At 42.8% G+C, this 72,089-nt stretch overlaps 2 protein-coding genes across 2 annotated transcripts; both read left to right on the top strand.

The window, feature by feature from the left end:
• The first annotated feature begins 35,835 nt into the window (after nucleotides 1-35,835).
• LOC307038586 (uncharacterized protein) lies at nucleotides 35,836-40,082 on the top strand. Its single transcript, XM_079680095.1, has 4 exons — nucleotides 35,836-37,470; nucleotides 38,328-38,480; nucleotides 38,674-38,763; nucleotides 39,428-40,082. The coding sequence occupies exons 1-4, from the start codon at nucleotides 36,460-36,462 to the stop codon at nucleotides 39,734-39,736; spliced, it is 1,563 nt and encodes a 520-aa protein (XP_079536221.1). The 5' UTR covers nucleotides 35,836-36,459; the 3' UTR covers nucleotides 39,737-40,082.
• A 28,864-nt stretch (nucleotides 40,083-68,946) lies between these two features.
• Nucleotides 68,947-71,538, top strand: LOC307038848 (zinc finger protein 862-like; the record flags this gene model as incomplete). Its single annotated transcript, XM_079680524.1, has 9 exons — nucleotides 68,947-68,986; nucleotides 69,328-69,503; nucleotides 69,581-69,756; nucleotides 69,862-70,031; nucleotides 70,142-70,380; nucleotides 70,468-70,725; nucleotides 70,809-71,018; nucleotides 71,095-71,325; nucleotides 71,442-71,538. The coding sequence occupies 9 exons, from the start codon at nucleotides 68,947-68,949 to the stop codon at nucleotides 71,490-71,492; spliced, it is 1,551 nt and encodes a 516-aa protein (XP_079536650.1). The 3' UTR covers nucleotides 71,493-71,538.
• Between the last annotated feature and the right edge of the window lie 551 nt (nucleotides 71,539-72,089).

The following is a 72,089-nucleotide window of genomic DNA, read 5'->3' as shown; positions in this document are numbered from 1 at the left end:
GTCCTCTCGGAATCCTATAAAACTTTAGTCCGCCGGTGGAATAGCGATTCGTTCAACCGTATACGCAACAACCAGACATGTTGATGCTGGGTACAGTTTGTAAATGCTTGCTAACCAGTTGCTACCTCGTCTTTATCATTCAGAACTCCTGGAAAACAACACCACTTTTGTTGCCCACATGCGCGCGCAACTTTTTGACTACGTCGGCTGTAAAAGGGTCTATATGGCGCTGGAATTATGGCAGTAGACCAGTAGACATCCATGAGTACACTGCCACTAATTTCCCCTATTCAGCCTGAAGAGTAAAAGGGTCAAGTCCGTCAGAAAGCAATGACTGTAAGTGTAAGTGTGAGCCTTACACTTATGTCGCCAGTAGGGATGGGATTTTTGTATGTCAAATGAGGATGCATTGTGTGTGTATATATACTGTGTGCATATGTATTTTAATCGGAAGTGGTGACAAATGTGTGTTTCCATTCATAAAAAGAGTTAGCCTGTCAGGCGGGAGGAGATGTGTGTTTTCGCAGCTGGTGTGAATCAGCTGGATGGGGGCAGCTGATTGGCTGCTGCCTGCCCAGCCTACCAGGGAGCTACGTTGATTGGCCGGTGGTTGGTTAAAGCAAAGAGCCGGGAGAACGGAAAAGGGAAAAACTACGAGGCGAGGAGGGAACGGGAAGCAAGGCGCTGGACGGATCTACGAGGAAGCGACCGGGAGGCGATGGTCCACTGTGGAAGTTCTGCTACGCTGCGAGGTGCTGCACGGGTGCCAGCTGCTGATCGACGGGTCGGTTGAAGGCAGAATTGCCACGCACTCAAGTTCCTGTTTATTGCAACGCACTCAAGTTCCTGTTTATTGCAACGCACTCAAGTTCCTGTTTATTGCAACGCACTCAAGTTCCTTTCTGTCGCAACCGCGCGCTGGTTCCTATCAGGGCAGTGCGTTTAAGGAAGGGTGAGCGAAATAACTTTTAACTCCTCTCGGTCTGAGGTGTTCCTGACCGAGAGCGGACCCATAACTATTTTAACTCGGGCCATGTCTTGGCGGGCTGTCACTGGTTAAAAGCACAGGGAAAGTATGGAGTGCCAATAGTGCCACTCATTGTCATTTGCCCACCAGTGCCAGTGACTGTTCCATTTTTACTCCTGAGCAGCCAGTGAGTGGGAGAGCATGTTCATTGTGTGATGTGTGTAGTGTTTTCTTTAAATAGATGTGTCATGTGTGTAGTGATTCCATAAATAGAAGTGCCCTGTGTTCGCGTTGTTTGCATGCTTTGGATATTTTACTGTTAATTGTACCATTGATAGTCCCTCCGGCCAGCAGGGGGTGGGGTAGAGCAGTAACAGCCTGAATGACGGGGTGGTCGATAGGCACGGCATTACTTGGCCCTGTGTAACGTGTCCATGTGAGAAGCTTGACTGATATGGTCCCCGACTATTAACTTAATTTATAATAAAGATCATTTTGTTACCTGATATCTGCCTGCTCCTCGTGTGAGTTCATTGGGGGATTAAAAGAACTGGGTGCCAGCAAGTGGGCCATTACATAGAGGGCTCACTCGCGACACTTACACTGTCAGGATTAGTAACATGTATTGTGTTTATGTGATGACATTTGGAGATGTTTAAACTCAATTAGAAAATGTGCTAGCATTTGCTGTTTCAGTCTGCAGCTTTATTTCCGTAACTCACAACTCCATCACATGTATAATTCCCGCGCTTGCGGATATAGTACATCACAGTGTAAGCCTTTGTCAGCATGCAGTTTACTAAAGCGCCAACAGGCGTCACTATATAACAGGCATTAACAGATGCCCATATCTGTAACATCTCCTTTCCTTTAACTGTAAACAACATCAGCATGTCACTTTAAAGTGCAGGTAAGTGCTACAGTGTGTAAAACTAACACTTTAACATTGTCAACCTCCAAGACATGAAAACAATTACAATACTGTTTAACCATGCAAGTACCGATACAAAACTACAATAATATCCAACAATACTATCAAACGTTTCTTTTTTTTTTCTTTTTCTTAACAGTCCAACAGACTTAGTGACAATGTTCCCAGTTGTATCACAGGTTCAGTCTCTGCGGCGGCCGTAACAGGCGACCACAACGCGAGTAAACAGCTTGGCTCTCTGTACTCACTGGCTTCCCTAGTGTCAAACCCCGCCCTTGCGCCGGGACCCCTGGAGAGTGAGGAGGCTCCCCCAAACCTGTGTCATCCTGTACCGGGTCGGTTCTGGCTCCACCTGCAGCGCTCTCTGCGTTGAGATGGCCCCGGTCCCTGTGGCTGCACTGCTCTGGCGCTACCAGCTGTCGCATCCGGGCTGAGCGCTCCGCAACCCGCAGATCCCCCCGGTTTCTCCTGTAGAGCGTGCCGTCCACCTCCACTACGAATGAGCGAGGAGCGACTTTCTGGAGGCATTGACCCAGTTGCCAACGGCCTGTGCGATCTCCTGGAAGAGGCTTCATCCTTATGTGTTCCCCAACATTCAGTTCTGGTAAGTCCCTTGCCGATATGTTGTAGGCGGATTTTGCAAGCCACCGTTTCAACCGCAGCTTCTCCGTCACTCCAGTCACTAACCACGGTTGCAGCAAGCTGTCCGCAACCGGCAGCGAAGTCTTCAGCCTTCGTGACATTAAGCGTTGGGCTGGACTGCTGTCCAACCCCTCTGTGGGCGTGTTGCGCCAATGGAGAATGGCCTGCCATTTATCCGTGCCATCCAACTTTGCCCGCTTGCAGAGCGATTTCACTATCTTGACAGCTGACTCATCTTTGCCATTTGATTTTGGATATCTGGGTGAGGATGTGACATGGTTAAATCCCCACTTTGCTGCAAACTTCCTGAACTGTTCACAGGCAAACTGTGGGCCATTATCTGTGAGCACTTTGTCTGGCTGTCCGTAGCGTGCAAATTGAGATTTACAGCGTGTGATGAGAGTGTCAGCTGATAGATCCGGCAGAAGATAAATCTCCTAGAAGTCTGAATAGTGGTCCACTAGGACGATGAAATATTGGCCATCGTAAGAGAAGATATCCATACTCACTGTTTGCCATGGACGTGTTGGGATTTCATGCGACATCAATGATTCCTTCTGCTGGGCTCGTGCATATTCATTGCATGCAGAGCAGTTCGACACATAGTCTTTTATCTCTGCTCTCATGTTTGGCCAGAACAGCGTATCCCTGGCGCGTCTGTAACATGCCTCCCCCCCGATGTGGCTGGTGTGTATGCGTCTTAACAACTCTGCCCTCAAGGCCTTAGGGATAACAACGCACTGCCCTCTGTATAGCACACTGTTTTGCACGTTGAGCTCATCCCTGAAGGGCCAGTATTCTCGCACCAAAAGTGGGGTGTCCTCTTTGAAATCAGGCCATCCCCTGAGGATTACTGATGTCAAAGCTTGTAATACATCGTCCATCTCTGTGTGCTGGGCAATTTGATGAAACCTGAAGTCGGTAACATCCAGATGCTGTGCCTGACCCAGCTCTGAGTCCTCCGCCTGAAAGCTGTCCATGGAACACACCGCCTGTCGTACATAGGGGGTGTCGGAACCACGACACGGTGGAGTGGCCCTGCTTAGAGTGTCACTGACATACATATCCGTGCCTGGTTTGTAAACAACATCCAGATTGTACCCCTGGAGCTGCAGTAACATGCCCTGAAGGCGTTTAGGCGCACTCATGAGGGGCTTCTTAAAGATGGTGATCAGTGGTTTGTGGTCTGTTTCTGCAGTGATTGTGTCCCTGCCGTATAGATACTGGTGACATCTCTGGCATGCAAAAACTATGCTTAAGCACTCTTTCTCTATTTGAGCGTAGTTTTGCTCAGTCTGTGTCAGTGCGCGTGAGGCAAAGGCTATGGGCTGCCCCTTTTTCAGCAAGCAGTACCCCAGTCCATTCATGCTGGCATCACTCTGGATCGTTACAGGCTTTGTGACGTCATAATATTTGAGAACCGGCGTGTTGGTGACCATCCGCTTTATCTCGTGTATTGCATCATCGTGTTTTGGCAGCCAGTTCCATTCCGTGTCCTTATCCAGGAGTCTCCGAAGAGGCTCACAGATCTCCGATAGCCTTGGCAGGAACTTAGCCAGATATGTCACAAACCCGATCATGCGTTGCACTGCCTTAGCATCCGTGGGCGTCGGCATGTCAAACACTGCTTGAGTTTTCTCTGGGTCGATTTTCAGTCCTTCTGTAGACAGTACATGGCCGTGGAAATGTACAGCTTTGAGCTTGAACTGCAGCTTGCGTTCACTCAATCTGAGCTTCACAGCCCTGCACCGTTGCATGAGAGCTCTTAAGTTGGTGTTGTGGTCCTCTTCAGCCTCTGCGTCCGTATCGCCACACCCGACCACCAGGATGTCATCCGCAATAGGCTCGATGCCAGCCAGGCCTGATAGCAGCTCATGTTGCTTGCGCTGATAGATCTCTGGCGCCACTGAGACTCCAAACGGGAGTTTGAGCCATCTCATCCGACCCCATGGGGTCCAGAATGTCGTCAAGCGGCTGCTTTCCTCATCAAGCTTGCACTGGAGAAAGGCGTCACGAGCATCAACCAGTGTGAAGACACGAGCCTTGGGCAGTTTGTACAAGACGTCTTCTAGCGTTGGCATGTGGTAATGGGACCTGAGAAGTGCCTGATTGAGAGGCTTTGGGTCAATGCAGATTCTTATCTTGTTCGGTTTAGCTACTGTCACCATGTTGCTTATCCAAGCTGTTGGCTCTGTCGCTGGCGTAAGGTTGCCTGCTTTCACATGTTTGTCCAGCTCTTCCTTAACCCGGGCTTTTAGCGCTACAGGGACATTTCGTGGTGAGCACTGGACTGGTGTCACTTCAGGGTTCAGATCGAAATGAATATTACCTGGGACTGACTCGATCTGTCATGGAAAACATCATGAAAGTTTTTCAGTAGCATTTCTTTTGTGAGTGGCGACTGGCTTCCATCAATAGTGTTCACCTCCGCTGGCAGTAGTTCTCTTGGAATCGGGAATTTCACAAGGCCCAGATCAGTGCATGCAGCACCACCTAGCAGGGGCTTTTGTTTGGTGTTCACTATCTCAAACACAAGTCTGTGTGTTTTCCCCCTGACCACACAGTTAGTGTGAAATTTCCCCAGGGATGGCATGTGTCAGAGTACAGCTTTAGCCTTGTTCTGGTCGGCTGTAAGGCTGTCTTTGGTGACAGTTTCTCTTTAAACTGGCGGCCCATAACATTGCAAGTGGCCCCTGTATCTAGCTGGCATAACTGTCTTCTCTTATTCAGGTGTAGGTGCAAAAACCATTTGCGTCCAGGTGCTTTCACAGTCCCCACATATTCAGTGACATTGTATAGGTTTTCACTTGTATCTGAGTCCCCTTCAGTTTGCTGGACATCGTCAACAACATTAACTTTTCTTGTTTTCTCTGCTCTGCTGCTGGCCTGACATACTTTTGCAAAGTGATTTGAAATGCCACATGCTCGGCAGGTCTTAACATAGGCTGGGCACTGCTCTCTGCCCCGTTTGTGTCCATTTCCACAGTATTTGCAGGTCCACTGATGCTCTCTCTCAGCCGCTGTGTTTCTTTCCGCTGTTTTCCACTGTGTTTTGCTTCGTCCGCCTTGCCTGTCCGCCATAGCATTAATACTGTCCGCCTGTGCCTGCGGGCTCTCAATAAGCCTCATGCGTGACTCCGTCAATTCTGCAAGGCGGCAAATCTCCACAGCTGTTGGCAGCGTTAGGTCCCGCTCACGCAGCAGTCGCCGTCTGGTGCTCTCGCTGGCAATACCGAGTACCGGCCTGTCCCTAATCAGTTCATCTTTCAGGTCACGGTACTCACATGATGATGCTTTTTCCCCTCAGCTTTGTTATAAAGCTATCGATCGGCTCGTCCGGTCCTTGTTTGCAGCATCCGAACGTGTATCTCTCGTAAATCACATTTTTTGCCGGCTGAAAATAATCCCCCAACGCATCCAAAATTGTTTTGGGGTCTTTCTTTTGTTCCTCGGTCAGCGTGACGTTGTGCATATATATATGCCGGCACTCGTTCCCCATAAGCCATCTCAGTGTGGCTGCCTGCACCGCATCCGTTTTTTCGATCAGACCTGTAGCGAGCAAAAAGTCCTCAAATTCCGCTCTAAAAACCTCCCAGTTTTTTGCTATATCACCAGACATATGCATGTCCTCGGGTGCCGGAATACTGTTCGTCGTCATTACGTGAGTTTTCTTGAGCTTTTAGTCCAAGAAGACCGCTTCTGACACCATGTTTCAGTCTGCAGCTTTATTTCCGTAACTCACAACTCCATCACATGTATAATTCCCGCGCTTGCGGATATATTACATCACAGTGTAAGCCTTTGTCAGCATGCAGTTTACTAAAGCGCCAACAGGCGTCACTATTGTTAAATATGTTCTTTATTCTCGCGTCCAGGAGAGAAGCTTTAAAATGAGACTAAATGGAGTCTCTGAAAAGATTCAAATGGGATACTTTAATTAAAAAAGGCGCGGTAGTGTTACAGACAGAATATTGTTCCGGCAGAAAACAGCTGTGATCTGGTTCTCCTGAGCAAGAAGAAGACAGCGGATCTCTCCTCCGGCGCTGCTATATATATCCTCTGCTGGCTCCTCCCCGCCAGCCGGCTCACCTCGTCTCCAATGTCCGTTATTGCATTTAAACAGAGGATAGGTTCTTTTCACATTCAATATATGCTTAACACGCCGTTTCTCCTAGTATTCTCTTTCATCACTTTTCATTTAACACATTCTAAACGCTGTAATCAATACTCTAAACAATACTTCTCGGCTCGTTTGGTTTCCGGTCATTCCGGATGTTGTCACATGCTACTCTCGTCTGTAAACAATAATGTATTCAAATAAACTGTACTTTCATTTAATATTCAACATGGTAGTATCTCGACATCTATCGTTGTAGTGTTAAATCAGTAGGCTTCGGTTTTCACCACTCCAAGTCATTTCGCTTCTCAATTCACCTCTATTAGCCACATGCTAAATGCTAACCGTAGATGAAGGACTTTCAGAATAAAAGCTTAACTGCTTGTGCACAAGAATTTCTGGTTTTTCAGTATAAAAGAGCGTTTAAACTGACGGTATGTTTAAGCTACATTATACCATCAAAACATTGATTTTAATTTCTAACACTATATAACAGGCATTAACAGATGCCCATATCTGTAACATGTTAGCATTCGCGCTAGCGTTAGCATACATGCTAGTGTTAGCCATACTAGCCTTTATACATGCTTATTGTACAGCTAGCATTAGCTATATTTACCTTGTTTACACTTAGCGGTCCTATGTGTTAATCTGTGTATGTTACACTTGCATGTATGAGATCATTAAGTGCCTTGTAACTTCTTTTTGTATAGTTTCACTCCGTTTGAATGTCAGTGGACTGCAAATAAGTCAATAAAGGAGCATGGTTGCTCATTCCCTGGCTCTCTGAGAAAGTACAACACAGAGAGAGAACAGTACACCTATTGTGTAAGAACATACAAGCAGGTCACACAGTATGATCACAAATACATAAACTCTGTTAAAAATCTTTTTTTATCAAAAAGTACAGGCTGCATATGTGTTCTCAGCCTTGGTGAAACTTGACATGTTTTGGGATGTGTCTGAACCTCTCTTTAGTAGTTCGTTCATAAAACAGATATTTCAACGTGTGCCTACTTTGTGCATGTACTGTTGAGGTTCATTTCAGTAGTTGTGTGCTATAATGTATTTACTTAGTGTGAAGAGGAGGCAACTTTAGAATAGGGAACCTGTTCAGGTCAATTAGAGTCAAACTACTAGCTTATTGGTTATGAACAAGACTTCACTTTAGAATAGGGAACATATTCTTAGATAGAAATACATAATTAGAGTCAAACTACTAGCTTATTGGTTATGAACAATACTTCACTTTAAAATAGGGAATATATTATTAGATATAAATACCTAATTAGAGTCAAACTACTAGCTTATTGGTTATGAACAAGAATTCACTTTAAAATAGGGAACATATTCTTAGATAGAAATACCTAATTAGAGTCAAACTACTAGCTTATTGGTTATGAACAAGACTTCACTTTAAAATAGGGAACATGTTCTTAGATATAAATAGCTAATTTTGAGTTGTTCAGACTTAATTAACACTTGTAGTTTCATGTCTTGTTCCATAAAAATAGATCATATTTGCTAAGTGTTATTATGGGAGAATTACTATTCTTGTGGTACTACTGCCTTATTAGGCCCATATTGGGCAGCGCATAGACCAAAACTCATGTACAATAAGTTCCTTACTTGCAACAAATAAGCACTAATTAGAGGGTTATTGAGGAAAAACTCTCAACTAATGGCTTATTACTTGTAGAATATGGTCATGTAGAATAAGGCATTAATAAGTGTTTTATAATGACTACTAAAGAGCCAATATACTGCTAACATGCATGTTAATTAACAACAAGTTGATGGTTAATTTGTGTACCTTAATATAAAGTGTTACCACCTTTATTAACACATTAAAGAATACATTAGGTTAAGGTCTTCTTTCAAATAGGAAAAAAGCTTTGGGGGTATCTATCTACAGATAAATATTAAGCCTGACAAAGTACTTAACGTCTAATATATTGCTTTCCTGCAATGTTAACTATGTTGAAGCACTTATTTTAACTGATATTATACACATTAATTATACTCTTATGTATGTAGATAGTATAAGAAATGTGCAGAATGTGACAGTTTAATGGTGGAGGTATACACATATTGATGCCTTGTAATGCACTGTTGAGGATCCTGTGACCCAAGTGTTTAATTCATTGCATAACTACACCGTAGTTGTGTATATGATATGTCAATAAACCTTAGAAAATCTTGAAATCTTGAAAGGGATGTGCAAAATAGCCATTATATACAGTTTTTAATTAACTATTAGTAGAGCATAACGATTAATGAATATACTTTATAGAGATCTGCAGATAAATGTTTAGTCTTCTCAAGCACAAACAATCAAATATCTCTCCTGATTGTTGGCACTTGACAATCACCTTTTCCCTGAATTTTACTCAGGTGTAACTAAAGTCTGCTTTAAAGAGCCTGTGACACGAGTTTCCCCCATCATCCAAACCCATCAATTTGAGTAAATATTGTCCCCTTGAAAACCGTTACTGAACTGATTTTGGATATTTGTACTTTGATAACCATTAATCTGCCCTTCAATGTTGACCATATTCCGGATCTTCTCGGGGATTCTTCAAATACCGCCAAATGTGTGACGTCATTGCGGGCCAAGCACTCCAGCTGCACCGTTCCAACACACTCTCACCAACACACTCTCACTCCATAATCGTCCAGGAGCTACGTTTGGTCAGGGTCCCGTGGCGTGCAGTTGTTACGCTCCGAGGCTCCTTCAGCTTCATAAAGGGACGCAAATAGCTTTCAACTGATTGCAATGTATTCCCATCTGCTGCGGGATTTGACGCTCATGGAAGCACGGCATTCGTTTGTGTCGGCTGCCCTTAAAGGCAATGTGAGCGTCCATTCCCATTGGATAACGGAGAATTGTACACCCGGAAGTAAGTATTCCCCTTACCGTCGATTGATTTTACAGTCATATCTGCACTACTCATCGACAAAAAAACACCAGATTATCCTATTTAATTACACAACATTGATTGGTTTAAATTGTGTGCAATGCTTTTGTATTTTTCCCCTTCGATTCTGAGAAACAAATATTTTTTCGGAGTAAAGGATGGCAGAAGACACTACACTTCCCAGTATCCCCAGTTATTGTTTAGGACTACACCATCTGCTCTGTTTGACAAACCCCATTCATTCCAATGGCTGGCGTCTATATCACGTGATCTTCAAATTTCTCCCTGCAGAAAAAAAAAACATGGCCGAACTTCGTTTTATTCTCGGTGGAAAATGCCTATTTTAAAGTTAGTTTGGCCATTAAAATGTGTTTTGATGTCATTTGATGCGAGAAATATGAGTTGTTATTTCAGATTATGTTTGCAGTGAATGTACATGATCTTTAGTTTGCTAGTTATTACGAAGATTACTTCAGGAAATTGCGTCCATAGAACGTTTTCATTGTTACCTAGGTGGTTGATAATGACGCTGCTATCGATATTATTTATGTTATGTTGTGTAACTGTTTAATGGTGTTATCTTTATTGCTACCCCTTTCCCCGTCAATGTATAGTGTTGGTCCACAGCGCAAACGTATTAGTTTAACAAAATCCGCATCTAAAGATACGTTATTTTCTCCTGTGCAATTCCAGTCTCACATCTCACATCACATCGTCATTAACAAATCCCGGAAACAGACCGAAAACATTTAAAAAAAATAAAATAATACTTTATTCCGAGTGTGCTTGCTTTTCTCTTTGAAAGTCATCACATAACGGCATCGTAATACACGGTTCGGCTGCATTAAATGTTACATATCTGCCGTAGTTCTCTATTTATAGAGCCCTGATGAGAAGACTTTTAGACAAACATGAGGAACTGCCGCCAACACTGAAAACGTGACGTGGATCATAAATATATCAGCAGTTAAGCAACATCTTACATTTCTTTTCAAAGAACACGTCTCCTTGCAGGATCAACACTAATTGGGCTGACTTTTATATTTGATCCAATTGGTAGATAGGCTGTATTTACACCATAAAGGTGCACAGCTGATAGAAAGGGACACCTGGTGGTTAAAGCATGTTATTGAATTTCATTATTTTTATTATTAGATATTAATAGAATCCCTATAAAGTATATTCATTACTCGTTGTTCTCTACTAATAGTTCATTAAAGACTGTATATAATGACTATTTTGCACATCCCTTTCAAGATTTTAAGATATTTCATCTCCGGCCTTGTCAGGTATTGAACAATCAATAAATAAAGAACACAGAATTATTAAATATAAAACACAGAATTTGTGTGATTATACTTAATGATTTACAAATAAACACCACTGCATATTTATAACTGTTACAAATGCTGATGTAACGCAAATGTTTCCAACTTGGGATCAATAAAGTATATCTCATCTTAAGATGATCGATGGCTACTGCCATAGGCTTATTTGCAAAATTTGCCTCTGAACCTTGAAAAGTACATGTTTCACGCTTATCAATTAATGTAATGTAATGTTATCAATTAACAACAGGAGGGGTCACAAACATAAGACCAGCTGTTAAATAAAGCTCTTCTGACATAGTTGGCATGTGGGTATATATATTAATGCTGCCCATTATGGGCACAAGCAATTTTCACCCATTTATTAATTATATGTTTTAAATTTGAGTGTTTCCTATCCCTAAACCTCCAGGGACACAGTATACTGGCAACTTATTATTATGGGAAATACGAAAACGTCTTTTTAAACTACAACTCCCAGTAGCCTAGAGACGTGCCATAGATAGAGAAAATGTTGCGAAACACAATAGCCAGCATGTGTAGTTCTGGGGAGGGGGTGGGGGAGGGGGGGAACACGGTGGATCCGTTCAAATCCAGTTTTGGACAGTCTGCCGTGGTTCCATCCCATTTCAAGCAGGTAGCACAATCTACCTGCATTGCATTACTCTAAACGTGTAATAACGTGCTTTAACCAGTAGGTGGTTTGGGTTAAAAAGCTGTCAAGTTTACAGTGTTAACAAAATAAAATATACTGCTGTTTCTGGTTTAGTTTATGACGGATATATTTAGTTATTGTTTTGATATTTTTAACACAAAAGCGATGGAAAAAACCCACAGCAACACAGACAAGATGGTCTTAACATGACCCAGCGGTCTAGTAGTTAATAAAAAACAATAATATCAAAACAAAATATTACTACTAACTTTATTTTGAAATTCAAACTGAACGGTAAAAGAATAGTTTCCAGTCTATTCTGAGCCCGATCTCTGTAGATAAATAAAAATAAACAACTACGACAGATGTTTAATATATTTAATGCAGCCAAACCATTTATTACAATGCATTCATGTGATGACTTTCAAAGAGTAAAGCAAGCACTGCTGAATAAAGTATGATTTTAACTTTTACGAAAGGTTTTTTTTGGAATGCAGTTGGAGGTCAACCAATCACAGAGCTTGATAACTAATCACGGGGTTTGTCAAACAGAGCAGATGGTGTAGTCCTAAACGATAGCTGGGGATTTTGGGTAGTGTAGTGTCTTCTGCCATCCTTTACTCCGAACAAATATTTGTTTCTCCGAATCGAAGGGGAAAAATACAAAAGCATTGCACACAATTTAAACCAATCAATGTTGTGTAATTAACAAGGATAATCTGGTGTTTTTTAGTCGATGAGTAGTGCAGATATCACTGTAAAATCAATCGACAGTAAGGGGAATACTTGTTTGTAGATGTAGGTGCATTAATAAACAAGTCAAGTCAGGCTGTGTCTCGACGCCGTGTATTCACATTAAGCAGGTAATCATACAACTGAGGTATAGTCACGTGAGGCAGATATACATATAACACAGGCACAATACGTCCACAGGGTGGAGCTGCAACCTAGCCTAAACCACCCTGTAACATCTCCCTTCCTTTTGTTAAGTAACAACACAGGATCAATACTGCCATTAAACTGATGACCTTCAATCAGAACATGAATCAAATGATTTCAACAACAAATAGTGCACATAGCAGAGACACTTCAATAATAGCTGGATCAGAACACATCAGCAATAAACTCAGAACAATCAATCACATTTGTTTTACAATCTCTCCACTTCCTTTTTTTTTTTTCAATCTTTATCGTCCATGTGTGTTTGAGTGCACACAGTCCAAGTGTGTGTGTGTGTGTGTGTGTGTGTGTGTGTGTGTGTGTGTGTGTGTGTGTGTGTGTGTGTGTGTGTGTGTGTGTGTGTGTGTGTGTGTGTGTGTGTGTGTGTGTGTGTGTGTGTGTGTGTGACCTAGAGGTCAAGTCTGTCAGGAGGTCTAATCAGCCGTCCGCTCCGGGAGAAGGCCCGGCCCTGTAACTCACGGCATGGTGTACCCCCAGTCTGCGGGGAAGACCACGACGACCTTGGGGGTGATGGCCTTGGAGACTCCTCGGGGACGCCGACGACCTCTCTGGCGCTCCCCCCACTCGCAGGCTGCTCCGGGGCCGATTCTGGGAGAACTGACGGCTGGAGAAGGGCCGCCTCTGCTCGTCGAAGATTAACCCTGTTGCGCCGATACGTGGTCCCCTCCACACCGACCAGATAGGACCGGAGTCCCAACTGCTGAAGGCACACACCTCTCCTCCATCGGCCGGTCCTGTCTCCTGGGAGTGGCTTCATTTGTATGGGCTGGCCGACGTTCAGCTCCGGCAGATCCTTGGCAGATCTGTCATATGTCAGCTTTGCTGCTTGATGTTTCACTTTCAGCTTGTTAGGAACACCCGTGACGACCTGAGGCACCAGTAGCTGGTCGGTAACAGGGAGAAGGGTTCTCAGTCTCCGCGACATAAGCCGCTGTGCTGGGCTGCAATGCATACCCTCAGTGGGCGTATTTCTCCGATGCAATATGGCCCTCCAGGGGTCCTCTTTGGCACGGTCTGCCCTTCTGCACAGGGTCTTTACAATTTTCACTGCTGACTCCGCTTTGCCGTTAGCCTTTGGGTGCCTTGGTGAGGACATGACATGCTCAAAACCCCACTCTCTCGCAAACGCCCGGAACTCTCCACCGGCAAACTGGCCTCCACCATCAGAAATGGCCCTGTCTGGGATACCGTAGCGTGCAAACTGTGCCTTGCATCTACGGATCGTGGTGTCCGCTGATAGGTCAGGGAGCAGGTCGATCTCCCAAAAGTCAGGATAATGGTCCACCACGAGCAAGAAGTTCTGTGCTGCATAGCTGCACAGATCCATGCTTACTAGCTGCCAGGGACGTGTGGGGAGCGGGTGTGACATCATAGTCTCTTTCTGTTGTTCGTGTGCATACTCATTGCAAACAGAGCACTTTTACACATAATCCTTGACTTCCCCTTGCATACCGGGCCAGTAAAATGTATCACGGGCCTGCCTGTAGCACGCCTTGCCCCCCACGTGGTTGTAGTGGATCCGTCTCAGCATTTCCGGGCGCATAGCTTTTGGAATGATGACGCGCTGACTCCTGAAGAGCACGCCATCCTGTGCACTTATCTCATCTCTGATGGCCCAGTAGTCCCTGAAGGCCACAGGGGTCTCCTCTTTGTGTCCTGGCCATCCCTCCAGCACGAAAGACTTAAGTGTTTGAAGACACACATCCTCCTCAGTGTGTGTCCGAATCTGTGCCAGGCGTTGGCTGCTGACATTTAAATAGTCTGCCTGCTGAATGGCCGCCATGTGACACTGCTCCTGCTGCATGCTGCAGACCATTTCACGTTGGTACAGTGTGTCTGTTCTCTGTGGCGGGGTGGTGGCTCTGCTGAACGTGTCACTTATGTACATCTCAGGGCCTGGCTTGTATACCACCGCAAGGCAGTAGTTCTGAAGTGTGAGGAGCATGCTCTGAAGGCGCTTTGGCGCACTGAGGAGGGGCTTGGGGAAGATGGACACCAGCGGGCGGTGGTCGGTCGCTGCAGTCAAATCACCCCTCCCATATAGGTAGTAGTGGAAGCGTTGGCAGGCGAATACGATGCTCAGGCACTCCTTTTCAATCTGTGCGTAATTTTGCTCTGTTTGGTTTAATGCCCGGGAGGCGAATGCGACAGGCTGTGCCCCTTGAAGCAAGCAGCAGCCCAGACCCGCCTGACCTCGAGTCGCTCTGTAAGGTGACTGGCTTGCAGACGTCATAGTACCTTAGGACTGGCACCGCCGTGACCAGTGCCTTGATTTCCTTCATGGCGGCATCATGTTTGGGCAGCCAGTGCCACATCACATCCTTGTCCAGCAGTCTCCTCTACGGCTCACATACCGCTGACGAGCGTGGCATGAATCTAGATAGATAGTTCACAAATCCGACACACCGCTGGACCCCTTTTGCATCTGTGGGATTTGGCTTGTCCAGAACCGCCCTGACTTTGTCAGGGTCAGCCTTGAGGCCCTCCGCGGACAGTATATGGCCGTGGAAGCGGACTTCCTTCACTCGGAACTGCAGCTTTTTCAGGCCCAGTCTCAGCTTTACTTCCCTGCATCTGTCCATCAGAGCGATGAGGTTTGTGTCATGGTCGCGATTGGCCTCATCCTCTGTGTCCCCACAGCCGACTATAAGGATGTCATCGGCTATGGGCTCAATCCTTGTCAAGCCGGCCAGCAGCTCATGCTGTTTCCTTTGATAAAGCTCCGGGGCAACTGACACACCGAAAGGGAGTTTCAGCCAGCGTTTCCTACCCCACGGTGTCCAGAATGTTGTCATCAGGCTGCTTTCTTCATCCAAGCGGCACTGCAGGAATGCATCAAGTGCATCCACCAGGATGAATATACGTGCCTTCGGCAGCTTATACAACACGTCATCTAAAGTGGGCATAAGGTAGTGGGACCATTTCAGAGCACGGTTGAGAGGCTTCGGGTCAATGCATAGTCTCAATTCGTCTGGCTTTTTCACTATGACTAGATTGCTAATCCAGTCCGTGGATTGAGTGACTGTGGTCAAGTGTCCCTCCTCTTCATATCGATCAAGCTGAGCCTTAACAGCTGCCTTGAGGGCCACTGGAACGTTCCTGGGAGCACACTGCACCCGTGCCACAGTGCTGTCCAGCTCAAAGTGAATATCACCGGGCAGAGACTCAACAGGGCTTGTGAACACGTCATGGTAGTTGCTGACAAGACACTCCTTGGTCAGGTCTCCCTTCCTGCAGTGCTCCACCTTATTCAGCTCCTCAGGAATGGTGAAGCGTATCAAACCAAGTCTCTCACATGTCTCACCCGAAAGCAAGGGCCTCTGGCCAGTATGCACAATCTCAAAGTCCAGTCTGTGCGTCTTACCCCTAATGACGCATTGTGTGCTGTACACACCTAATGAGCTCATCCACTCACTGTTGTATAGTTTTAATCTGGTGAGACTCTTCAGAAGAGGCGTTCTAGGCGCCAGTCTCGTCTTGTCCTTGATGCTCATCACATTGCAAGTGGCTCCAGAGTCGAGCTGGCACCTCTGAACCCCACTTTGCAGTGGCAGGTTGACAAACCACTTTTTACCTTGAGTGTTCACAGCCCCCACGCTCTCCGCTGTGTACACGTCTCTCTCATCGCTGTCCTCCAGTTCCCCTGGCAACGGGTCATCCACAGCATTCAACTGGCGTGCCTGCTGGCCTCTTTTCATCCATACTTTTGCAAAATGGTTAGCAGTTCCACACGAGCGGCACGATTTACCAAAAGCAGGGCACAGGTCCCGCCCACGCTTGTGCCGTGTGCCACAGTACTTGCATTCGCCAGCGTCTCTCATGCTCTGTGGGAGTGCAGATGTGTTGGTGGACTCGGATGGCCTGCTGGCAGACCTCCGTCCATATCGCTGTCCTTGTGTGGCATTAATGCTGTCCCCAGGTCCAGAGCTGCCCAGTGACATGGTTTTTAACTTGCTGTCCATGACCTCGGCTGCACGGCAAATTGTAATGGCCTCGTCCAATTTAAGGTCCTTTTCCCTTAGTAAACGACGTCTAGCACCCTCGTCAGTTATCCCGAGAACAAGCCTGTCCCTTATGAGTTCATCTTTTATAGCTCCATATTCACAAGAGGCAGCCTTTTCCCTCAGCCTGGTAGCAAACGCATCCAAAAGCTCTCCATCCTCTTGTTTAAGGTTGCCAAAAACGTACCTCTCAAAGATTACGTTCTTTGCGGGTGTGAAGTATTGCTCCAGTGCCACTAGTATAGCACCCGCATCCTTTTGTTGGTCCGCGGTGAGTCCCAGGTTGTGTTTGTAAACATGGCGGCAGTCGTTCCCCATTAGCCTCCTGAGCGCAGCTGCTTGTACCGGCTTTTCTTTCTCGCTGAGCCCGGTCGCAAGCAGATAATCCTCAAATTCTGCTCGAAAGCTCGCCCAGTTGCCATGGATGTCCCCCGCCATCTTCATAAGGCTCCGGAGGTGGGATGCTGGATGCCATTGTTCCAACGTGACGCTAATGCTAACAGGCTAACTGAAACTGCTAAACCTCACCAAAACAAATAAACGCACTCTGTCTCAGCGACGAACAGTAGCAAGCAGTCCACAGCTGGGTCCTAGGCAGCTGCCACCTCTGAAAAATGACTTGCCACCCCAGTTGGCAGCTTTGTTTTGAAAGAAAAGTTGTGGCTCATCGGACATTTATGAGAGAAAATCTCTAATGTCCAAGTGCAAGTGAATGTAGCACAAGACGCGAGCCTCGTAACCCCCCCCCCCCCCCTGGCGCGAGCTTGGAAATGTGATTGGCGGCGATTTCATTTGAACGGGAGGACAGCGCAAAACGAGAAGCATTTCGGATCCAACTAGACAGAAGGAATGAGGTATTTGCGGTCAGGGTATGGCTGGGGTAGGCTACAGCCATACCAAGAAATGACTTAGCCCCACCATGAACAATGATGTTAAAGTAAGCTAAATAAAGTCTGCCAACTCGCGCGGAGTAAATTGCACAGACAGCAGTTAGTAAGATTGATTTCAGTAGCCACTTGTCTGGAAATACCGAAGACTAGAAACGGTTTTGAAAACTTTTGTCACGTAGTGATCGTCTTCTCAATAGAACATCTTTGATAATGTCTTCTGGCCAATCAGAATCAAGATAACGGCGTGGTGTTGTTGAAGGAAGTCCCGACGGAGAATACTTTTGCTGTAGTACATCTCTATATACATCCATACAACATTACGTGTTGATAGAAATCAACACGTAATGAAGGAAAACCCCACGGTTCGATGATTGATAGGTGTGTGGGCTGTCTTTCATTTTGACACACAGAACAATGGGGGCTATCCACCCTTATCCACAAAGTAAAGTCATTCACACAGCCTCTTCCCTCTCCTCTCTGTGAGGAGCAGCAGGTTCAGCTTTCAGAACAAAGTAACAAAAAACTAAAATGGCATTCATTTTTTTAAATATCAGGGTGTCCGCGGGGTCTTAAAAAGTATTAAAAGTTGATAAATCAATTTAGCGAAAATTAAGGCTATTAAAAAGTATTAAAAAGTATTAAACGGCATTTTCCAAGGTATTAAGAAGTCCCACAGCAACAACAACATGAAACACCCTTTAATTTACAGAAACGATATGTCGGGAAACCCCCTCAAGGCGGCCCCATGCATAGCGCGCCGTACAATGCTGCTTCTTATTTTAAGTTTCGTTGCCTTGCTACGCTCTGTGGGGGAGGGGGGGGGGGGGAACTAAACGACTACGGTAAAGATAACGGTTCCCAGGTCCCAAGGTGGGTAGACCAGCATACGCAACGCTCTGGGGGGTCCAAAGGCTCCGTGTGTAAGCCCTATATGATCATTTTCTGATAACGATGAAATAGCCCCGCCTCCCTCTCCCCACGTCTCCTGCTGCTGCTGGCCTGTCAGAAGAGGGGGAGGAAAAGAGAGGCAGGCACTGTTTATTAAATATTATTATACAGAGAACAGAGTCGTTATCAATTTGTTTTAAAGCTCAATAAATAACAAAGAAGACCTCTGACCGGCACTTTTCTAATTTTGTACGAAAGATTTAAACGGACATGTTGACCGGCGGAACATTTTTTTAACGGAAACTCTGCCGCACGGTCCCCTCGTTCCTTGGAAGAGGCGGGTGTTTTTCATCTGCTGGTGGACTACCTGAGAGATATACAGCAGGAGAACACGCCGTCCACCGCGGAGAATAAACAGAAGGGCAACCATGGCAACCATGCTCGGGGGTCTTCTTCGCTGCTTTTGGTGTATTTTGTGGTGGGAGCAGCGCCACTTACAGGCCTGGCATATGTACTACAGCGTTTCCAGCATTTCCAGCGGTCTAGTGTGAACGGACACATTAATGAATCGAATGCGTGTGAACGGAAGACTTTTTTGCGCTTGCGTATGCGTTTTACCGTATGCGTCCTCGTGGGGCCGGGGTCCAAGCCAAACTATATCCGGTCACAGAGATCTGCTATTTTAAAAAGTAAAGTCAACACATATTGACCCTAAATATAGTCTATATTAAGAACGAGAAAAGTCTTAACATATATATCCTTTTTTGTAAACATACGACAAATGTGTGAGGGTGATGACGTCAGAGCATCGTCCTATGTGCCAGGGCTTAGCCCCGGACAGCCCCAGCCCAATTTAACCCCTGGGTATTTGTGAGGGAGCTCCTACATGGCATTACCCCGCTGAAGCTCACCAAAGTTTAATTTATTTCATAGTTCAAAGTTTTGTCAATTGTTTTGTTTATTGGTCAAATACTGGTTTCTAATGTTTTCTGAGGAGTTTTACTGGAATGAAAGAGCACAGAGTCTACAGAAACAACAAAGCAGCATACTGCATTAAACCTGACCTTCACAGAGAGGTTGAAGTTCATGTGGAAAGGAGGCTTCAGTAGTCTGTCTGCACTCTGTTTAGTTGTGCTATCTTACAATCAATATAGTAAATGTGAGGTAAAGTCTGTCGCCAATGTAACCGGTTAGAACTCAAAGTTGCGATGAGGTCTTAAAATGTATGGAAAGGGTCTTAAAAAAGGTCTTAAAAGGTATTAAATTTGACCTCAGGATTCCTGCATATACCCTGAATATGTCGTGTAGTAATAGATTTATTTATTTTTCTTCTCAAGAGAGTACCAGAATGTGTATTTTATGTTAGTATTTCAAAAAATCTCCATGGGGAGAATCCCCCCAGACCCCCCTGCAGGGGTTGGGTTTTCAGCATGTCAACTCTTTCACTTGTGGGGAAATTGCAGGATTGGCTCCAGGTCGCCCTTTTTATTTACTACAAGACAAATGTGCCTTTTTATTTCATACAGTTCTATTTGGATTGAGAAATAATCTAAACCTCATGCGTGGCGTTTCACTGTCAAGGGGGGCAATAATAGTGTGTATGTAATTACATTGCAAATACTGACTTGAGCCACACCACTGTATGGGTTAGCCCTACCATAGATTATCCAACAACAATACTCCCAATAACCACTTTGATTTAACTAGGCCAGTAGGTAAGGACTTTCCACTGGATAATAACTGCAGCGATGTATATGTTTTAGCTGAATACAATTTGTTTTAACCCTAATTGATGCAGTTAGTCACTTCTTTAATGTTTGTTCTTTCTGATGTAAAGTCAAGGTTGTAAGTGTATGCAATTAAGTTGTGGGGCGCTGAACTGTTCTTTTATGATAGTAATTATTTGTCCTCCAAAACATATAATTTATTTAATAATAACAATGAATATGTGAATCATAACAGTGATTGACAGGTGATAGGAATAATATGATTGTTGATATTATCATATTCATACAGACACACATCGATGAGACAGTTAATTCATGTACTTATTGCAGCAGTCTGCATAGATTTGGTACCCCTGCTGGTCTAAGAGTGAAACCAACTAATTCAGTTAAAATTCATTAAATTATGTCTGCCACCTTATATATTTATATTTATGGCTTTACTGATGGGCCACAATAATGTCACCTAATGATATTGAGTTAAAATATCAATATTGTGGCTTTCCAAGTTAACATTGATTGATATGACTGCGATTAAATCAGCATATACTTCTGCCAGGTGATGCCACCGCTGAAATTCTCCTGCCACCCTCTTGCCACCCCATGAATATTTTTCTAGATCCGCCCCTGGACGCTCACATTGCCTTTAAGGGCAGCCAACACAAACGAATGCCGTGCTTCCATGAGCGTCAAATCCCGCAGCAGATGGGAATACATTGCAATCAGTTGAAAGCTATTTGCGTCCCTTTATGAAGCTGAAGGAGCCTAGGAGCGTCACAACTGCACGCCACGGGACCCTGACCAAACGTCGCTCCTGGACGATTATGGAGTGAGAGTGTATTGACCGTTCAGGATCCCAGCATCTGCATGTAAACGCATGATGACGCACACAGCAGCAAGCTCAGACAGCTCAGACAGTTTAATTTTGAACGTGTCTGAGAGCTCATATGAGGCTGAAGGATCGGTTTATGTTGTATCTGTTAGAAGTTTAGGAATTAGGTGCGTTAATATGGCCGATAATACGGTCATGTAGCCAGTGGTGGACTGGGACTAAAAATCATCCCGGGACTCTCGACCGGCCCACCTCCGTACCGCTAGTAAATTGTCAACGGGGGGAGTGGGGGTTGTGCTAGTGACTTATCAGACCGGCCCACTTCGGTACCGGCCCATCGGGATTCGTCCCGATGGCCAGTCCGCCACTGCACCCAGCCCAGCCCACGTAAACTGTCAACGGGGGGAGCCTCGCTGAAACGGTGGACCTAGTGTCCCGATTGGAGTGGGAATTAATAATAATCCGTGCATTTTATCCATTAATTTCCCCAACATTGTGGTAAAAAAACCACGTTTAATCCATTTTGGTGTACTACAACTACTGTAAGGGAAACTTCTGCAGCAATGGAGAGTCAGGACTCAGAGAGACACGAGGAGAGTTGGAGCTTTGATGTCAAACAATGATGTTTATTACAAGTCAAACGGCCGGAGAATTCATATCACAAGTCACAGCAGCAAAAGGTTCTGACTGCATGTCAATTCTGATCAGCCTCTCTCTCGATAGACCTTTTAACTAGTTTACAGAGAGTAAACAACATATTGGGGCGTTAACACCTGGAGACACTGAATCACTTATCTGACTCTTAGGCTCTGTGAACGAGAGTTGACCGGTCATAAAACTGGTAATGTCAACAATAGCTGAGACTTCCCATTCCTTAAGACAGATAACAGACTTAGGGTTGGTCGTAAACGTCAACACACAGAAAGGTTAAATATTTAGGAGTAAAGACAGAATTATTCCCTCACAACTACAAAAAGCATCGGTTTGTTTTTTCATCAGGAAATGCAGACCGGCTCAAACAAACGATTTTTAAATCATCATCCTCACGATCATTTAATGCAGGGATGGGGAACCTTTTTCCTCTCAAGGGCCATTTCAATTTTTTCAATATCCTCCGAGGGCCATACAAATTATTGACCTCTGCTTAAAAATACTAAACTCACAGCCCATTAATTTCGCCTTTCTTTCATGCTGTGCAAAGAAAAAGCAACCTCTTAGTCCAGATATCTTACCATGACTCACGTATTCATGCACGGTTGTGGCATGACCAACACAACAGAAAGATATGGACATAAGATGTGTGCAAATGTATTTAGTTTCCTATCCATGTGGACATGATTTAAGTGGGGGGGGGACCTAACCTCCTTTAGGGGGGTCCAGGGGGCATGCTCCCCCGGGAAGATTTGTTTTTAAATGTTGAAGTTAAAAACATCAATCTGGTGCACTTTGAGAGGAGGAGATCAGGAGATCTATGGATACTTCTCTCAACATCCATATGAAACGGAACTGTAATCAGATTTATCTTTCTTTATGGATATTTTACAAATCACTCCCCTTTTAAACTGTATTCGTGTTTATTAATAACAACTTTTTTTTACTGTCATTGTCACTGTATTTTATAAGTGTTTACTTTATTCTCTTATTTTTTTATAACTATGATCATATAAAGATGTGCCTTTACGTCACTGGTTGGAGAAAAAACGTATTGTATTCGTTAGCATAGCTAGCTAACCAGATGCTAATAACAACACAGTTATTGACTGTATGATCAGTATGACAGATGAACAGATCGCCACTTGGCTTACAACTAAAGACACAACCAGGGCCGATTCTAGGGTCTGTTGGGGCCCTTGGCAAAAATTCACTGGGGGCCCCTCGAACCAGCTTTCATCAGCATTGTGTTATAAATAATCTGACACCAACAAAGAAATTGCTAAATGTAAACAGTTTTTTATTTAACAACTTCGCATTTATGTTATTTTCAAACTTAGTTATTAGTTAGTAATATGAATATAAAAGACATACAAAAACGAATAAATCACACATATAAATAAAGAACAATTAAAACCAGAATACTTTTCCTTTGTTAATCTACGTGGTGAAGTTTTTTCAGTATTCTGCGGAAAGACTATATCTGTTTCTTGTATTGGTCCTCTTGTTACTAGTGCACACTTTTCACTATCATTTAGAACATTTGGCCATTGTGCAGGGTCGTCTGATGTGATCAAACCTTTTGTAGTCGTGGTAGTGCTGCTGGAGGTAGGGGTTGACGTGTCATCTTCATGATGAGAAGATGATGCTGTCCGACTGGAGGCAGATGTTGACGCCCCACTGGAGGCAGATGTTGACGTCCCCACTGGAGGCAGATGTTGAGGCCCCACTGTAGGCAGATGTTGACGCCTCACTGGAGGCAGATGTTGACACCCCACTGGAGGCAGATGTTGACGCCCCACTGGAGGCAGATGTTGACTCCCCACTGGAGGCAGATGTTGACGCCCCACTCAAGGCAGATATTGAAGCCTCACTGGAGGCAGATGTTGACACCCCACTGGAGGCAGATGTTGACACCCCACTGGAGGCAGATGTTGAGGCCCCACTGGAGGCAGATGTTGACGCCTCACTGGAGACAGATGTTGACGCCTCACTGGAGGCAGATGTTGAGGCCCCACTGGAGGCAGATGTTGACGCCTCACTGGAGGCAGATGTTGAGGCCCCACTGGAGGCATATGTTGACGCCTCACTCGAGGCAGATGTTGATACCCCACTGGAGGCAGATGTTGACGCCCCACTCAAGGTAGATATTGACACCCCACTGGAGGCAGATGTTGACACCCCACTGGAGGAAGATGTTGACACCCCACTGGAGGCAGATGTTGACGCCTCACTGGAGGCAGATGTTGACGCCCCACTCAAGGTAGATATTGACGCCCCACTGGAGGCAGATGTTGACACCCCACTGGAGGCAGATGTTGAGGCCCCGCTGGAGGCAGATGTTGACGCCTCACTGGAGGCAGATGTTGACGCCCCACTGGAGGCAGATATTGACGCCTCACTGGAGGCATATGTTGACACCCCACTGGAGGCAGATGTTGACGCCCCACTCAAGGTAGATATTGACACCCCACTGGAGGAAGATGTTGACACCTCACTCAAGGTAGATGTTGAAGCCCCACTGGAGGCAGATGTTGACGCCCCACTCAAGGTAGATATTGACGCCTCACTGGAGGCAGATGTTGACACCTCACTATCATTTAGGACATTTGGCCATTGTACAGGGTCGTCTGATGTGATCAAACCTTTTTTAGACGTGGTAGTGCTGCTGGAGGTAGGGGTTGACATGTCATCTTCATGATGAGAAGATGTTGCTGTCCCACTGGAGGCAGATGTTGACGCCCCACTGGAGGCAGATGTTGACGTCCCCATGGTCCTCAACGGCTCCTTCGTGGATGCATTTCCGGGAACAGAGATGTTTCAAACAGTTGTGACGCACGGCCGGACTTATCTCAGCCAATGACAGCTCTGCATGCATCCCCTGGATATTATTTATTAACTGCTCTCATCGCGACGCGATGTTTACAGTGAGAACATGTGAGGTCCGTGCAGAAAGCAGAGCAGTGTGTATAATATATATCACTCAGTATAACAGGCCAACTCTCTTTATTTGCTTTAGTTTAGTAGATATCTACAAACAAAGAGTCAATATTTTTCTAAAACTATTTAGTAAATAATAATAAAATACACAACGGCTGTTAGCTGTAGGTGCGTGTGTGTGGTACAATGTGTAGGTGTGTGTGGTACAGTGTAGGTGTGTGTGCGGTACAGTGTGATGCAGCTGATAGACAGGTCTCAGTTGGTTTGGTGTCCTCTGCTTACTTTTAATACTTGTAAATAAAACTTTTGGGCTGGGGGGGGGGATATATCCAGTCTCTGATAGTGTTACGTTATTATGAGAGTGCTCTGTTTGATTCTGAAATTGTATATATTTATATATATACAGTATATATATGTGTGTGTATATGTCCACATCTGTAGCCTGTTATTGTCTCATTATACCGCACTGTGAATGAATCAAAGTAAATATATAAGTCATCATGAACACATCTGTCCATCAGACAGAGGGCTGCTGTGCCTCCTGTCATCATTAATGGACGTCTCTTTAAAATGACCGCTCAGAGGAGAGGAGTTTTAATTTCTCTAACCGCCTGCTGCTTCCCCTCCTCTCTCCTTGGTTCCCCTCCTCGGCTCCTCCGCTCGCATCTCCTGTGAGCGAGACTAAGTCTCGAGGATAGGAGTCGAGGAGGGGAGTTAGAGAAATGAGGAAGGGCCCCGGAGCACGATATGGTGCTCTCTGTTAGAATTGCACCCTGTCAGACGAGACATATACCACGTGATGACACGTTAGGCTCATGTTGTGTTCAAGGACCCTGACCTTGGCCAGGAAAAACAGGCACTCGCTTGTTTAATTTTTTTGCGGTCTAGATTTCTTAATTTCTATTTTTTTTTGCTTGTTTGTAAATTACCTCGACAGCCGTACCAAATGGTCTCACGGGCCGTATACGGCCCGGGGGCCGGAGGTTCCCCACCCCTGATTTAATGTATCATATGTTCGCCGAATTGACATGAAAGCACCAGTGGCGTTTTCTCCTGGATGCCAAGGGAAGCCAGGCTTCCCCTGTTTTTTCGGATTGTAGTTATAATTTTAATAAATAAATAAAAACACTTTGTTTAGTTTCAGAAATTCTTTGTTGTGTGTTGCTGCCGGCCCGTCTCTCCCCCATTCTCATTGAGTATTTTACAAAGAGTGAAACAGCGCCACTCTAGATGTTATGGTGAAACAGTAGATTGCACTCTCTGTTGCGAGAGGAGGCCAGCCGAAATTTGCTTCCCTTGGTGAAAAAAAGGAGGGATTGACCAATCAGATGAGGCTCATGTCATGCCCCTGCCAACCTGTGATTGGTCAGGGCCATGCCAAGGGAAGCCAGAGGCGACTGGCTTCCCTTGCCTCACAATCCAATCAAATCGCATCAACTTAGTAGTGCAGTGACGCGTCCCAAAAAGCGGAAGTAAGCTGCGCTCGGTTTCCCTCGACAAAACAGCAATGGGATTTCTCCATAGGATTTTGGAAAATAGCTCGAAAAAAGGTCAGTGGAATTCGAACCTGTTAGGTAAATTCACGTTTTGTTCAGTCGGATAATATCCACATGTCTACCCTACTTTTATAATTTTCTAATCATAAATCTAATCGATAGAAGATAGATAGCGTCACTGCACCACTCTCACCGTCGTTAGAAAGTAGCAAGCAACTGAAGCAAGTGCAATTATGGAGGGTGGAGATTTGGAGTATTTAATCAAAAATAATTGTACTAAACTTCCGCTGCAGCAGCAACAACAAATACAATCTGATGACAGGCCAATGCCCAAACTGGCTTTGTACAGCGAGGAACAAAGGAGCGAATCGGACGTAAAACGGTCTCTAGTTTGTGAATAAATGCTTATTAGAGTTTCGGTTGGAGAGTGCGTGCGGACCTGTCGGTCAGATAACAGGCGTGTGTAAGTCCTGCATCTGTATGATACAAATGTGTGTAAAATGATACCGTGCGCTGTAATCACTCATCTGGTTACGTTATTACATTGACCACCACACCCCCCCACCCCAAAAGAAAGGACATATTATTGGCTTCCCCTAATTTTTTTCCCACACCACGCTACTGGAAAGCACTAATACATGTAGTTTCATCCACTTGAGTTTACAACAACAAAAATTATCGATTTGTTTTTATATCACATCCGACGGGAGGAAATTCAGCAGCTCTCACTACCGATTTTTAATCTTAATTCAATCATCATCTTCACCACGATCATTTATCTTTATGTTCGTCGAATTGACATGAAAGCACTGAAAAATATGAATATACTGTAGTCAACTTCATTAAAACGTTATTAAAGTACCTAAACTCAGTAATTCACCATTTATACGCATTATGTAGGAGCCGTTTCCTTAGATTATAGTATTTTATCTTTTTAGAGTGTAACCTGAGATTCTGTGGTGTATATTATTTATTTATTATTTGAGTGCGTTACTCTGCAGGTCGAGATGCTGCAGCATAAAAGGAGAGGTGCTGCAGCCTACTGGTGTGGCTGACTGAAGCAAACAATTTTTAGACCTTGCTGGTTGGGAGCGTCACAGCTTGGTTCTTTATTGTGCTTTAACATGGAAATATCAGTCAAATAGTTTGTTTAAAAACGTTTATTTATTTTTGCCTTTTTTGGAAATAAACTATCTTACTTTTCAATCGCATCTGGACATTTATATTTTTTTCTCTCAAACTACAGATGTAGCACTGAATTTCAGACTCCAGCTTACAGCTTCCTGCCTACGACCTGCCTAAAACCAGTACAGAGGAATGTTAAGCCCTCCCATTATTTTCTAAGAGGGCGTTGCCAGATTTTCAATTTCAGGTTTTAACCAGGAGATGGCGCTTCATTCACAAATACAGAAAGACAAGTTTCATGGACTTTCAGTTGTGTTTTGAAGAGCATTTGAACACATCAATATTTTAGATCAACTAAAGTATATCTAATCTTGTAATTCAATAATATATAGTCTTTATATATTAAATAATCATAATTATAATGTAAATGTTTACATTACACTTCTTTATTTGTTATGCTCATACTTTTACCTTTACAATCGTTTGCTTTAATATGCAGTATATTTTTTGTATATTTTTGTGTTTGCTTCCTCCTGCTCCCTTTCGGACACATACTGTATGATGTATTATTATTATTATTAATATGAAGATATTATTAAGATAAGATAAGATGTTACTTTATTGATTGAACATTTTAGTTTAGAATGTGCTGTCCCACGGTAATTCAGAAGGCTCACAGGTCACATTCCGACCATTATTTAAAACAATAGGTGCTTTCACACCGTCTACAGTTTGATTTGTATAGAGGGACTTCTGTGGCTGAATGGCCAGATTAGGTGTGGCGCATTTATCATAGCTAACTGCCTGCCGTCAGATTTCATTTAAAAAACAGATCTGAATTTAAGACTACTTCAGCGCTCATAAAGAATGATAAGAATAAGAATAATGCGTATTGAACTGGTTTAATTAATTAGTAAGTTTATTTAACACTAGAACCGCCAATCGGGTCAATTTGTGTGATGTGTGTTGTGTGTGTGCAATGTAACTTTTTTTCAATAAAATATTAAAGTCTCCCAGTCCGTGACTTTTCCTGAAAGTGTGTTATGTAGCACCCTATGTTGTTAAAAATTGCATTCTAATAGCGGGATTTGACAGGTTTAGGTAGGCCTATACAAAAACCTCTGGCGGTTCTAGTGTTAAGGTAATTAGGTACAGTAGAAGCCCTTTTTTTATCAGTAACGAATTTAGCAGTTGAACATAAAGTCAACTTGCAATGACAATGTTGTGTCTAACTGTAAGCTTGTCACTCAGAGTAACCTACAGTTAATTTAGCTGCTGGAGAAGAAAGATCAGGGGGGGAGGGGGGGAGAGAGCTGTGGTTGATGGGCCATTAGTTGTGTAAATACACAGCTGAGAGCTGCCGTTTCATTCAGACTGTTTAAAAAACGGTAACAACGGACTATTTTTCTTAGCGGATGCATGTCAATTTAAATCAATACATACAACTATTTTTTAAATCAATACAACTATTTTTTAAATCAATAAAAACATTTTCTAAATCCATAAAAGCATTTAAATTAATATTGGGAGTCATGTCGTTACTTTGTTGAGAATGTGGCCATGTAATAAGCGGGATAATTTTCAGCGACTTGTTCCTTATGGGGAAAATAACACCCGTCATGTGTGTGTAGAGGTGTGTGTGGTTCCAAAAATAGGTCGTTTGTGTGATTCATGTAGATCTGCAATAAAAATATTTTTGGGGTATGGGGGGGTCTGGGACCCGGAGTAATCTGCGGCCGTGAGCTGTTATGTGCCATCATGACACGCATGGTGTTCTTTTTTATATATATTATAATGAAGTGCGAGCTGTGTGCTCGAGTCTTCCTGCCTGTCGGCTCTGCTCCTCCGAGATGATGGTCTAGCTTCAGCAGCTACATTACCTACGGGTGCGTTCGTTAATATTAACTGTGCGTCTGGAGTCACTGTGGCACAGACTGGACCGCTGGTGAACAGCTGTTAGAACGGGCCGTTCAGGTGTTCAGAGCAGAGCTCCCTGTTGGAGCGGCAGAGCGTGATGTGAACTGAAAAGTTTTTCTGTGGCAATATTATTTAAGGAATCGTTGAGCTAGCTAGCTAGCATACATTGTCACTATCTTCTAACGTTAGCTTTAGCCTTCTATTTCTAATAGTTTTTTTCATAGGCTATAAACAGAGGTGGTATAAGTATATATATATATTGTACTTGAGTAAAAGTAGAAGTAGGCTACTCAGATCTTGTACTTGAGTAAAAGTAGAAGCACATAGATCTTGTACTTGAGTAAAAGGAGAAGTACTCAGATCTTGTACTTGAGTAAAAGTAGAAGTACTCAGATCTTGTACTAGAGTAAAAGTAGAAGTACCAGAGTGTAGGAATACTCTGTTACAGTAAAGGTCCTGCATTCAAAATGTTCCTCAAGTAAAAGTAGAAAAGTATTCTCATCAAAATATAGTGAAAGTAGCGACAGTAAAAGTAGTCATTGTGCAGATTGGACCATTTCAGAATAATAGATATGATATGTTTTATTATGATTGATCATGAAAGTGTTCTCAAAGCTGGTAAAGGTGCAGCTAGTTTGAATGACTTTGTATACTGCAGGGTAGCTTGTGGATTTACTCCAGGTGGAACTAAAGTCTGATTTAACACTTGATTATATTTCACATCATTCATCCACCTCTGTAAAGTAACTAAAGGTATTAAATACATGTAGTGGAGCAGAAGCACACCATGTACCTCTGAACTGTAGTGGGGTAGAAGAACAAAGTAGCAAAACATTGAAATACTTAAATAAAGTACAAGTATCTCAAAATTGTGCCCAAGTATAGTACTTGTTGAGTTTATGAACTTAGTTACTTTACACCATGTGGCTATAAAGATAGAAAGACTAAGCCTTGCACAGAGGCATGAAAATACATTTCAAAATGCTCAACAGTGCTGCCAAAATTATAAACTGACTGCTACACAATTTAAAATAAATGCTTTTATATATTTCTATTAGATGTGACTCTTTGGCGATTCTGTTATTATTAACACTGCTGCTTTAGTTGTTCTGCTAATATCCTCTGTTATTCCTCATTTTAAAGCCGATATTCCGTGGGGTGGGGGAGCCGGGGGCTCGGATCCTTGTCATCTTTTTCATACCTGATGAGTTTGCATCCCTGTATGTTAAAAAGCCTCAGTCACCTTAATTCATTTAATAAAAACATCTCAGGTCAGTAACACTCAAAGCTAAATGTGCAATACCATGTTCAGCTATGTTACTATTTATAATGTTATTGTTGTTACATCAGAAGATGTACATATTGGAATGATTTCTTAACTTACAGTACACTGAAAAAAGGGGGACTGGCCATCTGTTGGATTTATCCAAGCCTATTGTGTGAATGTTATACAATTGCCTCATGTTCCGAAGCAAAATGTAATAGTATTGAGTAGAATCTACATTTTATGTGGAGAGAGTACATGAACTTGTTTAGGTCATGTTGGGATAAAATGAGTCAATCAAATAAATGTATCAATTCCACCGCAATATACCCCGCGAAATCGCGCAATGCATTTCTTTGTGGAAGAAGACAGCAGCAAGGAAGGCAGCTCTGTCCCGCCATTACCCAGCTTGGATCGGTAAGTATGGATGGTTGGAATACATTGGAATATTAGTTAATGCGTAACTATATGTAATATAATGCATTGAAAGTCACCAACATAAGTTAATGAACTGTCATGAAGTTATTTGCTCTCGTGCTGTTGAATTACCATGTGCTACGTTTCCTCTGTGAAAATGGCGGGTGGGGCCCGCCGCAAGGTGTTGGTTCGTAGTTACTTAATGCTATCTGTTAATTTAGCCATTGTTAGCTAACGTCGCATTAGGATTAACGTTAGCTTTCAAACGAAAGCTTTGGTCAACGAGCAGTACGAGTTTACATTACTGTCTTTTAATTAAGAGGCTGGGGCGCTCACTTTTTAACCAAGCCACGCTCCAAAGTTATGCTAAATTTTAGCAAGGGAAAAACGGCAATACTTTTTTAATGTCAATGCTGTTGTTGCTGCTGCAGATTGCTGCTGTAGATTGCCGTCAGACGACCGTAGTGCCTCTGCTGTGGCTCAAGTTCTGTGGTGAGTATGTATTTTATCTGTAAATAACAGGATTAGAAGTGTGGGTATCGTTTATCAGAATTATGATACCAGTAGGCTACCCTTAAAACCTGATTGGGGTATGTTAGAAATTAAAATCAATGTTTTAATGGGGAAATGTAGTTTAAACATGCCGTCAGTTTTAATGCTCTTTTATACTGAAAAACCAGAAATTCTTGTGCACAAGCAGTTAAGCTTTTATTCTGAAAATCCTTCATCTCCGGTTAGCATTTAGCATGTGGCTAATATACGATTTCCTAAAGAGGTGAATTTAGTAGCGAAATGATATGGAGTGGTGCAAACCGAAGCCTACTGATTTAACACTACAACTATAGATGTCGAGGTACTACCATGCTGAATATTAAATGAAGGTACAGTTTATTTGAATACATTATTGTTTACAGACGAGAGTAGCATGTGACAACATCCGGAATGACCGGAAACCAAACGAGCCGAGAAGTATTGTTTAGAGTATTGATTACAGCGTTTAGAATGTGTTAAATGAAAAGTGATGAAAGAGAATATGAGGAGAAACGGCGTGTTAAGCATATATTGAATGTGAAAAGAACCTATCCTCTGTTTAAATGCAATAACGGACATTGGAGACGAGGTGAGCCGGCTGGCGGGGAGGAGCCAGCAGAGGATATATAAACAGCACCGGAGGAGAGATCTATTCTCTTCTCTTCCCTATCGAGGAGAGCCAGATCACAGCTGTTTGTCTGACTGAACAATATCATGCTTGTGACCAACCCGCGCCTTTTTAAATTAAAGTACCCAATTGAACTTTCACAGAGACTCCATTTAGTCTCCTATTTTAAAGCTTCTCCCCTGGTCGGGAGAATAACGAACACAGTTAACAGGTACTAACGGGGCTAACGGCTACTTAAGGGCTAACGGCTTAGCATGGTTAGCAGTCCGGTGCATCAGCTTTAGGGCATATATGTTTGTGCGTCATTCTAGGTGATACAGACAGGCTATATGCTCTAGTTACCAGAAGCACATGGCTAATTATTATGCAGCACATGGTTAATTATTATGCAGACTGACATCATCTGACTTTCCCAGTGCCCCATGTAGCAGTGATTATTATGATAAGGATAGGTATCCTTTGACTTGAGAAGTCGATACTACTTGGTACCAGATTATTTCGGTAGGTACCCAGCCGTATATATACATGTACATTGAAGGGAGCAATGGTGTCATTTACATTTTCAGATGCAGACATGTATATTGGCTATTTGTTGATCTGCTATAAAAAAGATTGGCATCATCCCTCAAAATAACATAATCTGTTGACCTGTAGAGTCATAGCCGTGGGAAGTCATTTTACTTAGGGGGTGAGGCCAAAAGTGGGGAGAGATTTCAACAGTAACATGAACATAATAGTAACCATTAAAAAATGTACACCATTCACCAACAGGGGGTGCTGCAGCACCTCCAGAACCCCTACTTCCCGTATGTGTAGAGTATTTACAATTTTTGTCTATAGAAATACTGTTTTGCATTGTATAAGTGTTTTTTGTGTTGCTCTTTGTTGCAGCAGATTGAAACGCGAACTCTGTGCGTGTCTGGAGTCGGCGCTTTTACTGTGGGCTCAAATTGATGTGGTGAGAATACAATTGTATTTTGGTTTAACCCTGTCCCACTCGGTGTGATTGGCCATTGTGTGATGTGTCATACTTTTTGAAATGCTTTTTATAAACAGTTGTGTCACTACTGTTACTTAGACCTTCCCCATTTTATTATTGATTGATGTTTGTTATTTCATTTTGACAGCTTGTCTTACATTTTTGTCAGAATTTTCTCATTAGACATTAATCCTTCTTTGTTTCCATTTGTCTTTTGCAGTGAATGGTGCTGCAAGTTTGCCAGAATGTTGCTGTGAATGTGGCGTTGTAAGGCCTGCCCCTCAGTTTTACCAAGTAGGTCCCAAATATTAAAACAATATCGAGTGAAACATAGATATTATGGGAATAATAATCGTTTTCCTTGTGTATATGTAAGCTGCCCCTGCACTTTTAAAACGTGGAATGCGCTTTTAATTCATTTGAATAGATTTCATGTGACTAAAACCAGTCATCAATCCAAGAGCTGTATATTTAGGTGCCAGTTATGTCCTTGTAAGGATCTTGTCTCGGAAAGGTATTACTGGGCTCACATTAATGCACACCTTAACAAAAATGAGGTTGTAACTTGCATGTTTTTAGATTGCAACTTTCAAACAAATATCTACGGAACATTTAAATCCCACTGGAGCAGAAAACATACTTATTATTCAATTACAGATTTTAAACCAGAAATTGTGACATCAACCACCTTTGTTTCTCTGGAATCTGCGCAAAATACTTCAGATGATGAAATAGGTGAGGCATACTCTGATGCACAACCAGATTGCAGTGTTTATGCCCCGAATGATCTTCCAAATGTAATTGAACAAACTTTTGCAGCAGCTTTGTTAAAGTTGGAACATTTAACCCATGTACCAAGCACAGCAATCAATGATTTTTTGCTAGAGCTTCACAACTTAACTAGCTCTCTCTCGAGTTCCCACACTGATGGCGTTCTAGTTGATATTTTTCAGAAGCACAAACTCCAGGTTGACAGAGCTATCATAGAGGAAATAACCACTTCTCTGTGCACTGGGAATCCTATAAATAAAGCCATAGAGAAGGGTGGTCCTTTGAGTTCTACATATCAACGTAAGCAGTATTACAAGGCAAACTTTAATATTGTTGAACCAGTTGAATGTATTTTGGATGCTAAAGAGAAGAAAACCTTCCAGTATGTCCCCATTCTTGAATCTCTACAGGTGCTGTTGAATAGGAAAGATATTGTGGACAAGTTAGTTTGTAGTCACAAAACGCAAAGGGAAACAGAGACAGCAAAATAAATTGTGTACAAGTGTTTCAGGGATGGTCTGCATTGTAAGCAAAACAGTTTATTGTCAGGTCAAGAGTTAAGGGTATCTATTGGTTTGTATGTTGATGACTTTGAGGTCTGTAACCCTCTTGGCACCTCCCGTAAAACCCACAAACTTTGTGCTGTGTACTGGGTGCTGAGTAACCTACCCCCAGGGTCTCATTCCTCTTTGTCCTCCATTTACTTAGCTATTTTGTGCAAAACAGACAATGTTAAGACCTATGGCTATGACAAGGTTTTAGAGCCACTTCTACGTGATCTCAGGTCTTTGGAAGTTGATGGAATTTTTGTCCCACAACTGGGAACATCGCTCAAAGGTACAGTTCAAACTATTGCTGCAGACAATTTAGGAGCTCATGGATTAGCGGGTTTTGTTGAGAATTTTTCAGGCACCTATTTTTGTCGTTTTTGTACTGCAACAGCTTCAGACATTGCATCAAATGAGGTTAGAGCAGGAACTTTCAGCCTCAGAACAAAAGAAATACATGACACTCATGTCAGAACAGCCCTAGATAGTGGCAGCAGCTGTTTTGGAGTTAAAAGAGCTTGTCCTTTGACTAAAGCGCTTTCTCATTTTAATGTCATCAGTGGCTACCCTCCTGACATTGCCCACGATCTCTTTGAAGGCATTGTGCCTGTTGAAATAGCACATTGTCTAACATTTCTAATCTCAAAGAAGTACATAACCTTGGAAGATATTAACAATTCCATTCTACATTTCCCATACAAGTGGACAGACAAAACAAATAAGCCTCATATTTTGCCACAAAATCTCTCACACAGGAAAACCATAGGTGGTAATGCCCATGAAAACTGGTGCTTGTTAAGATTGCTCCCATTTATAATTGGGCCTAAGATTCCTGAGCATGATCCAGCATGGCAGGTCTTGTTGGACCTAAAACAGATTGTTGAGCTTGTGGTTTCCCCAGTTCACAACGACGAGTCTATTGCATACCTTGAGAGCAAAATTTCAGACCATAGACAAAGGTATCAAGAGGTTTTTCCTAACAATAGACTGCGTCCCAAACACCACTACATAGAACATTACCCACAACTAATAAGGTTTTTTGGGCCTCTTGTGGGACTTTGGACTATGAGGTTTGAGGCAAAGCACAGTTTCTTTAAAAACATAATCAAACACACCAGTTGCTTTAAAAACGTGCCCCTATCTCTGGCTGTGAAACATCAGTTTATGATTGGCTACCACTTGTCGTCTCCAAGTATTGATAAACAAATGCTGGATGTCTCAGATGTATCTTCTGTCCCCTTAGATGTTTTGAAGGAGGAGCTAGTTCAAGCTTTTAAACAGAAAGATCCTGACATATCTGAAATACACCTTGCAAAAAATGTTTGGAGCAAGGGAATAAACTACAGGACAGGTATGGTAGTTGTCCATGGGTCGGAAGGTGGCTTGCCCGAATTTGGGGAAATCCATCAAATATGCATTTTGCATCAGAGAGTGTTTTTTGTCTTGAAACTGCTGTGTGGATGGTATAGTGAGCACTACAGAGCCTTTGAGGTGACTCCATTTCCGTCACGAGAACTTGCTCTTGTGGAAGTCTGTGAACTGGTCGATGAGTATCCCTTGGCCGCCTATCTGGTTGGATGTGTGCGGATGGTGACCTTGAAGAGATCAATCTGTGTCTGAGGTAAAGTAACAAATTAAACACTGCTTGGGCAGGTACAGACTAAAGTACAGAGAATAGGTACCGTTGGGTACTGGTATCGGTTCAAACACATATATATATATATAAACAATAGATGGCTCATGGGAGATTTTCCAGCGTAGCTCACCGGCCGCCATCTTGCTGCAGTCACCAGCTACTGTTGTAAGGTGAGTGATCTGCACAAAAATACTCTTAACTCGCTGAAATCTTGACTGATTTACAAACGGTTTGGTTTATTATAAACGTTATTAGCATGGCTATGATACAGGAGACAACAAGACATGTTGAAAAAAAAATCATAATTATAAGTATGCAGTACCATAACTACATCTTTGATGTTTATAACAAACCAACCCGTTTGAAAATTGAGCAAACTATGGTTATTTAAATAGTAAACCATAATGTTATGAATGAGCGAGCTGACTGCAGCAAGATGGCGGCCATGTTGCAACGTCGGTCTCCATTGGCCAGCAGCATGGGTGAGCCATCTATTGTTTATATCTATGGGTTCAAATGTGAACAGTACCCAACCCTATACATTGGTCCAATAACATTGTTATTGTTCTTCACAATGAACCCTTTTAAAAAATGACAAGCATTCACTCTTCTACCAAGCCCCATGTACTTGAAATAAAACTAATTCTAAACCTTTTATTGTTTATATACTCTCTTTCCTAACAGACGGTGAAGAAAGACCGTGATGACATCAGCTGTTCTCAGAGTAATCCTAGGGGCTGACAGCTGTCAGAGGGTGGTGATTTCTGCTGGCCTGCCTTCAACTGTGAATGAACTGGAGAATGAGATAAAGACTCAGTGTAATGTAAAGGAACCCTTTCGGCTGCAGTTCATGGACACGCTTTTTGGCGATGAATTTATGAACTTAACTTCCATGGGAGAAATACAAGACAAAGCTACAGTCAAGGTCATATACACATCATGCAGACCTCTCAATGCTGATGCAGATCAATGTGTGGACAGTTGCTCCTTTCCACCAACCAGTCATCCTGATGACACCACATCTTCTCTAGGCGACAGCACCGGGATTCTCACATCTCCAGAGTCCACTTCTTCACGGTCTTCATGGCCAGGTGTGTTCCATGTTCCCCGTTTTTCGTATGATGCAGAGATTAAGCTTGAAAAGGCCCACAGAGTTCTCAGAGAAGAAGGGACACTGTTGATCCCTGATTCAAAGCTCAAGTCTGATATACTAGAGGGGTTGATTCAGGAGGTAGTTAAGCACAAAGTCTACGCCACGGACAGGGAGTTTGACCAAGTTGCAGAGGCGCTCGTCATGAAGCATCCATGTTTACAAGAAAAAGGCTCAGCCTCTGGCTATGGGGGATGGAAGACTAGTCTCAAATACAAGTTGTCCAACTACCGCACACATCTCCGGAAAGTGGGATGTCCTGAAGTATGTGTAAATACTTTGAAACATAAACCAGAAGGGAAACGTTCTCCTGCTTTTAAAGTTAAGAAACCAAAGAGGGGTGAAGTGGCCTACTGCCCTGACTTTCCACTTGGAGAATGCGCCCAGTCCTTGGAGAAGATGAGGGTTGAACTCCTTTCAGATTACAAGAAGCGTAATAACAGAGAGACAGTTAAGGCTAAAATGGAGAAAACATTTGCATTGAGAAGACAAGAAGTCATTAGTGATGTTCCCATGACCAGTGATGTACAAGAGAGATGGCCAGCTCTCTTTGGTGTAATGGAGGTGAGTACAAAGATAATGGTGTAACTTTTTGTGCTGTAGATGGTATATGCAACTGTTAGAGTAAAGCTTGGCCCCATTACGATGTTGTTCAGAAGTAGGTGCAAATGAATGCTGGATGTTGAAAAGCTGATGCTTCACTGCATTGCTGGCTTAAATGTGTAAGAAGAAGGTGAAGTAGTAGGAATATTTGAAAAAGTGGGAACATGATTGAAGCAGATGAGTAGGGCTTGAGTTTAAGGATTTGTCCGTCATCCCGGGGGCCGAAAAAAATAGGATTGAGGAGGAGGAACATTTATTTAGCGAGGAATTTGGGCTTAGAGTTAAAAGGAAAAATACCGTGATAACGTCATAAATTAAAATGACTGCAAGTTTTGTTTAGCACAAGTTCTTATTAAACCTCCTTGAGAACAGAAACACACAGCACATACTGCTGGTGTCATGTCCCTACTGGTTTTCAGACTAACTGGTTTCCACATGTTGTGTTTACCGAACACAACAGTTGTGGTCTGCCTCTGTCATCAGATTCGTCACACATTCACAAACATATTATTGGCGATTTTCAGGTCCAAATCTCGTATCTACTGTGGCGAATATGATTGTATAAGTTAGCACTACATCAAAGCCGCCTAAAAAAATAAGTTTGTCTAAAATATATCAGATCGCGTCAAGCTGGATTACATCTCGGTAGAGCAAAATGCTTTCAGCATTCACACCCAATATTCCATAGCCGAAATCAAATGCTGAGCAAACATGCATAGTGCATACAGTTATGTGATTGGCAGCTGTAAGTTTAATGAAACAAATGTGTGTATGTCAGTGGGCCGTGTTGTTAAAAAATGGTTTCATTTTTTTTTCAGGTTAACGCAGAGTTCAAGCGGATTACAACTATGGCTCTACAGTCAAGGTTCCTGTCACAGCTTGACCTACACTCCGCAAGTCTGCTGAGGGTGTTCTCGAAAAAATCGGGGCAGCAGGGCAAGAAGTTAAAAGACATGGCTGCCATGATGACGGTAAGAACTTTTGAACTGTGTATATGTGTAGATATGTGTGTGTGTGTGTGTGTGTGTGTATATATATAATATTTCCTTTTTGGCATTAGGTCAGTCTAAAATCAATTACAATGGTAAATTATCCCAAAATGTGACCACTCCATAGGTTCAATTTGATTAAAATGTCCCTATATTCTTTGTTTTAATCCTTAAGGAAGACATCGATGCTGACAGGGAGTGCCTCATTAAAGGACTCTGCATCTACCTCAATGAGGATCCTGAGGATCTGGTGAAGGAGTACATGGTAAGTGTGTGCTAAAGTAGTAGGCCACATACAAAAAAGAAGTTAGTTTGAACATGTTTTTAAGAAGAAAAATAGCCTCAGTTAAAAGAACCTCATTTGACCAGATATACCAGACCATATTACCAGACATGTTACTTAGCTGTCTTCCTGAAATTGATATTATAATTGGTTTTGTTAGAATTAACATGGTCTATCATGATTTGTGTTCTTCTGATTCCAGAAACACATTCAAATACTAATGCAATAGTCTTAAGGACAGCTCTATCCTCCTCAGGCTGCAGTATCTTCCACCTGTAGGGCTTATATTACATCACATAGGATGAATTATGAATCAGGAGTAGTACCTAATGCTTTGCTCATTAGTCTCCAGCATTTGGTGTCATTTCATTTCACCTGTTTATTCTCTCCAACCTTCTCCTCTTTTTAAAGTCGCTGATATATATATTACCAATAATAATTACCATTCACTCAATTTAATGTACAACCTACAATCTGATAGCCAGGCTGGTGAAACCCACAGGTGAAAACAAACCAGGTATTCTTCTTCGCAAGCATTGTGCTAATTAGTGTAGTGCCACAGTAGAGTCAAATAAGCAAATTGTGTCTTAATGAGGTCCGAGTAAAAAAAATCTTATCCTTAAAGAAATAATTTATCTTCCACCAGGACATGACTGAGGCCAACACACTACGTGAGGTAGAAGAAACAACAGTGGGGATCTATGTTGCCAGAGAGACTCCCAGCAGTGACTATTCTGATGTCGGAGTTATCCTCGAGGGTGTGGTGGTGCTTCAGGATCTGGAGAATGTGGCTCTTGCAGCTGTAATGCTGTTTGGACTCATGTATGCCCTAAACATGAATTACCCGTTGAAGCTCCGCAACACCTTAGAAGTTATTCAGAAGCTTATAATGGAGGTGGATGCATCTGACCTTTCAAGAAAGGCCCAAAACTTGAAGAGGAAAATGCACGAGTGAAGAGAGCTCACTGTCCATGTTCACTGTCCATGTTCACGGCTCGCTGTTCCTACACTGTTCTTGTAGTTGAGATGCAGAGTATACATTCCTGGACTGAGTGGTGTGGCTGGTTCTCCCACCATCGCAGTTATTGATGCCTTATAAAAAGCAGGGGATGCTTTATTTATATATATATATATATATATATATTATTTTTTAGTTTACGTTGTTGTTGTTGTAACGAAATTGCTAAACAATATGTAAGGTCCTTTTTAATATTTGTACTTCTCAAATTGGAGATTAGTTTTGGAAAGACTTGAGTGATTATTTAATCTCCAGGTTCTTGAATAAAGGTCTTGAAACAAAACTTTCTAATCGTTTTCAATGCAAAAAAAGTGGGTTATGTTTACTTTTAAAATCTGTTTCATATTTACATAAAATTATATTTATAAATATAATGTATAACAAAAAAAATTACAATTCTGAAAACATGTAATAGACATGGGAATATTAAAATAACAAATATTGCTAGAGTTATGTGATAAAATAGTGTTGGAATAAAAGGGATTGAATTGTGTTTGAATAAAGTGATCAACATGGGTTGGAGTAAAATGATGAAAGTGTTTAATTTACTTTATTGAAACACATTTCAATAACTTTGAATCAACACAAAGTAATTGCGTTGATTGGACATAAATCGTTTGTGTTGATTTAAAACAATTCTATAGGTTGCTGCCAAAGCAAATTATTTGTGTGCAACAAATGTCCACAATTGAATTGAGTAAATCCAATGTGTTCTTTTTTTCAGTGTAGGCTATTTTTTACAATGTGTGTTGGAAGGCTTTATTAAATTACTATGAATATTGTCATTGTTGAAGGCTTTTAGAGAAGGGTGAACTATAAGCCTGAATTACATAACATTTTATACCTAAAAACATAAAAGCCACAATAAATGAATCACATTATTCTAGTTATTTTTACCTCCCGTATTGCTTTCAACCCACCAGCTTTTATGGTGTTGTTATGTCACTAACTGTAAGCTTGTCACATACAGTCTATGGTCACTCAGAGTAACCTACAGTTAGCTAGCTGCTGGAGAAGAAAGATCAGGGGGGGAGGGGGGAGAGAGCTGTGGTTGATGGGCCATTAGTTGTGTAAATACACAGCTGAGAGCTGCCGTTTCATTCAGACTGTTTAAAAAACGGTAACAACGGACTATTTTTCTTAGCGGATGCATGTCAATTTAAATCAATACATACAACTATTTTTTAAATCAATAAAAACATTTTCTAAATCCATAAAAGCATTTCAATTAATACTGGGAGTCATGTCGTTACTTTGTTGAGAATGTGGCTTTGTAATAAGCGGGATAATTTGCAGCGACTTGTTCCTTATGGGGAAAATAGCACCCGTCATGCAGATCAGGATCCCTCCGCCACGCTTTGGGATCCTGATGTGCCGACGAGGCTCCATTAAAATATAAATATTTTTAGTGAATTACTGAGTTTAGGCACGTTAATAACGTTTTAATGAAGTTGAATACAGTATATTCATATGTGTCAGTGATTTCATGTCAATTCGGCGAACATAAACATAAATGATCGTGGTGCAGATGATGATTAAATTAGGATTACAAATCGAGAGCCGGGCTGCATTTCCTCCTGTTCGTTTTTTTCGACTAAACAACATTATTTTGTTAAATAACAACATGGTGATGTTTTGTAAATGATTACATGTCTCTTATTTAGCACAGAGTATGATATCCGTGACATATGGATCTTAACAATGTTCCGCTCTACATCCCGCGTACTGTATCTGACTTTATTTCACATGAGCTCCAGTGTGGAACCCCACTGCACCCCCTGGTGGATCAATTATCCATTGCAGCTGGCTTCATTATAATTACATTTATCTATCACGGGGGTGGTCTCAAGTCAAGCTGGAGGTTTTCCCTTGAGCGAGGGCAGATCACGTACCAATCACGGCCCTCGCGTTTCAAACTGTCTGAAATGAATCGCTACATCTGTACAAGCGTCTATTCGTCGGTCAGCCCCACGAGTCAGCCACAAACAAACGACAAAAAACAAATGGATATCGTGGTCACTACACATGACAACACACTTTGTCCGTGTTTGGCTCTCTCGCCGCACAGTGAAGCATTCCCGCACTGACGTCACTTCCGGCTTCCCCGAAAACATCAAAATGAGTCAAAGGAATTTCCCCGCGATATTCGAAATTATTGATATTTATCGGAACGGTATCGCACCTTTTTTAAACTGACGGTTCGAGATTACTAGTAGCCCAATATTTCATTGCACAACAGTTGTTGGAAGGCTGTCACAGGCTCTTTAAGGGTTGTTTATATTTCCCATCATTAATCAGAATCTGCAAACTTTGCGCACTGCCACTCCAACATCCAATCACAGAGCTTGAGGACTAATCACGGGGTTTGTGAAGCAAGGCACATGGTGTAGTCCCAAACGATAGCTGAGGATTCTGAGTAGTGTAGTGTCTTCTGCCATCCTAAACGACTTTTCTTAAGACTTTTCTTTTTGCCGCTGCTTTTGAATTGAACTATTCACATCTTAAACTGCACTGTAACTTTTATCCATGTATTTTTTCTTTTAATGTTTATTTTATTATCTTTTCTTTTTAATGACTGATTTGAAATACCATTTTCTTAATGTCTTTCATTTTTTGTAAAGCACTTTGAATTGCCTTGTGTTGAAAGGTGCTATATAAATAAACTTGCCTTGCCTTGCCTAAACTCCGAAAAAACATTTGTTTCTCCGAATTGAAGGGGAAAAATACAAAAGCATTGTGCACTTTTTTTTAAATTTAAATCAATCAATGTTGTATAATCAACAAAGTTAATCTGGTGTTTTTGAGTTGATGAGTAGTGCAGATATCACTGTAAAATCAATCAACAGTAAGGAGAATACTTACTTCTGGGTGTAAAATCCTCCGTTATCCAATGGGAATGGACGCTCACATTGCTTTTAAATGCCGCCGACATGGACCGATGCGGTGCTTCCCTGAGCGTCAAATACCGCCACCAATGGGAATACATTGCAATCAGTTGAAAGCTCTTTGCGTCCGTTTATGAAGCTGAAGGAGCCTCAGCGCGTCCCAACTGCACGCCACGGGGTCCCTGACCAAGCGTCGCTGGACGTTTAGGGAGTAAAACTGTGTTGAAAAGCCAAGCATGCCTTAAAGGTCCCATATCATGGCCATTTCCACTGATCATAATTCCATTTTTGGTGTACTAAAATAGATTTATACTGTGCAATTTTCCAAACTCACATTGGTTTCTCATACAGCATCTCTGTAAAGTATACGTATTCACCGGTATTCACTCTCTCTCCTAAACGGCTTGTTGTAGCTCCTGCCCCCCCTCCCTGTGAGCCCAGTGTGCTCTGATTGGCTGAGAGGCTCGTTGCTGCTCGCAGCTCCTCACAGCTCCTCACAGCTGTGTGAGCTGCTGCAGAAGCAGACAGGCTTTCCGTGTCGGCGTCTCAACGATACAGGAGAACGCAAAACTCATCCTGAGCGCACACAAACACTCACAGCCGAAGTAAAAACAATAACTGTGGCTTGTAAGAAAAAGGTTTATAACGCTGTGAGAATGGGTCTGCGGAGAGCATTTCTCCGCCATCCCAACTTAGTAGCCCGAAAAACGTTTACCCATTTAAACAGTCGTGGTAGATACCTTGTTTCTTTTAAACATCATAAATACACACACAACAATGAATACTTACAAGTTGTGTACCCAAATCTCCCGCTGGTCCAAATAAAGTAGGAACAGCATCGTTCTTCAGTGCCCTCCGCTGTACATATCCGGCATGAACCGCTGAAAGGTTTGTGAAGCTTTGTTTCTTGAAAGGCTGCCAGAGGGTAAGGCCATAGCTCTGGGCGTGGCTAATGGGTATTCCTACGTAGCGATACCCAGGAAGAAAACATTGGAAATTGAGAAATCTCCAACGAGGTGTTCTGGGGCAGCATAGACAGGTATTTTCTGTGTTAGAGTTTTACTCGCTACAGGATTTACTTTGAGGGTTTTTGACTCTGCAGACCGTTTACATGCAGAAAAACCTTCATAACACACAAGGGGATGGGTAATAACCGGAAAAGCATGACATGGGACCTTTAAGTTACACACTGCACTGAAACTATTTATTTCGTTATTATCTATGTACTGTATGTGTGTCTTGTTGTCATAGTTCCTTCTGTTCAGAATTGTTCTTTTTGGAAAGAAACTCCCCAACTGTTGAACAAAAACACAGAGGCACTCACACAAAACACTGAACTAATGGCAGTGGCTTCCATTGTGCCCAAACAAGTCCAGGAAAAGCAGCTGACAGGAGAAAGTGTTCGACACCCACAGTGGCAGCAGAATGGACTCCTATCTTCAAACCAACAGAGAGAGGGACAGAAACATGTTGCTGCAGAATGTTTCCTTGACTGTTAAACAGTTTTGCCAAAAAAAGGGTTATTGAATCGTTTTGTATCCCATGAGGACAAAAAGAGACAGACGAACAGACAGACCCGAAGGAAAAGAAAGAGACAGTCAGAGAGGAGGGGTGGGGGGGTGGAACTAGAAGAGATGTTACAGGTGCGGTGCAATGTGTTTCTTTACTGATAACACAAGGGATTTGATTTGGATGTTTAGCGGAGAAAACTGTGAAATGCACATCTATCCTTTACGTCGTCAGAATAAGTAGATACCAAAAACATGGTGACTATAATATTTTTGATTGGTAGTTTGCTAGCACATTTACTTGAAATCTCATCAAAATAGCAAAATGGACTTGTGCAATATCCAAATCAAAGTAAGCCAAAGTAAGGCAAACATGTGTACATATAATATATATATATATATATATATATATATATATACATATATATATAAGCAATAGCTCACGACAGGCCGTGGTATATGCTCATTATATCACAGCTAAGGGGCGTGGTTCGGCCTGACGCGAAGCCTGAAGTGAGCTATTGCTTTTATATAACGGTTACCAAGTGTGGCAATATGAAAGAAAAATACACACTCTAATTTAAATCGTTTTTTACATTAATGTGTATGTTGCTGTTTATTGTGCACCCACTGAAAAACTGTCCAGCATCAGTAGCATGGCTTACTTAGTCACTTGTATAGGTCGAGGTTGTTCGAGGCTGTTGCTTGGCGTGGCGAGGATATTGCTCCACTTTCTCGAGACTTTCTCCGAGATTGGGCTTCCAGTAGCTCTGGAGAGAGCTTTCGCACATGTGGCCACTAACGGTCATAATTTCTCTGCTTTGTTTCAAGACCCGCATCAGAAAGCTTTTGAATGGTGGTACTTTTCCAGTTGGTCTACCTGCTCTTCACGTAGCTCTGCATGTCATAGTTTAGGTGCTTTTTTTTCTGGAGATAGGCACTGCTCAATCCACTCCTCCATACTATAGTAAGACCCCCCCGGAGGTCGAAGTTAATCTTAAATGTTTCCATTTTACGCTTTGTAAGTTTGTTTCGTAACGGAAGAAATTTAAATATATTTATAAAACTGACAAGTCAAATCAAGCAATCTGATTGGTCGATAGCGTTTTTGCAGACCTCTTTGATTACAGATTTGAAAACATCGTTGCTTGCTTTAAAAGTAGCACAATTCATTATGTTAAACCTTCAAAAGTATCTAGATATCCCTGCCCTAATGTCAAAGGAACTGCACACGGAATATGTTTTGCCGTTTGATGTCTTTGTCTGGACCGCTGCGTCAAAAAGGAGGGCTTCTGCCCCGTTACTTCTCCGCTGCTTTCTTGTTCCAGGATGAAAAACGGTATTCTGTTTTTCTCAGACGCGGAGGGATACTGACTTGTTGTGAAAAGTAACTTACAATTCTACCCGCGGTATACGCTCAGTATATCACGGCTAAGAACCAATCAGATTGCTTGATTTGACTTGTCCGTTTTATAAATATATATATATATGCCTACAAACAGTTTATCCCTTAACAAATCACACCATGTTAATTTCATTATATTTTTAAAGAGGCCCTATTATGCTTTTTGTGCATGTAAATGGTCTGCAAAGGCTAAAATCCCCGTGTTCCCTAGGGAGTTTACCTCACTTTGCCAAGTCTAACTCTCTGTGAAGCAACACAAGGGCAGAACAAAATATGATTTAACTATGTGCATGTTGGCTGGATAATTGGAATTTCAACGTTTATGCAAAGCTTTTTATTGCTATTTCCTTGTGTTTATCATAGTGTCTTTAGTATATATTTAGAAACATTGATTGTCTATATGTGTGAACCTTTGTAAAAATAGTATTCATGCACACATTTTCTCTTTTACTATGGTGACATGTCTCTTTCTCTTTGCTAGGTCTGACCTCCTGTAAATCAGGGCTTCACTGCACCAGACAAACTATAATTAACTTTCCATGTGCAGCTGGCCAGGACAAATTAGAATTTGAACATACTGTAGATACATGGCTTTTTTTCCTTCTCATTTTCGTGTGTTTAACATAAATGTATCTCTAGTATTTATGTGTACATCAAAAAGCAGTGAAAGCACTGTTTTTTCTTTGACTGTCGTGACAGCTGTGCCTTTCTCTTTGCCAGGTCTAACTTACTGTGAAGCAACACAAGGCTTCCCTGCAACAGAAATATGATTTCACTATGTGCAAGCTGCTAGGAAAAAAGATATTTCAACCTTCCCATTTTCCTGTGCGTGTTTATCATTATTATATTATTTCCCAAGCCTAATTGTGAATATGTAACCATGCATGTGCTTTGTGTGTGCATTCTGTGGCCTGTGTAGTCACTCAGAGTGTGTGTGTTCTGCCTCGGGCTGGTGGAGCCCCTCTCTAGTACCCCCCAGCTCCGTCTCTCCTGCCAATAGTTAATTGATTTGGCTCCATCCTGCCTGCTCTACTTACTTAAGTAGTTAATTAACTCAACTTTTAATTAGCTTCGACACAGCGACGGGGTAAAGCATAAAGCTGACACCGGCTGCGCACGACCACTCACCCTGTTTTTGTCTAACGGAGCACACAAAGCTGGGACTCCCAACGCTCGTAAACTGGCGGCGAATAGTCGACAAGTCGCTCGACAGAGTTTACTGAACAAGCTGCCGACTGGCCAACTTTCCCTGGCTTTACTCCAGTCCAGCTCCACTTTATTTTCAGTTAATGCTCTGTAACTCTGGCTGTTTTCAGTGCTCCATTTTTAGCGTTGTTCCTCTGTTAAATGTACATTCATTGTGATTTGAATTGGCACATAACACAGGATTAACATACCGCATCTGCGAGGGGTTGATGAGGTTCTTGATTAATAGCAATTACTCTGCGATTACTTTACCAGGTGCTGAGATGTCTGGCTTTTCAAAAGTCACTTTCATGCCCGCACTCTCATGGAACAAAAGCTCCTCTCACACCTACTTAGCAGCACAAAGAATGGTGCTAAAACACAAGCAATTGCCAATAGGTGTCAGATGTGAAAGCTAAAAAGCCTTGTTCTCTAGCCAAATAAAAGCAAATGACAAAGTGGGATGAATGTTCCATTTATAATGCTGATAAATTACATCTCCACAACTAATTTATTCAGTGTCCTGAAACTATTGTGTTGTTCTTAAGATGCCAAGAGGATAGAAGCAGTGAAGAAAGAAAGGAGATATTACTTACATTCCTAATAATCAACAGTCAAAATCATGTGAAAATGTACTGGACTTTTAATGTCACAGACACAAGATCGTCTTTTGGCATATTCATATTTTTTATTTGTAACCACACAAAAAATGGTTATGTTGAATTTACTTAATTGTATTAAGGTAAGTGGTTGCACGAAACAAATGTATCTAGATCATACTTGCCAACCCTCCCGATTTTCGCGGGAGACTCCCGATTTCACTGCCCGCTACCGATTTCACTGCCCTCTCCCGGTTTCCTCCCGGGGTCATATTTCTCCCGCATTTCTCCCGATTTCTGACAAAATCAGATTTACTCACAACTGTTTCCACTCGGACTTGCCAACAGCTATTGTTTGGTTTCCATGGTAGCGCATCTCTTTAGTAGCACGCGCAACTGAAAGTCTGAGAGGGTGAGGCAGACAGTCACAGAAAACTGAACAAGAATCGACAACTCGACCCTCTGCTCACTCCTTTCCTGTAAAATACAGGTCCAGCCCACACATATGCTCCATCGAGGATGGTGCTACAGGCCGCAAGGCAGTGCACTTAGAACTACAATAAGCATGTTAATGTTAATCTACAGCTCCGGCAAGCCACTAGTACCCCGGTATTGAAATGCTCCCGATTTCTGAGGTCTCGAGGTTGGCAAGTATGATCTAGATCCATATATATTTTTTTTTAAGTTCACTGTACTTATTATTTTTGAGTAATTTCAACCCTAATTATAATGATAATTTTCAGCTCAACTATTTTTGAGTAGTATTTATTTACTCACTAAACCCATGTTAAGTATACTAAAATGGATTATCTAACTCTAACCTTGGTTGTTGGTCGAGTTTCAGACACGCCCGCCGGAAAGCTTCAACGCACGCCGCTGTGTGGACGGGCCGTAACAGTGGCCAGATTGTACTGTTATGGTTAGCAGGGAAACAACGAGCAGAGCAGAGACAGGAGGAAAGAGTTTCAAGCACAATAATAACGTTTATTGAATAATACTGGGCCGTAAGCAGGAGGGTCTTGTCCAGGGAAGCTAGACGGAGTCCAAGGGAGAGGGGAACGGAGGTCTGACCAGGTTGGAGAGCGCAGGGAGAAGACCCAGGAGGAGCGGGACAGGGTCCAACGTTACTGCCCTTCACAATGCATGTCATTCCATTTGATTTCATAATACAAAAATATCATTATTTTATTTTATATATTTACTGCAAATTATTATACTTGAATTTCTTAATTTTATAAATACTTTTTACAATGTTTGTCTTTTATTCGATAATGGGGCAACTGTCTCAACCTAAAATGTCCACATTAAAATAAATAAATATTCTATTCATTTTTTTGATCTGATACCATAAATAGTGACTGCACAGATATGTGGATATGTGCAGGTGGAACTATTGACATTAATGATATGCTCAAGTGACCCAGTATAAGGCAGTGAGCCGGGATACATATTAGTGGTGCCATCATAAATACAATGCAAGCATTGATACATGTTTTAGTTGCACCTGCTTTCTCGTAATATGGCAAAAAAGTGAAAAAATCCAACATGAAGCACATCACGTACATTCTTTACTTGACTTTACAGCTCATCTCTAGCAAGTATTGTAAAGTCTGTTTGTATAAGAAGAAAAGGGATTTCTTCACATAAAATGAAATACAATCAAGAAAAAAACTGTTTTGTTCATAAATATTTCAGAACTAAGTGGACACAGTGAGAGCTTTCTCATTATTTTTAATATTAATACACTTCTGAATAAAACAGTAAATGTCTCCTTGTCTATTGCAACAACTGAAAGGCAATAGTAGAATATCTCACCGACAGGAGAAGAAACATGATGTGCCAGGCAGAGGAGAGTCTGACAAAGCTGAGAAATAAGAGAACAGTAAGATGAAGGATTGTTTTTATATGTTACACCATCAGCGTCTTTTGGACATGATGAAATTAGAAATAACAATGAAAACCTATATCCACTGACCAGGGGCACCACCACCATCTTTAAAAAAAGATGGGAGAAAGATGACAAAAAAGCTGTTGTGGTGTTCAGGAGCTTCTTTCTAAGACAGATGTCGGAGGAGCAGAAGAATCTCAGATATAACTGGTCTCTACCAAGTTTTGAACTAATGAGGACACTGTAATGTTTAGGAGAACTTTGTAAAAAACAGCTGTCAAAAGGAAAAAGTCTGTAAAGTGGCCAACATTTTCTAAATTTCACTTAAAATTGGAAAAGACTTGGAGACAAGGCAAGACCTGGGCATAGTTCAAAAGTGAAGAGATACTGTATTAAAGATATTAGTTGCAATAACATTGCTACTCTGTAATGGCTGGTTTGTAACATTGTCTGGGATTTGTTTTTACTATCTGACAACTGTCATCAATAATATCTGTGTTTTTCTCATTTTTTAAAGAAATCAAATGTTCAGTATTCTCGACCTCTACAGGCTTAAAGATGTTACTGTAGGGCTTCACAATTTAAAATAACAAAAAATAACTGATTATTTTGACTGAAATTCATATTGCAATATGATTCATATTATTGGACCAAATGCTCTTTCAAAAACATTTTAGTTGATATTATGCTCATTTTGAGGTTCATATTTGTATGTAGTGTCTCTACTGTGACATGTCTCCAAGCTTTAATGTTCCAAAAGCTCTTTATTCTTCTCATACTGCCTGTATACCCCTTTTTATCCTCTGTCTGAAACTAGAGCCAGTCTGTTGTGATTAGTCAACAACTAACCAATATACATGTTACATTTGTATGAAAATATGTTATGGAAGTTAACAAAGGAGTCCAATGGAGACGTTTCAGGCAGGGGTGTGGGGGAGAGAAACTCCCTCTGGAGGGAACACAGGGGTATTAGCCTTTGCAGACCATTAACATGCACTAAAACCTATAAGACACTACAGGAAAGGGAAAACCCCCAAACATAATAATAGGGCCTGCTAATGATGAACAGCATAAATGGGAAGAAAAAGCTGTCCATGTATGTTGAAATACACAAAGTGAATTCAATATGTTTTGATATGGTGTAGTGAAGCCTTGCCTTACAGAAGGTTAGACCGGGCAAAGAGACAGAGACAGATATCACTATAGTAAAAGAGAAAGCAGTGAAAGGACATATTCATACTCAGGGCGACTGTGGTCCCCAGCCGATGCATCCTTGGGCAAAATACTTAACCCTGAGCTGCTCCCTCATATGGTGTATGAGTGTGTATGAATGTTAGTTCCCTAGAGCAGTGGTTCTCAACCTGTGGTACGCGTACCACTGGTGGTACGCCAGCTCCCGCTAGTGGTACGTGGAGGAATCTGACATATAACATTTTTAATTATTATTTTTTTTAATTATTATTTATTTATTTTTTAAAAACAATTTTTTAATTCAAAGGTGGGGTAGGTAATTTTGGAGAAACCAGCTAGAATTTGAAAATACACAACCGGAAAAAATATGCCACTTCCTTACAGAGCCTTCAACAGATGACATTTTTTAATGGATTTTTTGTCAAAGCACTTAGATATTCATTGCTATCGGGATGTTAAGAGCATTCCATGGAATATAACAAAAAGTGTATCTCGAGCCGGTTTCTCAAACTTGTGACTCAGGAAGAAGGCATTTGCTAAAATAATGGATAGAAGGCTGTGACCGAGGTCAAACGCTGAAAAAGCACACACTTGTCCTTAATTGTTATCTTTTTTGTTATCTTTTTTCTGCCACCACAGAAATGGCAATAGCAAACATCAGCAGACTGAAGATGAGCTATTAGCCCTTAGGCTCATCTGCTCCTGGAGGCTTCATTATTATTGTGGAACTGAATTCCCAATAGGACATTTTCTGTTACAATGTTGGTTGTTGCAGGAGGCCTACATTCAAACTTTGGTATAGGTCCAGCAAATGACCTGTGTGTACAGTTGAAATTTGTTGTGTGAGAATAAGTTATTATTTTTGTTCTTTATATTCTCACTTGTGGAGAGAGAGAGAGAGAGAGAGAGAGAGAGAGAGAGAGAGAGAGAGAGAGAGAGAGAGAGAGAATTTCAACATTGGTCATATGGTGGTACTTGGAGAGCCAACTATTTTCTCAGGTGGTACTTGGTGTAAAAAGGTTGAGAAACATTGCCCTAGAGTAAGTGGTACTGCTCTCTATGAATGAGGTGTGAATGGCTGAATGACTCATAGTATGTAAAGCGATTTGAGGAGTCGTAAAGACCTGATCAAGCAATATAAGTACAAACCATTTACAAAAGTACAGTGAATAAGAAATATACAAAGACCCGCAGGCTAAAGAAAACAAAATAGTGTGTGTTTTTACACCCGGCTAAAACTTCATACTGTGTGATATTTCACAATGTAACGACCCGTCCACACTGCAGCGTTAAAAAAATCTTGAAAATCTTGGAGGTGGGCCTGTCTGAAAGCTTGGGGATTTTTTGCGAGCAACGCGACCAACAACCAATCCCATGAATATCCCGCCCCCGACATACAAAGCAATAGCAATGTTAAAACAAAGTAAACTGGATATAAAATCCCCAAACAGGCGAAAACCTACCAGTTTCACCCACTGTCTCTGCCACCTCCCTCCATTCCTGGTTTTATTTCGTATATGGATTCGCCCTCTAAGGCTATTGCTATTGGGTAATCCCCCTGTGCACCCGCGGAGCACTGAAACACTTGTAGTCCACGCCCACCCGCAAGGTGGGCCCCACCCTCGGGCTCCCTTCCAGTATAAATAGGAAGGAGGCCCGACAATCTGCTCCCCTCTTTTCTTCAGCACCCCGTAACTGAGAGACACTTCAATTGCAGAGTAAACATGAGTAACAATTGTGTGAGAGATTGTCCCTCATGTGGCTCTGGGTTCATAATGACTTTTCGCGGGTGCAGACGGTCAGGAGTGACCCGATCTGGCCACGCTTCCCAGCCATCAGGAGGTTCCAGGAGGGGGCGGCGGCGAACCCGAGGACCCTGAAGGCTCCGGTGGCCACATTTGTTCCCCTCACCAAGGTGGAGGGGTTTACAGATGCTGGTTTTCCAGCCGCCCCTTCTCTAGAGCCGAGCCTAATGGCGTTTTTTTGGGGTAAGACAGGCCAGCATAATCGCCGGACGGCGCCCTATGTTGAGCGCCCCCAGAGAGAGAAAAAGAACGTCTGCAGCAGCCGCGGCGTCCACACCGGCCACAGCGGCAGCAGAGGCCGCAAGCGGAGAGACGCCCACAACAACCGCCTCGGCGCCAGGCTCGCCCTTCGGCGGCTGCGGGGGCTCCGTCCCACGTCTCCGCTCCCCCGCCACCCCAGAGACAGCGTCTCCCTGCGGCGAGTCAAAGGGGAGTGAGGCTCCCCCGCTCCTGGTCTGCTCCACGAGAGCCTCCGAGGAAGCAGAGCCAGTTCTGACGTTCTGGGGGTTGTGAGTAAAATAAAGTGTGTTCATTTTCCAACTTTTTGTACTGAGTCATCAGTAACAAGTGTTTCTCACATATCCCCCCTGTGTAAGTCAGCTCCTATAACGGTTACTAGCCAGCAGGGCTCGTTGCAAAAGCCTGCAGGTACCTCGGTTAATAACCTGCAGAGCTTGCGGCATTCCTTTGTCCGAGATACGCCTCCTACACACGGTCATAATAAACCCATGAGCGCCATTATAACGCTGCATGTGGACAGCACTGCACACACCTCCACTCATCCCCTGAGCGTGTACGCGCCTCATGATGAGAGCTGGAGTGAAAGGCAGCGTGTGGAGGCTCCCTCGCAGCCCTTTCGCCTCACGGGTGACGAGGGCAATGGCGTGGCTCGTCACCATGACGACCATTACAGCACATCACAAAGAAGCCAGAACGGGGGAATGAGACCCATCCTTGATCTGTCAGTATTCCAGGCTGAGCGCCCCCAGCGGCAGCGCCCGCAGCGCCACGGTGTCAGGGCTCGCAACAGAAGCCTGCTAGTTTTAACCTGTCGGTTAAACTGCAGAGCTCGCTAACTAAGCCAGCTGCCACTGACCTGTCGTTAGCAGGGCTCGCTACAGAAGCCTGCTGGTTTTAACCTGTCGGTCAATAAACTGCAGAGCTCGCTAACTAAGCCAGCTGCCACTAATCTGTTGATTAAGTAGACAGCAGAGCTCGCTGCAGAAGCCTGCTGTCGGTTAGTAAACTGCAGAGCTAAGCCAGCTGCCACTAACCTGTCGTTAGTAGGGCTCGCTCCAGAAGCATGCTGGTTTTAACCTATCGATTAATAAACTGCAGAGCTCGCTGCATTCCTCTGTCCGAGATACGCCTCGTACAGCAGAGGCTCCATCCCACTTCTCCGCTCCCCCGCCACCGTAGAGACAGGGTCTTCCGGCGGTGAGTAGAAGGTGAGTGAGGCACCCCCGCTCCTGGTCTGCTCCACGAGAGCCACCAAGGAAGCAGAGCCGTTTGTGACGTTTTGGGGGGGGATTGTGAGGAGAATAAAAGCTGTTTATTTTCCAACTTTTTGTCTGAGTCATCAGTATCAAATGGTTCTCACATGTCTCCCACCCTGTGTAAACTGCCTATAACCTGTCGGTTAATAGCCAGCAGGGCTTGTTGCTAAAGCCTGTTTTTAACCTGTCGGTTAATACATTTCAGAGCGCGCTAATTAAGCCGGCTGCCACTAATCTGTTGATTAGTAGACAGCAGGGCTCGATGCAGAAGCCTGGTTTTAACCTGTTGGTTAATAAACTACATAGCTCGCGGCATTCCTCTGTCTGAGATACGCCTCGTACACACGGGACGCAGCGTGTGGAGGCCCCCGCGCAGCCCTTTCGGTCCAAGCACACCTTGGGTTGCCTCACGGGCAGCGGCGGCAGGGGCACTGGCGTGGCTCGTCACCATGACGACCAAAAACACATCTTGAGCACGTGCGCCCGCTCTCAGAGTGTTTCTCAGAGGGGCAGTGCGTGTGTCTGATGGACAGATGGATGAGCAGGCTGATCAGCAGAGGATACGCCCTGCAGTTCGCCTCTCCCCCCCCCCCACAGTTCAATGGGATACAGAAAACACTCCTGTCCTCCCAGAAGCTATGTCTTGCGCTCCAATCAGAGCTGCAGGAACTCCTGTTGAAAGAGGATATTTCCACGGTTCCTCAAGGGGAAAAAAAGCAGGTGCTGGAATGTGTTCACCAGGACGACTGGTTCACTTCCACCTGAAGGATGCATACTTCCACGTACCCATCATCCCGAAACACAGGAAATAGCGTTCGGATATTTCCTGACTCCTCGCATTTTTGTGTATAGAAGGCTGGAGCCACTACACAGAGGAGGGATGAGAGTGTGGTTTTTCTCTGGACGACCTGCTATTTGCTGGCTCGCTCCAGGGAGGAAGTCGCTTTACAGACGTTACATTCGTATCGCATCTGTCAAAGCCTGGGTTTCATAATGAATTGGAAGAAAAGCTGTCCTCTTCCCTCTCAGACAATCGTTTATCTGATAGTGGAATTAAACTCAGCCAGCAGAGCGCGGCTCTCGGGGCAGTGAGTGGAGAAACCGACAGCTCTCCTCTGGCGTGTCACAAACCCGCGCAGCCCTCTCCGTGACGCAAATGCTCGGCATTGGCGTCAGCTGGTCACGTGGTCTCCAGAGGTGGTTCATTCACTGCAGAAACCTGCTGTTTTAACCTATTGGTTTATAAACTGCAGAGCGTGCGGCATTCCTCTGTTCCAAGATAAGCCTCCTACTTGTCACCATGACGACCATTACAGCATATCTCAGAGAAGCCTCTCCCCCCCGCAGTTCCATGGGATACAAGAAACACTCCTGTCATCCCAGGAACACTGTCTTGCGCTCCATTCAGCGCTGCAGGAACTATTGTTGAAAAAGGCATTTTTTCCAAAAGGGAGGAAAAACAGTTTTTTTTTACTCCCGTTATTTTTCTAAATCCCGGGAAAAAACTGGGGGAGTGAGACCCATCCTTGATCTGTCAGTGTTCCACATGTCATGTCATGTCTCCGGATCCAAGGAGATGGCAGTTCAGCTGTTTTACGCCCTAACCCGGCTTCATGCCTAAGGTCATCATAACTCTTTTAGGTCAAGAGTGATCCCCCTGGCTGGCTTCTTTCCCCCTCCTCACAGGTCGGAGGAAGAAGCCACGTCTCATCTCCTCTGTCCTGTGCGCGCGCTGTCCTGCTATGTGGCGCGCACGGCTGCCTTGCGCCGTTCTCAGCACCTGTTTGTGCATTATAGAGAGCGCTCGATCGGGCAACCTCTGTCTGCACAACGGCTGTCACACTGGCTGTGTGAGGCTGTGTCACAGGCATATGTCTCCTCATGGGGTGGATCCCCCGGAGAACATCAGTGCGCACTCCACCAGAGGAATGTCCTCCTCCACGGCTTTGCACGGAGGAATGTCAGGAGAAGACATTTGCACTCCTGCATCTTGGTCTTCCCCCTGTTCATTTATTCAATTTTATTTGAGGGATGTCTCTCATCCCTCTCTGACACACCCTGTACGGAGTGTCCTGTCAGAGTGAGTGACGTCAGGGATCCAGCTGTGCGCCTCTCTCCTGCCTCTCGGCACACGGAGAGCGGCCCTTTTTCCCTCTTATGAGAGGGATGTTTCCTTTTTTTCCTCTGACACATTTTGTACGGAGTGTCCTGTCAGAGTGAGTGATATCAGGAACCCAGCTGTGCGCTCTCCTGCCTGTCTGCACTCAGAGAGCTGCTGTTCCCCCTCTTTTTGTCACTGGGCAAAGTATGACCTTCGTCTCCACTTTCTCACAGCGGCTGGGTATGTATTGTTCCCAACCTTCGTCCCCTCATGGAGAATATTCATGTTATGCTATATTCCAGGGACGGTGATGCGCCATTACGCATGGCGCAATAGGCATGGGTTGTTATTGAGCGGGTGTGTCTGTGCTTCTAGTACCGGGCGGACCCAGTTGGGCACAGACTACATCATGCTTCGCCCTTAACCCAATAGCGATAGCCTTAGAGGGCGAAGCCATATACGAAATAGAACTGAAGTTACCTACTGTAACTCCAGCTTCTATGAGTATTGGCGAAGCCCTCTAAGTGCTGGGCCCCACTGGCTCCACGAATAGCTGAAGAAAAGTTATTTGGTATGGGAGCAGATTGTCGGGCCTCCTTCCTATTTATACCGGAATGGAGCCCGAGGGTGGGGCCCACCTTGCGGGTGGGCGTGGACTACAAGTGTTTCAGTGCTGCGCGGGTGCGCAGGGGAATTACCCAATAGCGATAGCCTGAGAGGGCTTCGCCAATACTCATAGAAGCTGGAGTTACAGTAGGTAACTTCAGTTCCTCCGGTTTGTATCCCGGTAAGTTATTAGCGACTGGTCATAAAGAACCGGGTGATTTGCTATTGCAATAACTAATTTTCTTCTCCATTTTCAGGAATATAGAAAATGAACTGCGGTCTTGCTCTCCCAGCTTGCACGCGGTTTGATTGGCTATAGTGCTTGTACTGTCAGATTTGCATAAACAGGATTTGATTGGCTGACGCTTCCACCTCAGCTTCAAAAGTTGAACATTGCTCAACTTTTGAATCCTGAAAATCCTGGAAATCCTGGAAATCTTCGCTTTGCTTCCCCACAATGCAGTTCGGCGAAAAGCGAGGCAAAGTGACGTCACCCCATTCAAAGTGAATGGGCAGAAGCGTTGTAAGATTTTTTTTAACACTGCTGTGTAGACGGGCCGTCACACATCAAACATGACTTTGTTTGGATTCCAGAGGAAGTTTTTTTTTTCTCATTGGACGAGAATGAATAGAATAAATCTATTTCACACTTCACAGAGTCTTAGAAACAGTTAGTGTGAGAAGGATACTCACACAAACACACACGTTTCAGAGTCATTTACACCGTAAGTATTCATTCATGAAATGTACTCACACACAAACAGTTAATGATCACACACACATCTCGTGCAGTTTTTAGCAAGTGAACATACTGTGTCTGTTCATAGCTTCCTTACACTGGAAGGTACCACATTTAATCTCATTATTATTTTTGGCCTTCCACCACATAAAATGATTTTTTATTGCTTTGGCGACAGATACAAAGGAAAATTAAAGAAACTTTGGCAGGGCAAATCCAAAAGCTCAGCAGGAACTTCTGTCCTAAATTCTAACATCCTCCCTCTCTTTACATCCTCATTTAACAAGACGCGGACATTTACCAGAAATGCAAACTTTTTTAAGGGAAACACAAAAAACATTCTTGGTTCCTCAGTCATCTTTCCTTGACTTGTAGTCACTATTCACGGAGTTGGAGGCAGAAAGGTTGCCGTTGTTGGAGATAAACCACAATGAGAAGAGTCCGGCAGCCAATGGCTCCCCTGAAGGGTCATGATGGCCATTTCTTCCTGAAAGTCTTATGCCTTACCTTGCATTAGGTTTTTGTCAGAGATTTATTTTGGGGGTGCTGTGGTGTAGCTTGACGTTTCATAGAGGGTGCTCAAACATTTAGGGTTTCCCATTAATGTACCGGTCGCTACAGTGGAATTTTCTACTGCAACAATCCCCACGCATATACACAATGTACCCGCGACTGTTACAATGGAGGCTCGATAATCAGCTCACGGCATATAGGTGTAAGCAGGGTTAAAGTGCTATTTTTATCGGTGGTGTGTGGACCTCACATAGGGGGGTCCAGGGGCAAGCTCTCCCAGGAAGATTTTTAAATATTTAAGTTAAAAGCATCAATCTGGTGCACTTTGAGAGCAAAATGAAGAGATCTGGATACATCTCTCAACACAGAACTGTAAACAGATATACTATTTCTTTATGGATATTTTACAAATCACTCCCCTTTTAAACTTTATTCATTTTTTAATGTCATATAGTATTTAATACCTGTTTTTAATTTATTCTCTTATTTTTTTATAACTATAATGATCTTATACTGTAAACGTGTGCCTCGGAAATAATTGTTTACATTAATGGTGACCAAAACGTTTGAGACCCACTGAGATAACACTGAGAGTCCTTTAGCTCACTGAGTCTCTCAGTCTGACAGGAGAGGACTCTCCTCCAGGCGCGCCGGATTCATTTTAGAATTGGGGGGGCCAAAAAAAGTGCGTGTGTATGGCCCAATCCCAAACTACGCCCTAGACACTCCCCCTCCGTGACGGAGTGAACTCCGTGGAGTGACACATGAGGCTCCCTCCTGTCAGATGGAGGGAGTAAATACAGCGGCAAGCTTTGGGACAAACTCCCCTCTCTCCGGCAGAAACAGGAAATGCCGTAACGGCTACAACGGTTTCAAATCAGCATCTCTTTGACAAAAAATGTAAATGAATAACTCAAATAAAACTCCAAACATCTTTAATTGTGTTACTTTTTTGTAAAGCTCTTAGTTTTAAACCTGATGTTTATAAGCTTCTTAGTGTTTGCAACAGTCTGTAAATATACACAATTTTATCATAAAATGCACACATTCACCTTTTTCTAGACTAAACACAGGTATGATCCTAAGTAAAAAAAAAATGAGGTTATCATGAGGTTGTTAACATTGCAATTTATCACTATCGTTTAGTGGTTTTGCAAAGATTTAACCACTCTGTTTTTGTACCATTCTGCGTTGAAGTACCTTCTCTTTGCCCAAATAATCTACTAGCGGTCTCCTTTTTTCTGATAGTTAGCTGTACAGCTTTAACCGCCTCAATGTCCCGACAGCAAACCTCCATGCAGTTGGAACCAGCCTGTTTCGGTTCAACAACGGCGGCGGTGGGGTCGGCGGCAGTTTTGACAGTTTCTGCGACCGCAGACTAGAGCTGCTGCTTTTGGGTTCATCTGGCTTCGCTGTTTGAAGAAGGTCCAGCCTCCGGAGATGTGGTAGTCAGGGATGTGACCTTCCAGTTGTTAAATTTAAGTTTAGATTGACCGTATTTAGTTTTCTTCTGCGCTGGTTCTTCTGACATGTTTGCAAGTGTATATATTCTTTATATCTCTAGGTTAACGGCTGACACACACAGCAGAACAACGTAACAAATAAAGTAAACAACGTAACAAATAAACAAATCTAAGCTTTTTTATTGGTTGTAATTTACATGGATACATTTGAATGGTGTGACAATGTCCTATTTGATTGGGTTAAAATGTACATATTCTTCCTGTTATGTCAGCCTGCTTTATTTTACCTAATGCAAAGTGACCTGCTCCATCGAAATCGTTCGCATTGACCCGAAGACACATTTTGATTCCTAGCTTTCTAATGAGATCAGGATTGTTTTTGTACTCCAAATATTAAGCAAAATATGTCACATTATATAATGACTGTTACAGAGTCATCGTTTTGAGAAAAAGGCCTTTAAAGTGTTTCTCTTCTCTGGAATCCATCGATCTGATTGATTATTAGCGGAGCAAATGATCAAAAATACTACGGAGGGAAGATATTTTCGTTTGGATTACTGCACTCACGGGAAACACCGGCTGTTGTTATGCCTGTTGTGACGTTAAATTACTCAGTTCTCCGCTTGTAATTATGCCATTACAAACTTCAAACCTGTATTTATCATCTGCATTTGCCGAAACAAGTTTAATATTCTGAAAGCCAAGACTTTGTTTATTTGAAATCAGATGAAAACGAACTGTAACGGACCCTGCCGTGTTATCTATGATTACTATGCCTTACATTCATAATTTCAGCGGGAGGGAGGGGGAGCGGCGCTGCGGAAGAGCAGAGTGGCCAGTGAGAGGCGAGCTGTGGTCTTCCCTTTACAAGCTTAAAAAAAGCGTGTAGCTAATGAGATTGAATATATATAACAATACAAAATAACAAAATATACACAGCTAGATCAGATCGCGTTTTAGATGCGACTTTAGAGTAGAGGGGAATTATTGAAACGGGATTTGTACAGTGTTCCGCGCCGCGTGTAGCTATATACGTGTGTGTGTTTGTGTATTTTTGCGTTTGTGTGTATTGTGTTTGTTTCCCGGGGAAAAGACTCACGAGAAACACCGGCTGTTGTTATGCCTGCAGTGACGTTAAATTACTCCGTTCTCCGCTTGTAATTATGCCGTTACAAGCTTCAAAGTTGTAGGCCTATTTATCATCTGAATTTGCCGAAACAAGTTTAATGTACTGAAAGCCAAGACTTTGCTTATTTGAAATCAGATAAAAACAAACTGTAACGGACCCTGCCGTGTTATCTATGATTACTATACACCTTACATTCATAATTTCAGCGGGAGGGAGGGGGAGCGGCGCTGAGGAACAGCAGAGTGGCGAGTGAGAGCTGTCATCTTCCCTTTACAAGCTTCAAACATGCCTGAAGCTAGTGAGACTGAATATAACAATCAAAAATAACAAAATGTACACAGCTAGATCAGATCGCGTTTTAGATGCGACTTTAGAGTAGAGGGGAATTATTGAAACGGGATTTGTACAGTTTTCCGCGGCATCTGCTGCTGCGAAAATGTGGGGCAGGGCTGAAAAGTGGGGGGGCCAATGGCCCCCTGGCCCCCCTGCTTCCGGCGCCCTTGCTCTCCTCCACTTTGTTGTTGAAAAAACTCCTTATATCCTTTAGCGTAGCTTGCTAGTACCAGAAGCTAACATCAACGATCTCCGGTACCGGTGCGCTCTCTCTCTCTCTCGCTCGCACACAAAATGGCTCGTTCCACACACACACAGAGCTGAGCTTTAATGAAACACAGAGACCCAGACGTAATAGTACTGTATCATATTATTTTCAAATCAATAATATTTCAAAATATGATTTATTATTTTTTTTTTTTTAAATAACCATTTTTCCTCCTGGTCTCTCGCGCCCCACCCCCCCCTGTCATGCCTCTGCGCCCCCTGGGGGGGCGCGCCCCACACTTTGAGAACCACTGCTCTACACTGTGTGTTCAATTGATATTCCTTTGTGGGGTACTTTTACACTCATTAATTTGTAACTTTAAAGGCCATGTAATGCATCTAACACAGGTGTTTTTTAACATGTAGTTTAGATATCACCAGAATAAAAATAAATAAAAATGTTTAAAGTTTCGTCATAATTAAATGACATATACGTTAAAAACCGATGTTGGTTCCGAAGTTTGCCGAGTACGCCCCCGATCACTCCCGAACGAGCGGTGACGTCACACGTGGCAAACATTGCCATTTGATCAAATCAGTCCGAATGGCAAGCAACGCGATAACTTCAGACAGCGACAGCGACAGCGATCATTCAAGCTCAGATTCGGTGGGTTATCTGGATACAGTTACAGAAGTAGAGAGTCAACCAGCTAGCCTTTCACTTCAAGGCATCTTGCCTTATAAGTACGAGCCTCCTGCCCAGCAATCGAACAACGAGGCAGAAACTTGTGAAAGAGAAGCGGATTCCGCAGCCGGCGAGACTCGAGTCGGCAATACTGAATGGTAAATTCTGTTTTATTTAATTTGACCTGCACTAAATGTCGATCTTAATTTGTCATCTGTTCCTCACACGTCCGGCAGATATTGTTTTGTTTTTTAATGTTCTGTACAATATTCAGGTGTACATGTCAATGCTGTGAAAGCATGCCCCACTGCAGATGAATGTGTATGCTGCAGAGAGATCTGGCAGGTGATGGAACAAATAGACAGTTTGCAACCTACTGACCAGATAGCAGAGTCCTGCATCGGGTCGGGTATCCGCGGGTACCCGACGGGTGACCCGCAAAAAAGGTGATTTGCGGGTGGTATTTTTTCAAACGCTTTTTTCCGGGTTCGCTTCTGGGTAAAACAAAGATGATGCGGGTCCGGTTGCGGGTGTTGCATAATAAATATATTTAAACAATAATAATTTAGTTTAATGTTTAAATCCTCAGACCTCTCCTCCGCGTTACCGAGCATAATCATAACCTCTGCAGTGCATCTATCTGCTGCTGAGCGCACCACATTCTGAATGGCTGAGGTGAAGCTCTCTATAGGGGAGAATACAGCATTTTCAATAACTCTTCCTCAAGAGCGAAATCCAACGTCTGGGAGGCTTTTGGTGTCATCCTAGATGGAGAAAATAAACAACATCCCAGGCTTTTTGAGCCAAATATGCAACTGCGTGTGTTAATAATTGCACGTTGTCACTGCTTATAGGCCTATATATGCGGGTTCGGGTCGGGTTGCGGATCATGTGCCGGCGGGTCGGGTCGGGTTGCAGAACTAATTGGCAATATGTGCGGGTAGCGGGGCGGGTTCGGTACTGCACGTCACGGGTGCGGGGCGGGAGCGGGTCTTGAAAATCAGACCCGTGCAGGACTCTGCCAGATAGAAGACACCGACGAGAAACCAAGGTGCATTATTAGCCACCCAGGCTTTAGAGAAGGCTGTCTCAGTGTTTGGACACTGAAAATAGCGTATCTTCAATACAAACAACAACACAGAGCAGTTGATGGCCCACTACACCAGTAAGTAAATATTGATTGACCCAACTGCCTATTGCAGCTTTGCTTTCATATAATACTTTTAGTCGCTACAGATATGGTACACTTTTAAAGATACCATTAAACTCTTTCAAGCAGTCAAAAACAGCTTGGCTTTTATTTTTTCTGTGTATGCAAGTTCAATGTATGCTTGGGAAAAGAAACAACTACACATGTGAGGAAATATATAAGAGGTCTATGATTCTGTCAAGCAGTCATGTAAAACCTCATATTTATTTTGTACAAGTAAAATACAAATATCATGTTATAAGCCAATTTGTAACCATTGCTACATAATAGTACTACATAACATTTTATTTTTCTCCAAATATATTTATAATCTGTATACTTTTTTTTCATTAGGAAGTATCGATATACAGCTTATCGACAGTTTGTACGTTGGTGCTGGGGTGTACTCGGCCCAAAAATCAGAATCCCGCTGCCTGCATGTGCTGTAACCGAGATACGGAAGACTTACCCTGAACCGGGAGGCCGCTATCAGGGATTTCAATGGCCAAATCTGTAATTTGACATAAGTCATGCAGCTGAACTGGTTAAAATGGTTTCGCATGATGTAAATAATTTACAAAGTACATCATTTACAATATTATTTTTCCAAAGAAACATGTAAATAAAACAACATTTTCCAAATCGCAAATTTGTAAGATTGTATTAATTTACTGTTTGATAAATAAAAAAGGGTTCTTTTGTTAATTTTTCACTTGTAACATTTTATCTTTATTGCAGTGTACATTAGTCTATTTTGGTATATGTGCGAGCCCACAAATAATTAAAAGTGGTAAAAATAATAAAGATATTCAGACGTAATTCATTTTTGGCCTTACTTATTTCACTTCAACTTTTATATATTTCAGTCACTAGGCAAGTTCACTGTACTCTGGTGACATTTAGCTCAAGCTGGCATAACACCTGTAGTAACTTAATTCTGACCCGAGTTTTGTGCACAATCTTCCAGCACCCATGATCAATGTTTATAGCAATCAGGAAACATTCACAGCTCACAATTACACATCGCTTCCCCATCATGAATTGTTAGATAAAAAAAGTTTAGCGAGGTCCGGTTACACATATGTTGAGCGAAAATAGCGGAAGGATACAAAACAAACAATCCAGACGGGGCTGGTGTTTGCCACGTGTGACGTCACACAGCTGGGTTAATGGCTGGCAAGCTTTTTGCTACCGGAGCGGAATAACACGGGAAAGTGGCACACATTTCATGTTATTTGGGGGGTATTTATGGAAAGAATCATTGATGTTGATATGTCAAATGAAACAGTGGAAAGTGATGAAGCGATTTATTAACACAGAATAACATTTATTTTGGACATTACATGGACTTTAAGCCTTTTCTAAATTGACAATTACCTACACGAAACTGTAGGTCAATGAGTGGATCTATTGTCGCTGCAACCTTAAAACAATAATCATACCGAGGGGGTCTCCATCTCTTTAATCTTCCTAACTTCATTTTCACGCCACGGGCTAAGATGTAACTTATATGAATGAAAAGTTATGGCTGGTATTTCTGCACATTGTTTATTTACTTGGTATTGTACATACAATTTGAAAAGTGTAGTTCTCCGATCCCACGAGTGCAACAAAAGCAATCAAGCAGAACGCATTAATATGCAGTAGACATGGTATTAGATATTTTGCCTGCAGTAAAAATGTAGCAACATCTTTGATGTGTCTCGGGGATGCCTGCTACTCAAAATCTTTCCACGTTATAAACTTCTGCGTGAAACAGTTTAGCGAACTGGTGTAGTAACCTCAGAAGTTCATGAAGCTGCTGTCAGGTCATGATGCTGTGCAGAAGATTGAAATAATGAATGTAAGAACTCCCACTGTCTGTAATTTAATCAACTGAATCGGAATGGACCTGCAGGAGTGAAAGACATAATTGATAGGAATCATCCCTCAACCTTACCCTGTAAAGACTTCATTGTTGTGTTTTGTATTTGCGTTTACAACTATAGCTATGGTTCCAATAAATGGCTGGACATTTTCTGAAATATTAATAAATAAGATCAACATTCTTGCTTGTTTCTATCATACATGTGAATATTGATTTAATTACATGACAAAACAACATGAAATATCAAGGATTGGTACCTCTAGTATACAATCTCATTTCATTGTAGCTTCCAACTAAAATTGCATTATTCTCCTTACTTTGGGGGGCTTTTTTGATGGAGTATAGGACTGTTAACAGTGAGTGGCAGCATTAAATTAATGTTTTTTTCTAAGCTCGTCTTTTGTTTCTCATGAAAAAACTTAAAATGTGCATACAAAACTTGAGTTTTGCATTCTGATCTGCATAAAAGAAAACCCAGCTTTGTTTATCAGGAGCCATGCACTTTCCAAAAGACAGGAGCAAACTCCTGCACTGTTAGAGCTGGTTTGAAATACAATTTCAATACAAGGTTATCAGTCATGTCATTAAAAAACACTAAGAATCAGGAAATAATATTATATTATTTTCTTAAATTGCACAGGGCTTTTATGTTTCTAGCGAATTTCCACAAAATAAGTAAAAGAATTAGGGCCGGGACTTTAACGCGTTAATTAAGATTAATTAATGACACAAACATTAACGCGTTAAAAACATTAACACATTTTAATCGCACTTATTTTTGCCCTGCGGAACGTTTCTCACTGGATGAGTTTCAGGCGTACCGATTATACTGGAGCACCAACTAACGTTCATGACTTCAGACAACAACAAACCACAGTGAACAATAGTCAAACATGAACGAAGAAGCTGATGAGACCGCTTTGGTTGGCCCCGTGGATGGGACATTTTGTTTTAAAAAACGGAAGGATGGAAGCGTCGATAAGAGCACGGTTGTATGCAAATTATGCAAAAAGCAATTCGCATATTACCGCAGCACATCAAACCTCAAGTAGCACCTCAATACAAAACATATAGCAGCTAGCGTGGAAGTTAGCCCGACTCCGAGTACAAAGATCCACACCATAGTTGCCCTCAGAAATCGGGAGCATTTCAAAATGCAAAATTGGGGGGGGGAGCTGGAGCTGTTAGATTAACATTAACATGCCTATTGTAGTTTTAAGTGCACTGCCTTGCGGCCTGTAGCACCGTCCTTGCTGGAGGATATGTGTGGACTGGACTTGCATTTTACAGGAAAGGAGTGAGCAGAGAGTAGAGTAGTTGTCGATTCTGCTATCTGTTTTCTGTGAATATCTGCCTCACCCTCTCAGACCTTGAGTTGCGCTCGCTACTAAATCAATCAATCAATCAATCAATGTTTATTTATATAGCCCAATATCACAAATGTTACATTTGTCTTAGTGGACTTCACAGTTTGTACAGAATATCAGTATGACAATACGACACCCTCTGTCCTTAGACCCTCACATTGTACAAGGAAAAACTTCCAGAGAAAACCCCACAGTTTAAAGGGAAAAATGGGAGAAACCTCAGGGAGAGCAACAGAGGAGGGATCCCTCTCCCAGGACGGACAGACGTGCAATAGATGCCGTGTATAAATTGAAAAGATAATACATTTGCAACATAGGTAGTCCAAATGTTTGGAAATGCATGTGTGTATAATAGGAAGATGAATCCACGAGGATATCCATCCAGGACTTATGATCCAGGACCACAGCCACGACTCAAGATCCAGGACTCTCAATCCATGACACAGGACCGCAGGATCATCCATGACTCCGGATCCCGGCGTATATAGACACCAAAAAGAAAGAAATTTGGGGAAGCTGGGTTAATCGGAACATGAGAGTACACAGGTATAGACAGAGAGAAGGAAGAAGTAAGATGTCCCCCGACAAACTAAGCCTATATCAGCAAAACTAGGGGCTGAATCTAATCAGCCCTAACTATAAGCTTTATCAAAAAGGAAGGTCTTAAGCGCACTCTTAAAAACGGATAGGGTGTCTGCCGTCCGAACACAAACTGGAAGCTGATTCCACAAAAGTGGAGCTTGATAAGAAAAGGCTCTGGCTCCCATTGTACTTTTAGAGACTCTAGGAACAACCAACAACCCTGCATTCTTGGAACACAATGCCCTAGTAGGACAATAGGGTATAATGAGTTCTTTAAGGTAAGATGGCGCCTGCCCATTAAGGGCTTTGTAGGCGAGAAAAAGAATTTTCAATTCTATCCTGTGTTCTATAGGGAGCCAGTGTAAGGCAGCCAGAACAGGAGTAAACTAAAGAGACGTGTTACCATGGAAACCAAACAATGGTGTAGCTGTATTAAAGTCAGAGTGGAAACAGTCGTGTGTAAATCTGATTTGGTCAGAAATCGGGAGAAATGCGGGAGAAATATGACCCCAGGAGGAAACCGGGAGAGGGCAATGAAATCGGGAGTCTCCCGCGAAAATCGGGAGGGTTGACAAGTATGACCCACACCCAACCCACACTCAACCAGATGACTGGTTTCAGGGCCAGGATAACTAAGTCCACGTCTGAAAAAATAACCAGCTCACTGGATTGCACTCGACTGTAGACCACTTGGAGTGGTAGAAGATAAGGGGCTGCAAAAGGTACTCCAGATTGCATCGTCTGACACAACATATGAGCTGCCATGCAGAAAGACAGTGACAAAAAGAATCCAGCAATGACAATGACAATGAAAAGGAAGATAAAGAGAATTTATTGGAGAAAGCCGAATGTGTTGCCCTGACTGGGGATCATTGGACCTCGGTAAGCAATTCAAATTACCTCTGTGTGACGGCACACTTTATTGACATCTTCTCACTGTTCTCAGGTCAAATATTTATATGTGATTAAAAATGCGATTAATTTCGATTAATTAATTACCAAACCTCTAATTAATTAGATACATTTTTTTAATCGAGTCCCGGCCCTAAAAATAATACATTTGCATGCATGTCTCTGCCGAACTGTTGATTTTGTCATGAATACTTTCAACAGAATGTGGCTCAACTTTTTAGCTGAAGTTTTCTCAGTTTACCCACTGCAAAAAGTTTCGTAAGACTTAATTACTCCTTTCAACCTTGACAAAGGATACACATGCAAGATCCTTTGTTGTCATTTAACAATAAAATCCCTAGACATGCAGTGTTTCCCACACAATGTTAATACTTGGGCGGGCCGCCCAGGTATATTAAGGCCCGCCCAAGTATATTTCGGACCTTTTAAAAAAAAATTATCCGTCCGCGAGCGACGCCATCTGCGAGTGATTAACTAATGGACAATGAGCCCTCGCTCTACGCCTCCTGTGCCTGTTCGCTCTGCGGTTGATTAACTAGGGGACAATAATCCCCCCCTGTTCGCTCTGCGATCGATTAACTAGTGTATGATCCCTCGCTCGACAGCTCCTGTTCGTGCTGCCATCGCGTGGAGGGAAACGAGAAACGGAGAAGACGACGTTAATTTAGAAGACGCGGACACTAAGGTAAAGTAACTATTTTCTCCTTATTGTGTTGTTTTCTGACTTTGGTAGGAGATTCAAATTATTTGAAGTTAGTGGCAACTAAGAGTGTATTTAACGTAACCAGGCCAACTTTGCTCCGTGCAAGTTACGTGTGCTAAATTAAATATAAAAAAGATTATAATTAGTTTTCTCTTCGGGCTATGCCAGTTAGAAGGACACAGATTAACTGTAGCTAAGGTTAGACTGTTAATTTCCCCTGCATTACTCCTCAGATATGAGTATTCAAAAATATTTTAAGAGAATACGGCGTGAGGATGAGGAGGTAGACGAGAGGAGGAGAGACCACAGGTAACTTAGCCAATGTTAGCATTTTGCTTGCAATGGCAATAATAAATGCATAAGTCTCAATAATGATATATGTCGGTTCATTTGGCCTGAAATTATACAATTGCAGTCAACAGTGAGTTGCAATGCAGAGACCAAACTAGATTCCAGCTTGTTTTCAATTCTAGCCGGTGGTCAGTGAAGATGCTGGCACAACTAGTCAGAGTACTGAGCCAGAGGCAGCAGGTCCCAGTGTGGTAGAAGCAGCAGCAGGTCCCAGTGTAGAAGCAGGTGCAGGTCCCAGTGTGATACAAGCAGCAGCAGGTCTCAGTGTGGTACAAGCAGGTGCAGGTGAACAAGCAGCACAGTTCCAAGCATCACAGGCACAGACACAGACATAGTATAATAGCAAGGAGAACTCTACCATTTAAATGCAGTAATACCAATGCATTATTTTCAGATTCCAAGCATCGCCACTCAGAATGGAACCCTGACTGGCTCAAAATGCCACAGTTCAAGAATTGGCTCTACCTCACACAGCATGGTATGAATGGCATTTGCAAGTTCATATTTGTAATAAAACTTATTTTTTGTAAGAATTAACACGTTTTTCTTTTTAAAAAGGAATGTTTTGCCGAATCTGCAGGCAACACAAGCCTCCAATAAAGAAAGGCCCCTTAAAACGGGCTTTCATAGAAGTTGGGATTCTTGTTTTCCGCAAGGATTATATCGAGCGCCACATCTCCTCAGAGCCTCATCAATATAGTGTAAAGCATCTGGTCTCACTTGCATCAGGTATATCATTTTTTTATGTAAAGCTAATTTCTGCAACCTATCAACCATGTTTGGCTCATATAATGAATTATGTCTTTGCCCTTGGTCTAGGCTACTCAGTGATGCAGGCTTTTGTGCCCACAGTTATTATTGAGCATGAGGCCGTCATAGGTGGATTCAAATGTCTTTACTGGCTAGTAAAGAATGAGATGGCTCACCACACCCACTACCCTAAGCTCTTAAGTTTAGCTCAGCTTTTGGGTTGTGATTACTTTGAAAAGCTGAAGGTAAACCTGGTAAAAAATGATGCTTGTGAAACTAAGAACTTTAACCAGCTAAATGTTAAATGATCTCTTTTTCTCAGGTGGATCAAAGAAACAATTATCAATCACACAGAATAGTGGATGAAATGCTGGAGATCCTTGGAGAGATAGTAGAGCCGCCTATTTTGGAAGAGATAAGGTCATCTCAAGCAATCAGCCTAGAGGTTGATGAAACCACAGATGTATCTGTAAACCGCCAGCTGGATTTACATGTTAGGTGGGGTATTTTTTAAAGGAATGATGTGCATTTAAATAAAGATGTAGGCCTAGTTAAACTTAATATTTATTAAGATGTGTGAAAACCTATACATTTTTATTTTAGACACCTGGATAAAGAGGGTTATGTTTTCAACCACTTCCTTGACCTGGTAACTCTGGAAGATGGGAAAGCTGACAGCGTTGTTGCTGCCATCAAGAGTGTACTACAGAAGAAGGATCTCCCGGTAGACAGGCTCTACGGACTTGGGACAGACGGTGCAGCAGTGATGACGGGTATGGAGTTTATTGTTAAATCTAATGGATTGTGTGAAATGTGTATTGTCAGCTGTTATTAAAGGAAACAAAATGACGCCCTCACCACTGCATTTAATTCTTAAACTTAGGCCGTCTGAATGGAGTGGCAAAGCAGCTCACAGACAGTTTTCCAAAGCTGGTTTCTGTAGCGTGTGCTGCTCACAGACTAGCACTGGCATGCAAAGATGCCTCAAATGCTGTCAGGTATATGGCAAACTTCAGGAACCACCTGCATGAACTGCACCTATTCTTCCGAAATAGTGCAAATAGGTCAGCCACACTGAGTGCTGCCGCTACCACTCTTGGTCTGAACGACTTGAAAGTCAAGGTGTGTTTTCACCTATTTTCATAATACTATTGTGGTGTCATATTATTTACATATATTTTACTTACCAGTGTTTCTACTTGTTGTTAGGAGGTGAAAGATACAAGGTGGCTATCGCAGCACCTAGCCGTTCAAAACCTCCAGAGGAACCTTACAGCTGTGCTGGCTGTTCTGGCGGAAGAAGCGAGCACAAGGAAGTGCCCAGTGGCCAAAGGTCTATACACCTTCTGTGCCACATACCGCTTTGTGGCTACCCTCTACCTTCAGGCAGATGTGCTGCCCCACATTGCAATGCTGTCCAAGGTGTTTCAGAGAGCTGATGTGAACTTTCTCCACATAAAGGAGCAGGTAGATTACAAAGAAATGCATTTGATGCTCCCAGTTATTTGCATTATCCATCCTATTATATTGTTGTCTTTTTCCACATTTAGGTGACAGTCACACTTGTTACTCTGAGGAGAATTCTGGAGGCAGGCGAGACCCCACTCCCCGGAACGTTCCTTGCTCGCCTACACCAAGACTTGGACAACCCAGGTGGACTTGGGGCGTTTAGCATTGCCGGAGAGGAGGAGAGGATCAGGAGGGGACACGGAATTCTGGAGCGTCCCCGGGAAGATATGTGGGCCAGATTTGTCAGAGATGTAAATACATCCCTTCTTACTTTTACATTCCAATATTTATTTTCCTTGAACTGAAAAATGTATAATATCATTCCAGGTCCTCAAACCTTACATCTGCAGCCTGGAGAGCAACATTGAGAGCAGGTTCCAGCATATTGAAGTGCTGGGGGCCTTCAGTGTCCTGGGTCCAAAGGCAGTTACCTCCAATGATGTAACCAACATTTCAATGTTGCAGACCCTTGCCAACAAATTCATCCCAGGACAGGATGCCAAAGTTATCCAAGAGTGGACCTCCTACAAGCAGCATGTTCTTGAAGGAACATTTAAGGTTGGTAAATACCTAAATTAATATGAACTTGACAGTTAGAATTGCTTGTTTTGACATCTGTAAATGTTTCAATTATACTGTATACTCATTTGCCCTGCCTTGGCTAATCTCTGAAGGACAAGACACAAGCTGAGATCATGCAGCTCCTGGCCAGTGAGAAGGACTAATGGGCAGAAATATACCCAAACCTCAGCCTTCTCTCTTCAGCAGGGTTGGTCATCCCTGTCTCCAGTGTAAATTGTGTTGGAGATTTGTAGGATGTTTAAAACCAACCTCGTCTCCGCGTGTCGTTTGATAAGCTGGGTAAATTCGTAAAAAGGAAGGGATTAAGAAACACCGAAATGCAAGTGAAACAATAATCTTGTTTTAATGATACAAGTTAACAATACAAATAAAACGGAATCACGAAGCACTCTGCAGAGTACTCCGGGCTCAGGTTCTACCACGTGTGAGACAGGTCTCAGGAACGGCCAGTCAAAAACAAGAGCGCGAACCAAAGGAAAACAAAGGCTTTCATACTAAAACACAGGAGGAGGTGTGTGCGTGCTTTCCCCCAGAGGTCATCTTATTGGGAGAGACCAACACATGGCCTGTCGCCCCAATCAGTGCGACACAGCAGAAGAAACCCGGAAACCAAAAGTCTCTTTTAGTTTGACGAAAACCAGACACATTTTGGTGTCTGGTACGAACCTGATCTTATTTCACATCTTGCAGCCCGCACACACACATCCCCTTTTATGGCCCTTTGTCCCTGAGTCCATCTT

The sequence above is a fragment of the Notothenia rossii genome (genome assembly GCF_949606895.1).
Source record: "Notothenia rossii genome assembly, chromosome: 5".
Classification (NCBI taxonomy): domain Eukaryota; kingdom Metazoa; phylum Chordata; class Actinopteri; order Perciformes; family Nototheniidae; genus Notothenia; species Notothenia rossii.
This window is presented reverse-complemented; position numbering and strand designations above follow the sequence as displayed.

Coding starts and splice junctions, on each gene's coding strand:
- LOC307038586 (XM_079680095.1), top strand. CDS start 36,460: ATGACATCAGCTGTTCTCAGAGTAATCCTAGGGGCTGACAGCTGTCAG. Junction 37,471..38,327: donor CTCTCTTTGGTGTAATGGAG/GTGAGTACAAAG, acceptor TTTTTTTTTCAG/GTTAACGCAGAGTTCAAGCG. Junction 38,481..38,673: donor ACATGGCTGCCATGATGACG/GTAAGAACTTTT, acceptor TTAATCCTTAAG/GAAGACATCGATGCTGACAG.